The 72,089-nt window shown below is 41.3% G+C and overlaps 2 long non-coding RNA genes across 2 annotated transcripts; both read right to left on the reverse strand.

Annotated features, from left to right (window-relative positions):
• Positions 1-14,209: 14,209 nt before the first annotated feature.
• Positions 14,210-39,671, reverse strand: LOC123862444 (uncharacterized). The gene is made up of 4 exons (XR_006795221.2): positions 37,761-39,671; positions 21,647-21,798; positions 15,807-15,911; positions 14,210-14,396 (listed from the first exon to the last, which is right to left on the reverse strand). It is a non-coding gene; the product is annotated as an uncharacterized LOC123862444 (long non-coding RNA).
• Positions 39,672-44,498: 4,827 nt separating this feature from the next.
• Positions 44,499-59,309, reverse strand: LOC123862445 (uncharacterized). Its single transcript, XR_006795223.2, has 4 exons — positions 59,187-59,309; positions 51,938-52,154; positions 48,845-48,913; positions 44,499-44,557 (listed from the first exon to the last, which is right to left on the reverse strand). It is a non-coding gene; the product is annotated as an uncharacterized LOC123862445 (long non-coding RNA).
• Between the last annotated feature and the right edge of the window lie 12,780 nt (positions 59,310-72,089).

Genomic DNA, 72,089 nt, shown 5'->3' on the forward strand with positions numbered 1-72,089 from the left:
TTTTAACCTGCCCATGCTAAGACATTCGGTGTGCTAATGAGTTCAGCATTATTAGGCGACATCAGGAAACACTGATTCCTGACTCCAAGTTATTTGTTCTGCAGTTTGAGTCTGTCTGCGCAGCAAAGGTGTCAGTCAATTTCCTAATTTCTTCCCCAAAAAGCAAGAGAAGGATGCAGTCACCAGGTAAGCAGGCCAGACTAAAGACATCCCACAGCTAAGAACCAGAGTGCAGAGGAAAAACAGCTTGGTGTTCAGAATCACATTAAGTATCTGTTAGAGCACAATGCAGACTAAATATTCCAGTTTACAGAACCAGGAAAGGGCAAGAAACCACATGACAGCCCTAGGGAGACCTAACGACAAAGACAGTAGTTCTCAGGAGGCTGGGGTCAACTCCTGGATGGACTATCAAGGGCAGCCATTCTTTACTTCATCCTAGTTTGTGTTACTCTTTTCTTTTCATCCCATCTGCATAGAAACCCTGGGATGTGGGTGCTTCTGCTTTCTACAAAACATGTAAACAGTAAGAAGCAGGAAAAGGAAGAAAAAAAAAAAACCCCAAAACTTCAGTAAGCTTTGGAAGCCCGGTATTTGCTAAACGTACAACAGAGCCTCCTCCTTGGCAGTTTCTTTTTCGTTGAGGAAATGGAGGCAGTGAAGGAGTGAGTGATCCAGGGTCACCAAAGAATCAGTGCCTAGAATTAGAACAGGTCTGGTTCCGGAGCCATTGACGACATGCAAACTTAAGCTCTCATTTCAACGACAACTGCATCGGGACTTTCACTAGGGCAAGATAATTTTGGGATAGACATAAGGAAAAGTTTCCTAATATGAATATGGAAGGTGGGCCACTATGCCACGGAAGGAGAGTGTGTAAACTCTGCCCTTCGGAACAAGAGGAGCCAACTAATGAGAGTTCATCCCATACGACCCCAGCTGGCCTGGCATCCTTTCAGACATGGAAATGTTTTTCTCCCTACCCACCTCTCTGCATTTTTCAGGTTTCCTTCAATAATATACGCCTTCTTTTAGTAGTCTGTCAGTCTCCTGTGTCTCAAACTACCTCAGCAATAGTATTTTTAAATGCTGTGCCCCACACTGAACGCAACACTCTGAGTGGTCTGCCCTATAGCAAATGGAACAGTCCAGTTAACTCCCTTTTACTCTGTACAAAAGCATTAATGCAACCAGTGTTCCCTGTGGCTTTTTCTTCTTTCTTTCTTTCTTTTTTTTTTTTTTTGTAAATTTTGCCTCACTCTGATGTCAGTCCGGATCCCTGAAACACTCGTGCCCTTAGGCCACAACTTCCCCCATCCCATATTCGATCTTTGGACCCAAGTACAAGACTTCACATTTTTCCTTATTACATTCTTTTTTGTTTGGCTTGGCCCATTGAGATATACTTAGATTCCTGGCCTGCCATCCAGCAAATAGCTTTTCCAGCCAGCTCCAGGCCATTTGCAAATGTGATTAGCATAACTGTTACATCATCATCCAAGTTATTGATAAAAACGGTGGGAGCATGAGGAGAGCCTGGTGACGCCGGAGTCTAAACCTCTCTCTGGAACGACATTCATAGATTAGCCCCCACGTCGGTCAGGGTCCACGCAGGAAAACAGAAACAGCCCTGAGTATTTAAGATAGAGAGAATTTAATACAGGGGAGTTGTTCGACAGACAATGGAAGAAGACCTGAGAAGTACATCGGGGAACACTGAGGCAAACAAGTATAGCAATAGCAGGACGACAGGGCATGGGGGTGGGGGGTGAGTAGAAGCTACCCAGAAGTGAAAGGTGGGCCCAGGGAGGAGATGCAGCCATTGACAGAGCTGCCGGCCAAGTCACGGAGGTGGGGGAGAGGTACCCATCGTCTCCTTTCCTGTCATTGGCCTGACCCAACTGGAAGCCAGCTGACACAGGAGCTTGGGAAAGAGAGTCTCCGTGTTACAGAGCATAGGAGCAGAAGGGCAAGAAATGGATTTGGTATAGATCCCCATTTTTTTTTTAACCTACAAAACTTGTGGGGCTGTTTAACTAGTTACTAATGGAATGAATGTTCTCGAATCCAAGACAATTTCTCCATCTTGGTCACAAGAAAATAAAGAACTTGTCAGGTGTCCTGATGAAATCCAGATCCATAATCTTGACCCTATTTGATGTCTCCAAATAGACTAAGAGCCCCATAAAATAAAAAAAGGAGACTACTATACCCTCTTATTCTTAGTGATCCTTTGCTTTCTTACCTGGCTCCTCACAAGTCATTGGGCTATATGCACGGTTGGCAAATGCCTATAGGCCAAATGCTGCCCATTATCTGTTATTGTAAATAAAGTTTTATTGAACACATATTCATTTACGTATTGTCTGTGCCTGCTTTCATGCAACAAGGGCAGAGTAGAGCTATTCTGACAAAACCAGAAGGCCTAAAAGCCTAAATTATTTACTTTTTGATCCTTTCCATTAAAAGCCAACTCCTGGTCTATTATTTACAGAATCCAACTGCTTCTACCTTCTAAATGTCAGACATTTAGAGATGTCACCCATCTCTAGGCTTTTTGCTCCTCTTCCATTTTCTATTTTATCTCTTAGATAGGCAATAGTGGTTGAGCGATCTTTGGTATTCCCCATGGGGTCCTGAAAATGGCCCCACAGTAGCCAATAAGACCTTATACAAATGAACCCCTCTCTAACCTCATCTACCACCCCTTCCCCAATGTCCACTCCTGTTAAATTCCATCTTGCTTGGGTTGGTCCACTGAGACATCTTTGGATTCTGATTCCTTCTTGCCGCCCCTGGGGACAGTTGGCAAACCCGCTGCATGGTTTTTGCACAGGTCTTTCCCTCTGTCAGGACAGCTGTCACCCCAGATGTCTACAGAGATGCCTCCCACACTCCTTTGCTGAAGATTCACTTCTCAGTGAACCTTCCTTGACTTTCTTATTCAAAATTGCCTCTCCCTCCCCCACTGTGGCCCTTCCCTGCTTTACACTTCTCCATAGCACTTACCACCTGCTGACATAATTATTTGCTTATTGTCTGTTCTCCTCACTCCCACTAGAATGTAAACTCCAGGAGGGCAGGATTTCTGTCTGCTTTGTTCACTAACGTGCCCCCAGCATCTAGAACAGGGCCAGGCAAATACTAGGTGCACAGTAAATATTTTTTGAATGAACAAATGAAGGTCAAGACACTAGCAAACTCATTTGGAGCAACTGGCTACTCTCTTACCATCTCTTCAGCCATCCGAGGTTCTCTTGTGTCATCTTCTGCAAGCAGGGAGAGTAGGTACAGAATTTTGCCTGCAGCCAGACCAGCAAAGACAGAACTTCAATATGGTTAACCATTAAGGATCTATTAGAGTTTGCATACAAGTTAATCACAAAGGAGTCTATCATCAACATTTTAAAACCCAAGATTAAAGAAACTTGAAAGAGCCCTGTCTAGGTAGCAACTGGTTTTTAATTGCTGTTCCAAGGACTTATCCTTTCCCCATCCCCACCCACGACCCTCCTTTAATAAAGGTGCTATGATTCAACCCTATATGGGTGTAACAACCATATTCAAAGAGCTCTGAGAAGTTTCTTACAACTAACTGAGCCGCAGGAAGCCCTTCCAGCACCTAAGTCAGAAACAGAATTTGCTCACACCGATTTCTTAAACTTTTCTCAGTCCATAAAGAAGTCTTCAGGGATATGGACCCGTAAAGCCCCAAACTCTTTACAGACAGTCTTACATGGGTCTGATGAAAGACAAACAGACAGTCTTATATGGGTCTGATGGAAGATGGCTGGTCTAAATAAAGTTGATTGGATAAATTTTATTTCACTGTCAACCAATAATTATTGGCATTCAGACTATTTTTATTGATCAAGTTGACTTTCTAAGATTTTGAAATATGCATAAGTACACAATACTGTATATATATTTTTTCAGTGCAAAATTTCCACGGGATATTTCGAATCTAAGCCTTCGGCACAATTGAAAGTTATGCACAGCCTGAAAGTTAGCATTTTGTCTTTTTTTTTTTTTTTAATAAAACTTTCCTTTAAAATACTACTGCCTTTTTCAAACATGTCTGTCTTCATTGTGGATCTTTTTCATTTTTGGATCATAAAGTTATCTTTCTTTTTATTTTACTTACAGAAACACTTTACAAGTGTTCAGTCATTAGAACATTGTTTAAGATCTGTAAGATAATATCACTGTTTTAAAATTAAAAAGCTACTTTGCCTTAGAATCTTTGTTCTAAGTCTCTGGGTGAAGCTCACACAAGCAAACTATGAAGTGATCTAAGCTCTTTCCAACCATTCTTGAGGTTCTACCTGCAGTGCTTATAATTTACTTTTAAAAATGTTTATATTTAATAAAAATATGATTAAAAAAGATTTAATTGCATCTCCAGTGCTAACCTAAAACTGTTTCCAATGACCTCCATTTCATTATTTCACAACAGCCTTTTGTTCTGGGGTTTTCCAACTGTTTGCTAAGCATTTTTCAATGGAAGTCTCAATTAGAAGGAAAAAGGGGAGGGGGAGACAATCATTTAATTCAAAAATTAATTTGGAGATCAGGAAACTGACTTAGGCTCATGCCAGCAACTTAAGGCTTTCAGCCTTGGCCACATGATCCGAAGGAACTGAGCAACAACTGTCTAGCTGCTTTAATCCGCCTTAATTTGAGAGCAAAGAAACTCACATGTGTTTCTAAGAACATTTTCGGAGTACAAGAGGTCCATTTCTGGGGGACACCGTCTAATGCCCTTGTCTTGCTGATCTCATGTATTCTAAATTAATTTTTTAAACCGCACATGGCAGGGTGGAGTGGGGCGGGGGTAGGGGGGAATAAGGAACAGCGAGGCTGTCCCGTGTGGTTAGAACAACTCTGTAAGGACACTTCAAGAACCTCATCCATACCAGAACATGAGTCCCAGACACGAGGAAGATGAGAGTCACAATGCCCACCCTGACTTCCCTCTGAGACGCTGGGGAAAGAGCTGTCACCGGGCAGGCTGCTTCTACCCCTTTGTTTGGAACCCTCTAAGTTCATTGGTCTTTAGAAGAACTTAATTAAAATCTGTGGACTGTTTTCCAGGAAGTATATTAAGCCCTCATGGTAAACTCGGTCTGTTAGGGGCCTTTGATTCTCTCAGGACTTTTTTACTTAGGAGGGGAAAACTTACAGACTGAAAAGACTGGTGGGTCTCCCATGCATTTCAAGTCTGGTGGGTTGATATAGGCAACTGAGTTCTCAAAACTTTTCATCTGGGCTTTATGAATCAAAATGGAAACTCAGGAATTTGGGCAGGGCTGGGTGTCCGGGAGCAACACTGCAGAGGTGTTTCTCCTGTGCTCTCTGTCTCAGCTCTTTAATCTTCTTCCCCCTTGGTTCCCATCTCTAGTCCTTCAAAGAGCTGCCTTCCTTCCTGCAAAAATCCTTCCTTGCCTTTCACCTATGCAGAGCCGAACCTACTCATCAAAGGAGTCCGATCAAACCCTTCCAAACAAGGAGCACAGAATAGCTAGCCTTTCCTGACTGTCTGCCAGGCACTGGTCTAAGCATTTTATGTGTATGATCACTTCATTCTCACGGCAACCTCATAGGCGGGCATTATTCTTCTTTCCATTCTATAGATGAGGCTAGGGGACTGCCAACATTCACTCGGGGATTCCAACCCAGGGAGTCTCATCACCAAGCTTGTTCTCTTATTCACACACCTCTGCAATCATTATGCCTTAGGGTGTCTTATAAGATGACTGGTAACCATACCTTGCTTCTCCCAGATGGGCTGCCTTTGACCAGGGGACATAGTCTTCAGCAAAGGAGTGAGGCTGTTATTGTGTGTGTTTCTAATCAATGGAGCCTTCCTGGGGGCCCCTGAAACCCAATCCCAAAAGCAGTGGCCTATTCTGGCCTTGCCATTGGCCTTTGTGTACACTAATGAGCCAATTTGGAAGTGGAATTAAGGAATATTCATAACCTATAACATGGAGTTATGTGTGAGTAAAAATATTCAGGGAGTCACAACCCTTTGGGTTATATGAATTTTCAGTCTCCTAATCCATCTTCCCATTCAAAACAGGAACCCCCTTTCCGAATCCTTGAAAGATAGTCTGTAAGCCTCTTACTTCCAGTGCCAGCAAGCTCATTGTACGCCTCAGCTGACTGATCTTCATTAATTGTTAAAATGTTCTTTTTTTTTAAAGATTTTATTTATTTATTTGACAGAGAGAGACACAGCGAGAGAGGGAACACAAGCAGGGGGAGTGGGAGAGGGAGAAGCAGGCTTCCCCTGGAGCAGGGAGCCTGATGCGGGGCTCGATCCCAGGACCCTGGGATCATGACCCAAGCTGAAGGCAGTCGCTCAACCAACTGAGCCACCCAGGCGCCCCTGTTAAAATGTTCTTATTCATATGGAGCGCAAGCCTGCACCCCTGTAAGTGCGATTTGCATTGAGGGTAAGAGGAGTGCAGGGCTGCAGCTCTCCCCTGTCTCCTCAGACCTTTCCAAGTGAAATTATATTCTCAAGGACACTGTCCTGGGCCAGAGGGGATACGTAGGGGCCCAGGATGGGGAAGCCCATGAGGCCAGCTCCACCAGCAGCGACTCTGAGGACAAAGAAGCTGAGGTTTTCCATTTTCCTTAGCAATGACGTAGTTGGGGGGCTTAACTTTGAAGAGTTGTCTTCAACCTCCCCAAACCCCCTGCCATCTGATCTGCCCCTCCTTCTGCAGTCCATACTCTAAATTCCCCTGACTTTGACCATATCCTTCCCTGACCAGCCCCCACCGCCCCCACATTATGGCTTCTCACAACGACTCAAAAAAAACAAAAACAAAAACAAAAAAAACAACCACAAAGAATAGCGTGCCTTAAGTGTCTGAGCTGTGTGCTTCATTTTGTCATGGCAGCTGGATCTCACAGACCCACACTATTTGAGGTTTTCAATACGTGATCCTTTTCAGAACTTGGGGTTGTATTTTTAAAAAATAGTAATAAAAGAAAATATTGATTTTTATCAATAAAGTATTGACAAAACGTAAGCAGCAAATCAATAAGAAATTGTCTTTAAGATTTGAATAGAGAAAAGGAATCTTCTGTGAATGAGATATCTGCCCCCCCCCCCCCCCCCAGATATCTGAGATATCTGAATGAGATATCAGTCTTGTTTGCCTCAGGTTTGATGGATTCGTTTCTGGAAACTTTATTAGGAATCTTTATTAAAAAAGAAAGGTCTGTGTTCTTTCTGGAAGTGTCAGTATGAGAGAGTGAGGGGACAACAAGAGAGACTCACCTCTTGGCCTCCCAACTCTGACCCAGAGTTTATCTAGTCCAGTAGGCAGTTCCAGGTAGTCAGCCTTAATATACGCACTCAGGGGATGAAGGAGCACCACCAAAGTAGTTCAAGCAGGGTAGCAGAAGAGACAGGAAGGTTTGAAATCTCTCCAGTGTTGGTGACGGTGAAGTTCTGGAATGTTGGCAGGAATAGGTATCCCAAGGCATCAGCAGTGAAAAGTTCACCGTTTTGTGAATGTATTTTGGGCATGCTGAAATCAGCAGGTTCCATACACACTTTATTGTTATGATTATTAAAATTGTTGAATCTTCTTGATGGTTCACCCATTTCTTACTGATTGGATAGCAGAAGTAATTAGACCCTGAATTGTACGGGACACATATATATGGGTTATAAGGATCATTGTGTGTTGGAAATAGCGATGAGTAGGAGTCAGAAGCCAGTTTTCTAGTCTCAACTCAAAAACAGTTAGCTGTGACCTTGAGCAAGTCACTTAAACCTGTGAACTTCTAGGAGAGAAGGACTATAGGACCTCTTACATTTCTTCCAATTTTATGCTTCTGTGCTACATAACAGCTCACACCAAAGGATGTATCTATAGCTATCTATTTATATCCATCCATCCATCCATCCACTCACATATCCATATCCATCCCTGCAAAGTGGTCCAATGTCGTCTCAGTTTCACTGTGATTCCCGGTTCAGCCATCAGAGGTCTGTCTTTAAGACTAAAGCAAGCAATGTTGGAAGGAAGGCAGAAATGTATGAACGGCCAAATGAATGGTAACTGAATGGTAGATCTCAAAACAACTGAAGAGGCAGGAAGAGGGAATTAAATTGTGGTTTTAAGAACAATTTAAATAGAACAGTACTTGTAGGTGCTCACTTAACATTACCGAATGAATGTAACGCTCATAAACGAAGACTCTCAGGTACTGGACAGAACATATTCCAGTGTAGGATTAAGTGGCGAGGGGGGCACTACCATAGTTCAAATCCTATGCGATGACTCCGGAAGTACAGAGTCAGACAACCCCAAGGCCCTTTTTTGCATTCATACGAGGGGGCCTACGGTTGCTCCGCCCTGACGTATTTAAGTCAGAAAAGCCAAGGTGCGGCCAGCCAATTCCAGAACCAGTTCTAGGTCTGCTTTATGGAGAACTCCCACACAGGGTCATGTGGCCCGAATGAAGGGTGGTCTGGCTGCAGAGGGGAGCTCCAGAAGAGTGAGCAATCTTGCTCCTTTCCTGGCACACATTTCCCAGTGAGGAAGAGCAAGCACTCTATATAGATGTCATCCACAGGACTCAACCTGGGCACAATGACAGAGAAGTCAGAGTTTGCCTTTTGCAGTCCAGCGTCCTCTTTCTGCCATTTCCCCCTGCATGAGACTTGTTGCTGGCAGCTCTTTGATTCAGAGGTCTGGCAGCAGGAGCTCTGGGGAGGAATTCTTTAGAGCTGTCTTTGAAGATGATCATTGGGACAACTGTACATTCAACCACTCATGCTTAACCATACGTCATGCTGTTGGATGCACAGTTATGGCACCAAACACCCACAATGGTGAAAACATATTGAAAACCAATGATTTGGCTTCTAAGTCGCAATGCCTCAGATCCTGTAAAACGGGAGGGCTTCCATGATCCTTTTGGCGTGGAATGTGGGTAATTCCATTTGAATAGAGACACCAAATCTGCTCCAAAATTTGGTTCAATTATCACCCGGGTTACAAGTTGCCTGCCTCTATGCTTCTCCATCTGAATGGCATTTTTCTGCTTTATAACCAAGCTTCTTAAGCCAGTTATTGGCCATTTTGCAAGGCAACTGCGGGACAGCAAAGAGTTAAGATGCTGTTCTCCAAATGCATTCCAGCAACCCAAGAACATCATGTCCTCTGGCTTGCTGAGAAGCAAAAGAATAATTCCCCCAAATATTTGAATCTCCCAAATAAAAGAGCAAGATTGAGGAGGAGGACCAGACTGGAAAACAAAAGAGAGGAGGAACCTCCAGGGAGAGGTGGCAGATGGTCCACCAGGTGGACCGTGACAGTCCACAGAACTGGCCAAACTGACTGGTGGACCAGGCAATTTTTAGCAATGATTGCAGTGTGAGCCAGAGTGCACCAGCCATAGGGCACGTTGCCAGTCATCGCTCCTAGTGACATTCCAACCAGATAAGCAATACGTTCATTGCTGGGAGGGGGTTGAGGAACACCAGGGAGGAAGTTAAGGAGAACAGGCAGGCAGGCAAGATAGAAGAAGGATGGAATAGAACATGCTCACCACCCACATCTAGCAGGTTCCAACATGTCTGAACAGGTAACTAGTAAGGTGGCTTAACCTTTGGTCTTTGCACACCCGGGAACATTGCTCTGTAAGAAAAATTTGATTTACTCAAAGAAGTAATTAAATCTGGTGGCACAGAGCTAATCAGAACAGCATTCATCAGCACTCAGAGTTGGAAAATTCTTTCTCTCCCCTTTGTAAATGCCCAAACCCTGGGCACTTTATTATTCAAGTTTTTAATTAAAAAAGGAACATGAACAGTCCAATAACCTGGAGCCATCCATCATGCTCACAACCTAATAAAAGAATGCAGGCCTGCGAAGACACTCGCCCCTCTACAGGATACGTAAGGCAAGCTCTGCGGCGAGAAAGCAAGGAGTTGCTTGGGTTTCTACCTCTCTGCTGACTTAACTGTCATATTGCATAGTTACTGCTAAACTGCACGAAAGGTATTTCTAATCTCATGACGGTGACTGGAAGAGGTTGAAGGACACAAATTAAGTCTCAGAGCAGTACAGCTGAGTAAGAATGGAAGGTCAGTCAGTTGACTCTTCCCACAATTCCCCGAACAAGGCAATTATTCATGAAGGAAATTTCAAATTATTTTCATTAGACTTGTGTTTTACCAATCTAACCAAAGTGATTAATTAGGGATTAAAATATTTACTCTGCACATGCTGCCTTGGCTCAGCACTAGCATATTTAAGCATTGTGCTAAAAGGGTCAGCTGTTTCCAGTATTGTTTGGAATTCATTTCCTATTTTCTATGTAAAAGGGCACTGACATGCTTGTCTATACCATACTTTGGGTCTCTCCAGGCACCGAACCGGAGAAGAAGAAAGAGGCTTCACAGGTCCCACCCTTTACCCCCAAATTTCTTCCTCGTTAGAACCACTCTGTGGCGATGGCCATAGTTTTGCTGTATCCTTGTCTTTGTAACAAGGTGTCCAGAACACCTGGGAGCCAACGACAACACCCTAATCATTGTCACCCTCATCAATGACACATGATGGAGCAGTGACAATTGCATAGCGGGATACATCATGGCACACAGGTGTGAAGGAGACTACCAGAATGGGGGGCTATTCCAAGACTTTAGAGGGCTTTTCAGTGCCATAGGATAGCACAGAACCGGTGATGGTAACTGTCTCCTGTGTGTTGAGAGTGACAGCAGAGACAGTTACTCAAACAGGATGCCTGAGCCCCACTTGTACCAGGGGTACCCAGCGGGGCCGGAGCATTGACGAGCTTAAACTGCCACCTTGCCGAGACTCCAAATGGGACACCAGTGTTGGGAAATAGGTCTTGTTTATTCAGAAATTCCTAACGTTTTAAGACGTCGCTAAGATATTGCACGGAAAGGAGGTGGTGGGAGAGCTATTCACTCATATGGCTACTGGGCACCCTCCCTGAAGGGATGAGACGCATGGGGGGGTCCATGATTGCACCTCTGAAGGTTCGTAAAGAGTAGTTAAGAAGATGCAGATGATGTTGAGGCATTTCCCCTTTTGCTTCCTGCCAGCACTATTAATCCCATTCCTTCAAGTGTTCTCACCAAGCTTTTAGAGCAACAGAAAAAAGATTATATACGCAATTATATATATGTGATATGGGAATAAACCAATTAATCGTTCCAGCAGTGGAGATAGTGAATTCAAGGTGATACATACGGAGACATAAATAAAACCATGATCTTTGTAGGGTGCAGCTGAAGAAGAGAATAGTAGGTCCAAGACTTTGTCTGCAGGGAGAGGCAGGGCTGAACAGGGTGGGATGAGGGGAGTGGTGCCTTGAGAAGAGAAGGAAGCCATGTCTAAGGAAAATCAGCAGGGCCTTGGATTGGTCAGAAGGAGGTATTTATTGACAAGGAGAGCAGTAGTTTCAGTCGAGTATCGAGGCCATGAGCCAGGTTGGCTGGAGCCCAAGGAGACAGCTGGTGTGGAGACGTGGCTCTGACAGCAGGTACAGCAGTGTAGCCCTGGAGTTCATCTAGCAATCATAAGAATAACGAAAATTTGGAGAGAGCTTTCCATGTGCCAGGTCCTACGTAGGCAGTATCTTCCGTTCTTTAATCCTCCCAATGAATCTATGCTCATTTCATACGCAGCTGCTACGAGGCTGAACCAGGATTCAAACCCAGGTCTGTCAGGAAGCAATACTTATGCTCTTAATGAGCACAGAATGCAGTCTTAATAGAAGAGCGATGGGATGGCCACAAAAGGAGCCAAGAGGAGCACAGCTGGGCACGTTAGTGATGGTTATGATGCCCAAAGGGAGAAGACGTGGAAGACTGAGACTCATCTCTCACCCCAGAGTCAGAATGTGCTCTAGAAGACTCCAGGGAACACACGGGAGGTTGGAAATCAGCAGGTCTGGATTCCAGTTTTGACTCAGGTCCCTAAAAATCTCTTGAATTTAGGAAAGTTACTCAATCTTTGCACCTAAGATTCAAAGGCACCCGTTACAAAAAATAACACTGCTTATTTTATCTACTTTACGAGGCTATTGTGAGGATGAAATATAGTAAATGAGTTCATTAAAATGGTTTACAATTATTTGGCAAATGCTGTGGGCCAACACCGTGCTAATCGCCTCACACGCACTCTTTCATCTGGCTCTCAAGATAACCCTTTGTGTAGGTACTATTATTCCTATGAGATAAAAGAGAAAAAAAGAAATATTTCATAAAGTTCAAAGAACCACAAGCATGTAAGGTTTTATGATTATGATTTTGTAGGAAGTAGTATTATCCAGCTTAAAGAGGAGATGGTAAAAAAAAAAAAAATCTCTTCTGAACCTCCTAGAAAGAAAAAAAGGATAGAGGCTGAGGTAAGGCATGCATAGATATGTAATTAGGAATCACGTAATGTAACTGAAGGCTCGGCTACAGGGGACCTTTTATAGAGAAGCAATGTTGGTTACCTGAAATTCTGAATCTCTGCATTTGGGATCATCTTGGCTCTATTTCGGAGAAAGAATGTATCAGATAGAAAGCAAATTGATCTTGGCCAACAGCTCTGAAACATTATCTGCCCCTAGAAGTTGGACACGTTTCAGGGTATTTTCAGTCTCAAGGGAAGGTATACTTTCCTTTACCTTCTATCTAACTTTTATAGCCAGCCACTGCAACCTCCCCAAGATGAAAAAGATGCATAACAGGATTTGCATTCCTTCTCAGAATATGAGTGCTGCAAGCAAACAGTTCAGAACTTTCTTGTGAGCAATATTATTAGAAGTCTCACTCGTTTCCTCACAGGGCACAATGCCCCGAGGAGAAAGAAGTCACCTGCCACTTTCTAATGTTATTTAATCTTTTTAGTCAGAGCTGTAAACTGTCAATCAAGGGGAATGTTTAGTCACCTTGAATGCTGTTTAATCAGTAGAATGCTTTGTATATCTATAAATACCTGATGACACAGGAATTAAGTCTTCACAATAATTACCCCACTACATCATTTGACATCATTACTCACAGGCAAGGCCAAAACCATTTTTAATCTCTCCTGGTTTCTCACTAAAAATGTTTCATTCCTGCTACAGAAATGGAATTGCTCTTTCAGGTTGAGGAAAACGGGTAACTGAAATCTGCACACGGGGCTGTTGATAATGTCTGAATGGCCCTGTCTATCATTAAACGCTGCTGATGACAGGATAATTATGATCATGTGAGCTGATTGCTAAGCAAGTGCAGCGAGGAATGAAAGCAGCCCTCCTTCAGCATTTGATAAGTGATTCATGTTATGTGCACTGAGGTTCATGCTCATGCATTCCGTTTATTAAGGTCATTCAAAGATGACTTTTTTTTTTTTTTAATGTTAAGGAAGAAAGGGGCACCTGGCGAGCTCAGTCGGTAGAGCATGCAACTCTTGATCTCAGGGTTGTGAGTTCGAGCCCCACGTTGAGCAGACAGATCACTTATATATATATATTTTAAAGATTTTATTTATTTATTTGACAGAGAGAGAGAGAGCACAAGCTGGAGGAGAGGCAGAGGGAGAAGCAGGCTCCCCGCTGAGCAGGGAGCCCTATGCGGAGCTCAATCCCAGGACCCTGGGATCATGACCTGAGCTGAAGGCAGATGCTTAACCGACTAAGCCACCTGGGCGCCCCCAGACAGATCACTTAAAAAAATGTGAAGAAAAAAGATGGGAGGTTGTGCATCAATATGGTAACTACATACATCTTTGTGACTATAGCTGTTTCTCCCTTTCCAACTTTCTTTGTCACTCCTTTTCCCTTTATTCTTTTCTACATTTTCCAAATTATGTATACCAAATATTTTTACAAAGAGAAATCTAAATACATTTTAAAACGTGTTAAAATTATAGCCACTTGGTCATATTACATAAAATAAAAACACACTTGGCTAAGCATATTGTTATGTTAAATCTAACAGCGCTAGCTTGGAGTGCCTGCTTGCCGTGAGTTCTCGGAATGCTAGTCATAAGACCCCAATCTCCTACGAATGGCTCCGTCAGCATGATTATTGGGACAGATTCCATTTTGAGGGCTGTGAAAATGCTGGTTGCTAATGGTGCAGCGTATTTTCCGTTAGAGCGTAAAGTCATCCCTGCCTTTCTCTTTCCTGCTTTCTTTGTCCTTCCTTTCTTTCACTTACAGTCTGTTTTTTAAGAAGCACTTTAAAACTTGGATATTCTTGTCTGGTTTAAAAGGAGTGCAGAAAATTCATTCACTCACCCATTCATTCATTCCATCAGTATTTCTCAAACACTCTTATGTGTGCCAGGCCTATTCCAGGAGCTGAAATACAGCATGGAGGAAAACAAAAATCCCCGCCTGCATTGAGTTAAATCCTAGGGAGGGAAGCCCAAAGAAATAAGACAATTTAATTGACTGAATTGTAAGCATCATGGTGATAACTCTTATGGAGGAAGACTGAACCAGAAAGGAGGAAAGTGAGCTTGAGCAGACAGGGTGCAATTTAAATGGGTGGTCATGGAAACCTCATGAACTAAAAAGCTGTCTGAGTCAAGAAGGCAAATGGGTGGAAGCCCTGGGACCATCTGGGGGTAGAAACAGGAAGAAAAGAGGCTTTGAGGTGGGACTGCGCAAAGGGGCAGTGAGGAGGCCAGCATGGCGGGAATGTGGAGATGGAGAGCTGTAGGAACTGAAGTCCAAGAAGGATCGGGCACCTGATGAGAGGACTTGCAAGCCATTATAAGACTCTTGTGTTTGTGGAGAGTGGGATGCAAAACCCAAAGGTTTTGAGTAGAGGAATGACATGATGTGACTTTCATTCTAACGGAATCCTTTTGTTGACTAGGTTCATGACAGACTGGAAAGGGCAAGGGCAGAAGCAGGAAGAACAGCATTTCAGGCACAGCTAGTAGACCAGCATGATCTCTGTGGAGATGGTGAAAAGGGGAAAAACACTGGATATTTTTTAAAGATTTTATTTATTTATTTATTTATTTATTTATTTATTTATTTATTTTTTATTTAGAGAGCAGGTGGAGGGGCAGAGGGAGAGGGAGAGAGAATCCCAAGCAGACTCCCCATTTAGCACAGAGCCCATCCAGGCTCTGTCACAAGAAGGAACCAGTAAAGGAGACTGAGAAAGACTGGCTAATGAACTGTCAGAAAAGTTGGTAGAACATGATGTCCAGGAAGGCAAGTGAAGAAAACATTTCAATGAGGAGAGAATGATCAGCTATATCCAGGGCTACTGAAAGATCAAATAAGATGAGGGCTAAGAACTGACCCATGGATTATCATTATTAACACTGGTGACTTTGACAAGGGCAATGACTTGTTGGAATGAGTTCAAGAGAAAAGTAAAGGAAGGAAACTAGACAGAGTAGGCATGGATAGCTCTCCCCAGAATTTGTTGAATGTAGATCAACACAAAGACTTCTCAGCTACCTTCCTTGCCATGGTTGTGGCCGGGAAAGAATTCACCCCATGTGGTTCAAATGAAGAAACTTTAAGAAAGTGTTACTTGTGGAGGTGTGGGCTACTTTGAGAGAATGAGCAACAGATACTGAGGTACCCAGGAACTAACTACAGTGGGAAGCTGTTACTACCTCTAAACTGAAGGGACAAGGAGAAGAGATCAGGTTAGTGGACCACAATGAGAGACGAAAGATCAAAGAAGAGCCACCCAGTGGAAGCTGTGGTCATGGAGGGAACCAGATGTTGCCTGAAATAGAGCATGGAAGGAAGGAGGGATCCAGGAAGAACTACCCCCAAACCTTTACACTCACCCTCTGATCTCCAGATATTGGCCAAATCTAATCATAAGTCCACCAGCAAGGGAGCTCAGGAGATGTGGTCCACAAGGGTCATCCTCCCACGGCACAAAGCAAGGCCTAGAAGAGTGGAGAATGAATCAGCAGGTGCGGGGGGCGGGGGGGCGGGTGGGTAGGACAGAAAATAACAAGCCCAGAGGGGTTGCCTGAACTTGTACTACAGAAGTGGAAGGATGTTAGTTGCATCATAAAGGCCATGCCTTTTGCTTGATTGAGCACTCACGGGATAGTTACCGTATCTTTCCTGTTGACTAGCATATGGCATGAAGAAAATACGATGACTCCAAATAATACTAAACAGGCTTTATACAGGACACCATACTTGTGTAGATTAGCACACTATGTTTACTTAAAATGGGAAACAAATATTTGACTAAGTCTCCAAAACCTGATTCAGTGATAGCAACCAATCCATAGGAAGAACTATAGGAGTTCCACAATGTTCTAAGATAGTAAGTTGTGTGCACAGCTAAAATAGAGAGGGTTTACTTAATAACCAAGGCGATTTGCATTTAACTGAGAGGGAAGTAAATGTGTACTGGTAATCCACATGCAAAGTATGGTCTGTGATTATAAAGCCAAGTAACAGCGTTATACGGTTAAGTCACGTGTGAGCGTATGCGCATGGACCATTCACAGAAGGGAATTAAAGAGGGATTCCAAAGTATACTAAAATCAGCATAACCACTATGCCCTCCACTCCTGCCCCCAGCTCCTCCTCTTCTGATTTTGTATATAATACAAGCCCATCCAGGAATCATCTCTCTTTTGTCGAAGGGAGAACAGCTTTACACAATATTATGTTTTCAATAAGATCCCATGAAGAGCACACTTGAGGTTTCTTTTATAACTTTCCTAATCATCTTCCACCCAATACAATTAGCATTATCTAAATTAGTTATCAGTTTACCAAATTGTCTCCTCCTTTAAAAAAAAGTCATATTGCAAAATTATAGGTATAGCCATGGACGGAACCAGTATTCTATGCTTGCAGACATTTGGAGAGAGATAATGTTCTTAATCCTAATTAGAATTCTTTCCCTTTCCTATATGAACTTCTCAGAATCAGGGGTGACCTTATTTTCATTTGGATAGAGGCCTGGTAAATCAACTGATTTTCATTTGTCTTACAACACATCACCTCCTATTCAAATGTGTTTATTTAAGCTCTGGGCCTTTTACTATCTTTCTGCATTACTGCTTCTCCCAAAAATATCCATTTGGAATAGAATGCATTCATTTCCCTTATTCTACAATATGATCTTTAGTACATTTTAACCACTGTTTGAGCCCTAAGTCCTGCCTTTTGAGGCTAAGCTTCCAAGCTCAGTATTGTCATGTTTCTATCACTGTGTCTCACAAAGATCATGAAACTCCTGGTTGTCTGTCAAAGTCTGTTCTCCCTTCCTTCCCCAGCACTAGAGTTTAAACTAGGCAATTGGATGCCCAGCTAGACACTACATTTTCAGCCTCCCTTGCAACCGAATGTGGCTACATGACTAAGTTCAGGCAATGGGATGTGTACAACTTCTGGGACCTCCAACTTTAAAGATGAGGCACATGTCCCTGTGCACCTATCTTCCCTATTATCGTAAGCTGGGGCATGTATGTGACCATGTCCATGCTTTGATTAATCAAAGCCAGCTTTGATTATATGGACAAGGACAATGCTCTAAGGGATGGCAGATCAACAAGACAGGTTCCTGAAAGACCAGGTGGTGTATAACTTACCCACCACCTTGGAATATTCTACCTAGAACTATCTTCCTTAAGACATTGTGTTTAAGTTCTTTTGTTACAGCAACTTTACCTCCACCCTAATTAAAACTCTTGTCTAATCAGCTGAACTTCTTAAATATATCAGAAAGGATGAGGTTAGATCAAAGTGTAACTGCTTTCAAGCTGGAATATCACGTTTCCTTAATTGTTCTGTTTGAGTAAGCAAAACTTGGACTTATCCAGAATATTTTCCTTGACAAAGTCCAAATCACAACTCTTACTCTCAACTTTTCAACATCTGGTCTTTTTTCAAAGATTGTTCACTCAAACTAGAATTTGAATAAAATAATTATTTCCAAGTAACATTGTAGCTATTGGCTAAGTTAAAATAGGATCAATTATCCAGGAACGTTCATTTGTTGTTTTTCATGCACTTTTTTGTTGAGGACTTCTAAATTCAGGTTCAAATGGCATTAGAATCATCAACAACAGCAAATAATAATAAAAATAACAAAATAAAAAAATAAACTCAAACAATCAAACAAAAAAAACAGAGAAATTTGGATCTTGGTCTTTTTGATTTTCCAGTGGGTGGATATGGGTATCCATCTGTTTGGTTGCTGAAGTGAACAGTAGTATTTGTTGGTATAATTCTGAGTTGTCACTCAAAATAAGAAGACATCTTTCCCAAAGAAAGGTGATTCCTGAAAACACTGTGAGCTATAGAAATATATTTCTTTGTAATTCTTCAGGAAAGTGTTCTGCATCTTGCTAATACTAGAAAGAGCTTATGATGGCCCATTTGCTGCAATAATGAGGCATTTTTTAAAAGAAACAGAGCAAATCAGCATGACAGTTTTCTCGGGCCCTGAGGTTGTAGCAATAGATCTATTTTTTTCTTAAAAGCCTTATTTATTTATTTTAGAGAGAGAGAGAGAGAGAGCAGGGGGAGGGGCAGAGGGAGAGGGGGAGAATCTCAAGAAGACTCCCCACTGAGTGCAGAGCCTGATGCGTGGCTCAATTCCATGACCCTGAGATCATGACCTTAGCCAAAATCAAGAGTCGGGCACCTAACTGACTGTGCCACCCAGATGCCCCACAATAGATCCATTTTTATCTTTCTAAATATTCATGGGGTTTGGTACAAATATCCCTTAAATTGTCTCTTCCTCTCTGACTTTGGGGCCAGCACAGTGTATGGGTGCAACCCCACTCACAAATGTCCTAGAACTACTGGAATGCTCGAAGGGCTGATGTGTACTGCTGACCCTGTGTCCCCATTATGAGATCCAGCGGCAGGGTCTTGTGATCGGACTTTTTTTAAAAAATAGAATTTGCATGATTATGGCAACTAAACCTAGAAGCTAAACCCCAGTCATGTGGCTTCTGCCTTGAAGCTTCATATTTCTGTTTTCTCTGTGCTCCTAGGTTCGACTGAGAGAGGCTGGAGCTTCCGCAAGGATCCAGCCACCCACGCAGATTTAGCTGGGACACAGCCCCCTTGTATCTGGGGCACTGCTCCTTCCTAAGCAGCTTCTCTGGAATCGGACCCCCACCTCCTGCCATCTATCCCACTCTCACATGTTGGTGTTTCTAAGGATTTGAACTTTTAATCTTTTACTGATTTATACACTCACCCTGGGGGGTTGTATTCATGCTTATAACCTGCCCACACAACTGTCAGTTGACTATTTCCAGCTGTACCTCCCACAGAAATTTCAAAGTCAAAATAACCAAAACTTAGCTTCAAGAACTCTCTTCATAAGTGCTCCTCCTCTCTATTTCCTATTTAGTCAATAGTAGCATTATCTACCCAAATCAGAAACCTAGGGGGAAGCCTTCACTCCTCCTTCTCCATCAGCCCCTCCTTCTAAATCTCTTCCTTCACAAATTCTTGCTGATTCCACCTTTTAAGTGTCAACTCTGTCCCTTCCTCCTTATCACCACACATCAAGTCATTTGTCTGTTTCTGAATCAGACTCTGGATCCTGGTTCGTTAGCATCTCACCTTTAGTTCACTCTCATCGTGCCACCAGGGCAATCTTTCTAATATGAACATTTCTCACTCTGATGGTCCTTTGCTTAAGAAAACCTAGGAATTCCCCATAGAGTAAAGCCCAAAGCTCTCAGCAAGGCACACGAGCCCTCCTGGTGCTCATCTTCAATCATGGCCCTGGAAGCAGTTCTTGCTGCCAGCCTTCCTCCAGATAAAGTGAGCTGCAGGTCTTCGTGTCTCAAGCATGGATGACATTGCCCACGTAATGGGCATTGCCAGGAATGTTTCTCTCCACTCTGTTGGCCCATGACCTAGCTCATGCTCTCCTTCTCTTGACTACCCTGCCTGCGTCTCTCTAGACAAGGTTGGTCACACCCTGCCTCACACCATGTTGGTGCTGTGCACGTCTGTCTTTATAGTGGTTATCTCACTGTAGAGCAATTACTTCTTTACATCGTTTTCTGTTTTCCCAAACTAACTGCAAATTCCTTGAGGAGTGGAATTATTTTGCAATCATCTTGGTATCTCAGATCTACTTTAGAACTTGGCACATAGCAGGTTTGATGCATGTTCCCTGAATGAATGAACAAATGAACATGCTGCTGAAGATGTGATTACTCAAAGTGGCTCTATTAATCCAGATTCCCCAGAGAGAGAGAACCAATGGAATATATACATATAATTTTATGTGTATGTATGTGTGTAGTATAAAATATATAGTATAATATATATACACACATACACATATATATCCATGTATAACTCATAAATATCTGTACATATATATATAATAAGGTATATATAAAAGGAGATTTATTACAGGAATTGGTTCCCGTGATTATGGAGGCAAAGAAGGCCCAGAGTCTGGCATCTGCAAGCTTTCTGTGTCCTAAGAAGCTCCTGCCTACCCTGAGATCACAAAAATATTATCTTATACTTTCTTCAAAAATCTTTAGAGTTCTAGCTTTTACTTTTATGTGTGTGATCCATCTTGAATTGATTTTTATGTAGAACGTGATATGGGATCAAGTTTCCACCCCCATCCCCCAAATGGATATCCAGTTGTTCCAGCATTTGTTGAAAAGATTTCCTTTCCCTATTGGACTACTTAGGTACCTTTATCAAATGATTGTAAACATGGGGCTCTCTATTCTGTACTATTGCCTATTTATCTGTCCATATGCCAACACCATATTATCTTGATTACTGTAGCTTTAAAATAAGTCACAAAATCAGATAGCAAAGTCCTCCAAATTTGTACTTCCTTATCAAAATCCTATTAGATATTCTTGGTTCTTTGCATTTCCAAACAAATTTTAGAATCAAAATTTATTCATATACTCTTAAAAACTTAAGTTTAAAAGGTTTAATACAGCTATGCATTCAAGTAGAGTTCTTTGCATTCATGTCTCTGTGTATGTTGAGACACTAACATCTTGGGAATCACATACCTCAACATGGGAATCAATTTTTATTCCCATTTGTGCACGAACTACCTCCAAATCTTGTGGCATATTGCTTCTACCAGTGAGTCATTTGTCCTTAGCCAGCAGCTCTGCATTTTTAGGACTGGATTGATTAACCAGATCCTATCACATTGCAAACACAGCTAGCCACAACAAAAAATAGCTCATTACTTTGACTAAAACCAAGTGAATTCAAATATCAAATTTTTAACTGATACATAAAAAAGATTGTGGCTTGGAATGCCTGGGTGGCTCAGTTGTTTGGGGGTCCAGCCCTTGATTTCGGCTCAGGTCATGGTCTCAGGGTCCTGAGATAGAGCCCTGCCTCAGGCTCCATGCTCGACAGGAAATCTGTTTGAGATTCTCTCTCCCTCTCCCTCGGCCTCTCTCATCGCCGCCCCCTCCCCCAAATAAATAAATCTTTAAAAAAAAAAAAGATTGTGGCTTATTTGTTTGTCTCAAATAAGTCCTGCTGACCAAGTTCAAACAGAATTGGTAATTTCTAAAATGTTCAGAAATGCCAATTAAACCATTCTCTAAACTAAACTTGAAGACATTTCATTCACATTGCTAAACTAAGTTTTAAATAAAGATTTCTAAAAAGAACAACTTACCATGACTTAAATATTCTTTCTGCAGGGTATCATAGAGTGATACTTTCCAAAGCCAAGTTCCTTTATCCATCATATGGTAATTAATAACAACAGGGTAGTAGGGCTTCTCTTTTTAAATTCTAGTCAATTCCATCCTTTCCCAGAGATTCTTTCTGTCTTGAGAAAATGGTTTCAAAAAAAAAAAAAAATTAACCAGTGGAAGGGGAAAGGGAAAAAGAATTCTTTCTTATAAAATTAAATCTTCTTTAGCAGACACCAGCATGTACTTAACATATTCACGGAAGTATCCCCTCCAGTGATGTTGCAAAAGCCACGCAAATAATAATTGTCGCTAAGTGCACTACATTGACAGTCAATATTGTATTTTCCAGGCTTGTACTCATTATTCTTTATAGTATTCATGCATTTTGTGAAAGATCAAAAGATTTACACATCATATGGAGTGCTTTAGGGAATAACTTGCTGAGTACTTTAAATGCACAATGTTCCACAGCCTTTTAAATACGGATTTCACTTCTCTCTTCTTTGTGATAAAGAAATAACAAGATAGGGCTAGATGTTTTTTTCTTAATATAATAAAATGGCTATTTTTAAATATAAGATAAAAGTTTGATATTTTAATCTGTAATTCTAAATACAACTTTGTGATCCAAAACAATAAACTGTGGTTTTCCTTCTTTACAGGTGTTGAAAAAACAACCGTACAGACCAACTCTTGACGGCTTCGCAAACAGTCCATTACACAGACACGCCACAACTTTTTTGCAGTTACGAAATAATAGAACGGATTCATCTGCCTGAAGACATTGAGAGTATAGACTCCATGGCTCCAAAGCTTTATTCCACAAAGCTTTAATAGAAAATAAGGTGGGAAGAGCCACCACCAACCATTTTTCAGGGGGCATGGATATAAAAACAGAAGGGAGAAAGTTCTTAAGAGAAAGGGAATCTGAACTAGAATTTTTTTTTTTTTAAGATTTTATTTATTTATTTGAGAGAGAGAATGAGAGCGAGAGAGCACATGAGAGGGGGGAGGGTCAGAGGGAGAAGCAGACTCCCTGCTGAGCAGGGAGCCCGATGCGGGACTCGATCCAGGGACTCCAGGATCATGACCTGAGCCGAAGGCAGTCGCTTAACCAACTGAGCCGCCCAGGCGCCCTGAACTAGAATTTAAATAAAAACTTGAAACATTAAAAAAAAAAAGGAATCTGGCTTATTGGCTCCATATTTTCCTGATCTGAGATTTATCAAATGGAGTTTGAAAAGTTCACCTTTCCAAGTCTCTCCATAAGCTCATGGGCATTTCTCCCACTCATAAGGTTATTATCAACAATAACGTGAATGGGTAGTTATCGATGTGAACACCACCAGCTGAAAGACACTGTTGTGCAAACAGCTGCTTTTAAGAGAAAACAAAAATTTCCATCAATCACCTAGGCCAGTGTGAACCACACCAAGAAAGACAAGTGCCCCAATACCCTCAAAAATATTAGTGATTAGACATTTTAGGAACACCTCTTTCCAGGTTTTGTGTTCGTGTTTGATAAATCACACCAGTTTGTTGTACAAACACTACTTGTCCAGATCAATAATTTCAATGTCTAGTGTTTTGGGGGGGTTTTTTCGTTTGTTTGTTCGGTTTTCTTTTACAATGTCACTTTTCCCTGGTGCTCTCTCTAGCATGTATATTCAATAGGGGAGTAGGAAGGGGGCAGCTGAAACAGAACGGGGTAGGGAAGACCCTATAATATCTTAGGATAGGAGTCCTGACACCATACTACTTTAGGATACTGTGCAGATGACACGTTTTTATGCTTTCCAAACCAGCCACATACCTGAAAGCTTTTGCTGCATAGGAAAACCCACAAGGAGGATAATGTTGAAGGGGCCGATGCAAAGCACATGTGTCAGCCCGCGATTGGCAGAAGAATGTCAGTGGTTTTTAACCACTTTGCACGAGGGTGCAGACAAACACCCTTTATTTTCTCCATTTCCGTCACCATGTTTTCCCCCCAGCAGACTGAATTCTGGTAGAAGGGCATGAATAGGAGAGAAGGGCTCATCCTCATCAAGCTTTTCTTCCTGAGAAGCCCTTGTCTTCCTACTGTGGGTGGGGGAGGGAAAGGGTTGGGGCAAACTGGAGAGTGTATTGATTCGGAGCATTTCACTTTACTCCAGAACAAACTGAGTGAAAACTGTTCTTTAATGAAGCATAACAGTGTAGAGAATTCTGCTTAAATATTTGCTCAGATAATATTTTCTTACTCTGAAGCTATGAATCTGGCAACAGAGACAGATTAATAATAGCAATGAGCCCTGTGGCTGTTTGAAGAGAGACTCCGTGTATCCAGAGGTAGCAATCAAATAAGCTGTGATAGCTTCCACCACAGAACCATATACAGATTGCCAAGGGGCTGTCCTCCACAAGCCTGAGTGGTTAAAGCTGTGACACTGGGCTTCTCCGTCCTAGAGTGTCACTGTGGCCAATGCTACATGAAATGTGCCTTCTGATTCAGCGTTTGCTTTGGAAACCATAGTTCAGAACACTTGAAGCTTTTAAACGCGTATTTACATTTACCATCACGATAAGTAACATCTGCATAAGAATCCTGAACCACAGAAGCCCAAACAATAAAACGATTGTAGGGAGAAAGAAAAAAATATATATACAACTAAAAACTATAGGGTTTGGGGGGTTTTCTCTATCTCTCCCTTTTTTTTAATGAGAAGAAAGAAGAGAGGATGAAAGCAACAAAATAAAGTGAGATTTGGTTTTCCCTGTCGGATGGTCAGACCGTTTGCACCCAGGGTTGGTGACATGCAAAGTAATAGGCACTAGTAGAGCTGCCCGTGACCTTGGAAATTGATACATTTTGTATAAAGGGCAATCTGGCAATACATATCAATAATTTTTACAATGGGGGCACCTGGGTGGCTCAGTCGTTACGCGTCTGCCTTCAGCTCAGGTCATGCTCCCAGGGTCCTGGGATCGAGCCCCGCATTGGGCTCCCTGCTCGGCGGGAAGCCTGCTTCTCTCTCTCCCACTCCCCCTGCTTGTGTTCCCTCTCTCGCTGTGTCTCTCTCTGTCAAATAAATAAATAAAATCTTTAAAAAAAAAAATAGTAATCTTTACAATGGACTTAGAAATTCCTCTCCTACAAATTTACATTGAGGAAATAAGTAGAGAGGAAATGAAAAATTTTAATTTTGGCTTTGTTTGTAACAACGGAAAATTTAAAACAACCTGGATATTCAAAACAGGGAATGGGTTATAAAAATACGTGGAAGAGGGTGCCTGGGTGGCTCAGTTGTTAAGCATCTGCCTTCGGCTCAGGTCATGGTCCCAGGGTCCTGGGATCGAGCCCCGCACCGGGCTCCCTACTCCATAGAAAGCCTGCTTCTCCCTTTCCCACTCCCCCTGCTTGTGTTCCCTCTCTCGCTGTGTCTCTCTGTCAAATAAATAAAATAAAATAAATAAATTTAAAAAAATAAATAAAATAAATAAAATCTTTAAAAAATACGTGGAAGATATATACAATCTCTACTAAGAATTTAAAAACAGTGATACAGATTTGATATGAAAATATGTTCACAAGATATCATGTGAAAAGCATATTACAGAGCAATATTTTTGTTATGTTCTTGATTTTGTAAGTGCGTTATATGTCCCAATACAGAAAAAGAATGGAGATTATCTCAGATAAAGTAAATAAACTTGTTTTCTTTCTTACTGCTCTATTATCGAATGCATTTATTATGGGCACAAGTTCATTTATAATCTGAATTAAAGCTACAAAATGACTTCCATTTTGAACAAAGATAAAAGCAATACATTTTATTTTAAAATAAAAACTTGGGTGCCGAGCACTAAATTCTAGTTTTAGTACATAAATCCACACCTAAACGGTTCATATATATTTACACAAAAATCAAATCCAGAAACTTAGACCAAAGGTGGCAATATTAGTCAAGGTTTAGTTATACAGAGAACAGAATCTACTCTGGTTCACTGAGGCAGCAGTGAATTTATTACATCATACAGCGTCATTTATGGAATGGATGTGATCGCCAAAGAAACAGATTCTAGGCTGAGTTTCTAGAACAGCCCAAAGCAGCAGACCTGTTAATTCTTCTTAACTCAGTTCTATATTCGTGTCTTTGGCAAACATATCTGATTGGTGAAACCAAAGTACATCGGAGGACTTAGCTGGAAGGGGGTGTAGGAAATGTAGTTTTCAGCTTTCTAGCTTCTGCAGTTCAGAAAGCACACAAAAGGGGGACTGAATGTGGAGTGGGTCAATCCAAAGCTATTCTTTAGCAATTGAGCAAAAGAATGTCAGTCAATGTGCTGAGAGATTCCTATTACTATTTTGCCGAGTGATTGTTGTAATCCCTCTCTACGACGTTTCCATTCATATATCAAGATTGATGGAGGGAAAGAAGTATGGTGGACCGAACGTGTCTAAAGATCAAACTGGTCAGAATGACAAGTTGATAAATTCATTAATTAGCCTTCTCTTTATACTTCCCCTTCTTTAAATAAATCTTTATGTTTTAATGAAATATCTTTTTTCTAATTTGAACTTCTTAATATAATTATGTATGTTTCATAAAGTTTGCACACACTTTTCAAATATAAACACAATTTCATTTGTCAATAGCCTTTAATAAAGCAGAGATCTTAGTTAAATAATTATCCTTCTAAATTGACTAGTAATAAATGCTTAGTTCATAGATTTTTTGTTCTCTGAGTTCTTACTTGCAGGGGTATTTTCAGATAATGGTACACATAATCTCCATGTATTTTTCTGTCTTTCAACATATGGGTTTGGGTATCTGTTCTTAATCTTTCACTGGCAATGATAATGATTTATTATTGCCCTCTCCACTTTCTCTGCTAGAAAAATATTATTCAGCCTTCAAGAGTCAACCCAAATATCTCCTCCTCTGAGAAGGCTTTCCAAATTCCTTGTCAGAATTTTATTATTTTCACCCTCTTTCTCTACACTGTCACTACTAGAAGACTTAACACTGTGTGCTGTAATGAGTATAATACCTGTCTCCAAGCCGGCCTCTGCCCCTCCCTCTCTCTGAGAGACAGTTGAGAACAGGTTTTGATCATCAAACCCAGGAGACTGGGGTTGTATGTGTGTGTGGGGGGGCGGGGTGGGGGTGAGTGCATTGAGAATGGAGGAAGATCATCTAAAGGAAAATTCATGTGCTCTTAGTGGAAGGAGGAGGAGGGAAACCAATGAAAGTCCACCACACATACAGAAAACATCCTAACTGGATCTCAAAGGCATTATACTGAGCAGAAAAAAGTCAGTCTCAAAATTCACATACTGTATGAGTCTGTTCCCTTTTTTTTTTAAGATTTTATTTATTAATTTATTTTGAGAGAGAGACAGCACACGTGCAAGGGTGGGGGGAGGGACAGAGGGAGAAGGAGAGAGAGAGAATCCCAAGCAGACTTGCACAGAGCATGGCACGGGGGCTCCATCCCACGACCCTGGGATGACAGCCTGACCCCAAATCAAGAGTCGGGTGCTTAACCAACTACACCACCCAGACGCCCCAGCTTTTTAAAAAAAGATTTATTTATTTATTTTTAAAAAGGGGGGCAGAGCGAGACAGAAACTCCAAGTAGACTTCGCACTGAGCCCGGAGCCCTATGGGGGGCTTGATCTCACAACCCTGAGATCACGACCAGAGCAAAACCAGGAGTCTGACGCTTAACTGACTTTGCCACTCAGGCGCTCCCTGTATGATTCCATTTATATAACACTCTCAACATGTCAAAGCTACAGAAATGGAGAACAGATCAGGGGCTGTCAGGGGTTAGGGGCAGTGGTGAGGAAGGGAGTGGGCATGACTATAAAGCAGTGGCAAGAAGGAGGTCTGTGTAGAGATGGCATAGTTCTCTGTGTCAGCTGTGGTGGCAGTTACGCAAATCCACATGTGCAGCTCAGAATTGTGAAGAAAAGAAAATGTGATCCAAGAAAATCATATCCAACAAGGCAAATGTTGTTCTTGTAGGAAAGCTACAGCTAGATATTCTTTTTTTTTTTTTTAAAGATTTTATTTATTTATTTGAGAGAGAGAGCAAATGAGAGGGGGGAGGGTCAGAAGGAGAAGCAGACTCCCTGCCGAGCAGGGAGCCCGATGCGGGACTAGATGCGGGACTCGATGCGGGACTCGATCCAGGGACTCCAGGATCATGACCTGAGCCGAAGGCAGTTGCTTAACCAACTGAGCCACCCAGGCGCCCTACAGCTAGATATTCTTAAACTGAAAACAAACAACAGAAAAACCCTCAGAATTAGAGCATCCATACACCTTTCTTGAAAAAACTACTGAGAATAAAATTCATCTTATTCCGAGATTAATCAAGATTCGTAACTTAGAATGAAGAGGCTGTTGAAAAGGGCCGGCCGTGAGCATCATATTCACTTAAATGTATTAAATGAACTAGTATGATACGTTTTTAAAGATCGTAATCTCAGTATTATAAATATGGGTTTTGTACAAATAATAACAAAAATTACAAAGTGAAAAGAAAGCACTGAGTTCTAATATTCTCTTATTTCACAGAACGGCTCAACCATATTGAAACAGATATAACTCTAATTCAAAGTTTGTCATAATTTTTTTCTTAAACTTAAAGGTATCATTCAGAAAACACAAATCCTTATCATGAAAAATATTGAGTTAAAATTCAAAAATGCCTGAAGTTTCTTTTTTCTTTTTTCTTCCGTTAAATTAAAGGAAAATTGCACCTATTTTGGTTTTGCTTTATTAAAAATAAATTCTAGACTATGGTCCCTGTTTTATAAAAGCATTTCTCTCTCTGGGTCTCTGTCTGTCTTCCCATGTCATGTATGTGTATACACAGAAAGACATCTGAAAATATATTCATCTAATGTAACGTTAATGTTATTTTGGGGTGATTGAATTTGAGGTGATTTTAAATATTCAGCATTATTCTTCAATGTCTGCTTCTTTTCTATATATGTGTTTCATTTTTTTGTAAAAATAGTGACTTTTTTTCCTTACTTAAAAATACGGATAGAAAACATGTCACTAAGTCAACAGTTGTTATTTCCATGAGGCAGATTTATTTATAAATTATTTCTTCTCTGTACTTTAATTTTCAGAAATAAAATAAATGAATAAAATAATTTTAACTTTGAGGAAGAGGAGGAGCAGCAACCTGAGCAGCAAAGAAAGACTTTCTCAATACTTGAAGTTTAGTGTTGAAATTAGGGCTAAAGAATAACAGCTTAGGAGGACAGGAGGATTGAGAAACACTGGGCTCCATTTTTAGGTTCTTTCTCTGTACTGCTCTAAATCACTTAACACTTTTTGTTTCTTGGTAGTCAGATCTGCCTGCTGACAGACTGACTGTGGGACCGCCATCACAGTGATTTGGGTTTTCAACAAAAGATGTGGTGCTAGAGAGGTTCTCAATCCCACTGATTTGAAGATACATCTGTGAGAGCTTCAGTTCATGTGGTTTCGTTTGATGCCCTGGGAGAGGACTGGACACATCCTCCAGCCAAATGGAAACATCTCTGGAATTGGGAGAGGGGCTAGAGGGTGTGGAGCAAGCTGAGAGTATCATGGAGATCTTAGTAGAGAAATCTGAGAAGAGTGTAGCATTCAGAGTAAGAAAATGTACTTCAGACACCACCTAAAGGGGTAAGCATCAAAGCCCATTGGTGTAAAATGATCTGACTTCTAAGAAAGTTCTATGGCTTGGGACCCAAGCATCACATTTACAACGAACTTCTCATTAAAGGCCAGTGGTACTCAAACACAGTCCACTGTAAGATTTACTTTTTTGCAAATGCGTCCAACTTTGCAAGTACATCCTACCTCGACATTGGCTTACATTCACTTGCAGATCTACATTGGGTCTCCCACCTACATGAAGGTAAAGAGAATAGGAGACTTGACCAAATATGGCCACTATTCCTGTGAAGCACACTTTCCATGACCTGTGTCCAGAGAAGTGGCCTGGAGTCGGAGAGCAGAGCTGTCCTTTCTGGAAGTTAAATTACAACTTAGAGGAGCATCTGCTAATCAGAATATCTGACATTTCTCAAGGACTTAATGTGGACCTGCAACTGTACTAAGTATTGGGCACTCATTATCTTATTTAATCTTCATGATCTTTATTAACCTTACTTTATAGATGAAGAAATTGAGGATTGAAGAATTTAAGAAACTTGCCCAATGTTATGTGATCACTTAGCTGGGTAGCATGGGATCCAAACTCAGGTCTGACTGTCCTGAACATTGTACATCCTTGTTGATGTCTGCTGCTAAGGGGGAGGATAAGGAAGACTGGTGGTGACTGCAAGATGTGATCTACTTCAACAATGGAAGGCAGAATTCCTCCTCTTGGTTTTAAACCCCAGAACAACTTCCTTTATATATTATGGCCACATGTAAGAGTACCAAAAATATAAATTAAAAATAACAACCACAGATAATGCCTATTCTTTTTTTTTTTTTAAGATTTTATTTATTTTAGAGAGAGAGGGAGAAAGCACCAGCGGTGAGGAGGGAGAGCGGCAGAGGGAGAGGGAGAAGCAGACTCCCTGCCAAGCAGGGACCCCAATGTGGGGCTCCATCCCAGGACCCTGAGATCATGACCTAAGCTGAAGGCAGACGCTTAACTGACTGCACCACCCAGGCACCCCCAGATAATGCCTATTGTAAAACCACACCTACCCACTTAAAAACCCTCTGGATTTACCAGAATACAAAGAAAAGAATAATTTAATGTACTTTACAAAAATGCATAAAGGTTTACCAATTTCTCTTATGATGCAAGACCACTGAACATGTCTGAAGTCATGGGTGTTTGGAACATATTTAGAAATATTGTTTCTTCATAATGGATGTAATTTTAATTAGATAATAATGTTTTCTGTTTAAGGACCACAGATAGTGGATAATGCAAAACCACTTACATTTTGCTCGATGTGCAATTTATGTTATTTTTACACATAATTTTGCTTCTTATTTAGTTTCCTATTGAATATTGCTTATTCAGACTACAAATCAGTTTGTTTTCCTTGAGTGTAAACCAACCACATGTTAAGAAGAAGTAAGAGTGTAGGAAGTGGCAATAAACATGCATTTCCTGAATAGATCATCTGGTACTGAAGCCTGAAATCGGTATTCTTTGAGGACACTGAAGAGGTCTACCCTTGTGAAATTTATGGTCTGGTTTTAGAGATAAAATATGCACATGTAAGACACCTTAAATTTTTGAAGCAAAACATTAACAAGAGCAAAAGAGAGAAGATGTGAAACATAATTAGATAAAAAGTAATAAGTGTGAGAAGATCAGAATGATTAGAACAACGATGTAACTAGTTAGTGAAGATTTTTGAACTGAAGTTTTTATGAAGCTTTCCTAGGCTGAAAAGCTTATAAAAGATAATCCCCAACACCTAGTCTATGTTAAATAAAAGTTGCTGCTTGATCTTTTTTTATTCATATTAAATATGCCAAAAGACATACAGGGTCTTCTAGCCGTAGAGTGACGAAGTGAACTCTGCTTTTCCTTTAACAAATGGGAAAGACTTTCAATATCTTTCTTGGTTTCTTTTTAAGAAATAAGTATTTCAATGCTTTTCCTAGATATCAGAGGCTAACAATGCCATATGTAAATTGCCTTTCATTCCATACACATTTGAATTTATTTGAGCAGAGGAGTGTGGCCATAAAAACCTTAATTTAATATACATTTTAGGATAAATAGCTATTAGATCTATTAACTTATGCCAGGGTGAGGAATTGGATGACTCATGGCTGGTAAAGAAAATGTCACTATACAATCACACATAGATAAAAATTGAAACATACAACACAAATATTATTTTCGCTACAGAAGAAACTGAACACATCATGGTGCTTTTCAATACAGAGTGACTTTCACTTCATCTTTGTACACGGAAGTTCAGAAATTAACTTCTTTGCCAAGCAACCCGCTTTTTTGCTGTGAGCACGTCTCTCAACCCAGCCATTGCAAGTTCTCTTATCATATTTCCTATTATAAATGTCTCCAAATCCTAAACTGTAATCCTGGCATGGCTCATAATAACCAGATAGCTGTAAGAGAAATCCTAGGGGAACCATTTCTGTCCTCTGAACTTCCACTCAGCTCTTTTTGGTAACTGTGCAAGAGAGAGGTGAACATGGATCTGACTCATTGTTGTAGGTCAGCCTTAGCATGGCTGACCATGTGGGATCGTGAGAATACTTATTAGATTTCACTGACCACTAATGGAAATTGTCATAAGAGCACTGGAGAAGGGGCAGTTCAGTAAGTTGGACTCCGTATCTTTAACCCGTGCGTGCGCGTGCACACACACACATACTCCTTCTCTCTCTCTCTCTTACTCAGTCATTCTAGTTCCACGCCCCACTCCCCCCCCCTTTTTTTTTTAGCATTTCTGGATATCTGTCTATTATTTCCTTTGAACAAAATGTTTTGCCACTTTAAAAACACATGTTTGTAAACTATTGTTCTGAAAGATGAGGTATACGGCCTTAAAAGTTGTCTTTCAACTTAAAACTGCTACTTTTAAAGTTGAATTCTCAGTAAAAAATACTGTATATCAATGAAGAGAAATACAGAGAAAGAATTAGTGTATCAAATAAAATGCATTCAAAACAAGGGAAAATAAAGGGTAGTATTTAGTAGGTCAAAACTCTTGATCTCTTGTTTTTGAGAAACAAGAAACATGATCAAGGGACCACACTTAATATCTTACTCAAAGAGTCTCAATCAAAATTCTTTGCATGAATTTAAGATTATGTAAGCATAAAATTGTCATCTCATAAAACATATTTGTGCTTTCCAGGATTCTGCTCTTACGCACACATAAAACCACAAGAATGGGCTTGGTCCAGTTATCTATTTTTTTTTTTAAGAGTTATCTATTTTACCTCCGATGGACTCTGAGAAACAAAATTGTTTTAGAGGTTTTAGAGGGTTTTAGAGGGGAGGGGGTGGGGGATGGGTGAGGCCAGTTATGGGTATTAAGGAGAGCACGTATTGCATGGAGCACTAGGTGTTATATTCAAACAATGAATCATGGAACACTACATCAAAAACTAATGATGTACTGTATGGTGACTAACATAACATAAAAAAAAAAAAAGAGTTATCTACTTTAAACGTGTGCCTCGTGTTTCATCCTAGGCTCACTCAGGTTGGATGCTGCCACAACACCAGTCCTCTTAGGGGAAGCTGCCTTAGTCTATGGCAGACACGCAAATCAACTTGGAGATACTGACATCTTTTATTCTAACTATTGTACAGAAACCAGACTCAGCAAAGAACTTTGAAAGAAACCCACTTTTTTTTTTACCCCAAATGAGTGTGATATCTAACAAAAATAACTAATTGAGCATTACAGTTTCCAAGTGCTCTTTCATTACCTATGAGCTCATTGGTCTTCCAAATAGCCCCGCACGATGAGTACTATCACACTCGTTTTCTTTTCTTTTCTTTTTTAAAGATTTTGTTTATTTATTTGATGGAGGGAGACACAGCGAGAGAGGGAACACAAGCAGGGGGAGCGGGAGAGGGAGAAGCAGGCTTCCCACAGAGCAGGGAGCCCGATGTGGGGCTCGATCCCAGGACCCTGGGATCATGACCCGAGCCGAAGGCCAGTCGGAGCCCAACGATTGAGCCACCGAGGTGCCCCTCACACTCATTTTCTATTGTATTGAGACTGGAAGAGGCTGGAGGTGAATTTGACAAAAACTCAGATTTTCTGACTCCAAATTCCCTACAGAGAACAAACCCACCTCTGATTTAAAGCTCGACTACACTTATCGTGGTGAACGGTGAGTAATGTACGAAATGGTCGAGCCACTATGTTGTACATTTCAAACTAATATGACATTGTATATCAACTATACTGCAATAATCAATAAATTAATAAAGCTCAATGTGCTTTTATTCAAGGGCAATATCAAAATTTCGATATTGGGGTTTCTGGGTGGTTCAGTCAGTTAAGCAATGACTCGATTTTGGCTCAGGTCATGATTTCTAGGTCATGAGATCAAGCTCTTGATGGGCTCCACGCTGGGTGTGGAACCTACTTAAGATTCTCTCCCTCTCCCTCTGCACCTCGCCTGCGCTTTCTCTCTAAAACAAAAAAATTGTTGGGCGCCTGGGTGGCTCAGTCGGTTAAGCGACTGCCTTCGGCTCAGGTCATGGTCCCGGGGTCCTGGGATCGAGTCCCGCATCGGGCTCCCCCTGCTCTGCGGGGAGCCTGCTTCTCCCTCTGCCTCTGCCTGCCACTCACCCTGCTTGTGCTCTCTCTGTCAAATAAATAAATAAAATCTTAAAAAATAAAAATAAAAATAAAACAAAAAAATTGTTTATATCTTATGAACTCTATAGGCAAAAATTTCCTCTCTTTCAATGTATTTCTTTGACATACTGTTTACAGAAGAGAGAACAGAGACAGCATTCTGATGTGAACATAGATGAACTTTTCAAGTATGTTCTTGGATCCATGAAACATTTTCACCAGTTCCTCTCATTCGTTATTATAAATGGAGTCATGTGGTCATGTGAATATATATATACAAGAACGAATGTAAACTGAAAGCATCAAAATGCTTTCAAAATGTGATATAAGGGGTTGGGTGCTCAAGTAATATTGCACAATTATGGCAGGTAAGTCCTTAAGAGCAATCTTATTTCATGGGGAGCAACAATTATTCTGAGCTGATTTATGTGACTGAGGAAGAAAAAGAACTTCATCATTTATAGTGACAACAGATCTTTTGACTACATTGAATCATATTTTCTAACTAGTCACTAGGCAGTTAGATTTAATCAAGTTACAAATCTGTAGTAATGGTCAAAGTAGTTGTGCGTGACATCACACTCAGCTTAAAACAAAAAGAATTTAGAAATTAAATATCTAGTACTCAAGCTGAGAGCTTAGTGAGAAGTGTTTATTACTTTATTTTTTATACTTTTGAAAATGTGGTGCATGTACATAATAACAAAAAATTAAAATAGTACAAAACAATACATAGTAAAATTTGTGTATCAGATCACTTGGCCCTCATTCCCAGAGGTAGCCACTGTTAGGTGCTTCTTATTTATCCTTCTGGACGTAGTCTATGTGCAGATAAGCATATATACGTATATGTGTATTTCCTTTCTATGTTTACACAAATGGTAGCACATCACACAGATTATTCTAGATCTTGTTTTTTGCCCTTGATGTATCTTGAAAGTTAGCCTATAGAGCTAATTCATGCTTCTTAACACTTCCATAGTGCTCTTTTTTATAGATGTACTATCAATGAGATATGCCCTACAGATTGGTTCCCCCAGTCTTTTGCTAGTATTTGAAAAATGCCATATTGAATGTCATTGTACATGTGCCTTTATATATGTAGGCAGGTATAACCGGGAAATAAATTCCTAAAATAAAATTTTTGACTCAAAACATGTTGCCTCACTGAGAATTTGTGACATAGTTTATTATTTCAACCAAAAGCTACTCAAAAAAGATTTATCATCATTAAGAGGGAACGGAATCAAGAGTGTTAATGATCCTCCTTCCCAAACATCACACTGAAATGGAGTGAAAACCTTTATCAGGAAATGCAGTGTGCGTACACGTACATGCGCGCGAGTGTGTGTGTGCGTGTGCGTGTGTATGTGTGTGATGTGAAGGTCAGAAAAAAGAACAGGGTAATTTCCATCATTTGAGGTCTAGTTACCCATTAAGACCTCTGGGAGAAAGGCTATCAAAAAACAATAATCCACAAAGCTTCTCTCTTCCTTAAGGCTTTACGGCTCTCACCACCTCTACTGCATGCTGGCATGAAGTGGATGAAAACGATACATGCCATAATAGAGAGAGAGATAGATAGATAGGATAGGTCTCTTTTCTTAATCATGAACAGTGGTCTGTGCAGAGAAAAAACTCCCTCATCCAGATCTGAGACTTCTTATTCCTCAAGGGTATCCTCCCAGTCTTGAGAAAAGATAAGAAGAAATTAGACATATCTAACACTTCTCCATCTTAGGAAGCAATTTCGTAGGCAGCTTTCCTGTAACATCCCACTGCAGTTGGGAAACTCTCCCCGCTTAGCCGAGAATCCCCCGAATTTCAAGGTGCCGAATAAAGGAAGGGTCTGCGTGAGCATAATGTTTGCATGAGATAAAATGTAAAACCCCATCTTTTCTTTCTTTTCACACGCACACCGAAAATTAAAATTACCGAGCATATTTTTCTAGCCAACTGCCAAAAACCTGAAATGGAGTTTTTTTTGGTCTTGCTCTCGATTGCTGATGCTGGCTTCCTTCGAGGCAATTCAGGACAGCATCTGGCTTACCTCATGTTCCACTGAAATACAGGTTCTGAAAAGCAGCCTGAAGATGACATTCTGGGAAGAGGAACTCTGTTCTGGGCAGCGGGGGAGGGACAGGGGAGGCCGGAGCCGGGGGAGGTGTTAATGCAAATGTATTCCCTGGGCTTATTTGCTGGCAGACCCAGCCGACACCCAGCCATTTGAATGGGGGCCAGCAAGCTGGCACGTCTTCTGCTGGCGGAGTGTGAGCCCAGCACAGCATCCTGCTGCTGTTGGCCTGTATACAGCGGTCTTTCTTCATCTGACTCGCCACCACTGTGGCAGACTCAACAGGTGTTGCCAGGGACACAGTGTGCTGGGCAGCTGTCAACTTTCCATAATCATCTCTGTAGCATATCCCTTTCTATTCTCCCACCCTGTCTCCTCTCCCCCTCCAGCCCCTGCACACCCCCAGCACCATTTGGGCCTTTGCAAAGGGCAGAGTCAGGCAAAGATTCTGGTCAAGGTCATCGGGAGGGGGGACCCCTACCTGGGCCTCAGCTCAAGTGCGATAGGATTTTTACAAGACACAGGCTTTGGGGGTCCGCTCAATTATCCTTTCTATTCTATCCCAGCCTAAACTAGTCAGGCCTCAGTTTCCTCATCTGAAAAATGGAGAGACTATTTGTTGTCTATGTCAATGAGATAACATAGACAAAATACGTAACACTAAGCGCCCAGTTCTCAGTGATTCCTCTCCTCCCCCAGCTCCTTTTGAGTTTCATTCTTAAAAACCCTAGGCTTTCACAACCGCCCTTGAATTCCAAAGATGTGAAGCCTTGCTCTGTTCTGGGGCTTCCCTCCCACTCTTGTCAAAGTCGGAGCCAGAAAACACACTGGCCTGTGAAGGTCTGGGGGAGATGCCAAATGGATGTTTTTAAAAGGCAGGAATATACAGTTATTTATATTACAGCCTTGCTTGTAATTCCAGATGTTGGAAATCCCTAAATGTCTATCAGTAAAAAAGAGATAAATAACCGGACAAAGAAATGATGGCATTCTATGCAGCAGGTAAAATTAGATAATTAGATTAGTTAATTAATAAATTACCTGGATCATTTATATAAGCACATATAGCTCCTACTGTAGGCCAGATGCTTTATAAATATTAACTCACTTCAACCTCATGAAAACCCATTATTATTATTGTTATTTGCTGATGAAGAAACGGCATGGAGAAGCAGAGCCCCCTTTATGTGGACCAACATGGACAGATCTTACAAACAAGGCTGGGTGCAAAAGGCAAGTTGGCAGAACTGATGTAAAGTTCAAACATGCTCAAGGAAATATGTTATTCACGGAACACATGTGTAGAAAATTATAAAAACAAGGACAGGAAGAATACGCACCAACTTCATGTCATCGTTGCCTCAGAGCAGGGGGAGAGGGGGACGCATAAGGGAACCCTACTTGTATCTCTAGGATCCCATTTATTTTATTTTTAAAAGGACAGCATGTTAAAATTAGATAGTTCTGGGTAATGCATACAATGTTCTTAAGTAAATTTCCCTCTGTACTTTGTATGGTGAAACAACGTATACACAGAAAAAGGCATAAAATACATTTGTAAGGTTTCACAAACAATTATTAAGCAAAGGCCATGTGATTGCCATCCAGGTCAAGAAAAAGAATGTAAGAGCCCTTGAGGAGCACCATGGATCCTTTCCCAACCGTGACCACATCCTGCACCCCTCCCAGCGCTCACCTCCATCCTGAGCTGTGCGATGCTTATGGCCTGACTTCTCTCCTACGATTTCACCACCTATGTCTGCATCCTCAACAATAGAGTCCAGTGATCCTGTTTCTGAACGGTAACAAGTGGAATCGTGCAGTCGGTGCTCTTTTGTGGCTTTCTTTCTCACGATGTTGTATTCATGAGATGCACCTGTGTTGTTCCTTGCTCATTGTCATTGCTGAATAGACGTCCACATTTAGTTATCCTTTTCGTTCTTGATTGACATGTGGGTTGTCATCTCTGTAATCTTTCAAGCTCAAAAGAAAAGATAGATACTTTGTCCAGTATATTGCGATACCCAGGAAATGAATATCTCCAGATATTTCCTCAGCTTCTCTTTCAGAATGGATGAGAGTAGCCTTCAATGTTTAACCAAGAAAGACATTTTCCTTCTGACTTACTATTGATTTATTTTCTTTAGTTTCTTATTCACAAAGTCAACAGGTTGCTTTTCTTTGCTATTTGATTTGCCTTTACATCGTGAAGTACTGTAGTCCGGAGGGGACTGGCGGGGCCATAATCTAACCCAAGGCCTTTGTTTTACGCATGAGGAAACATGCATCGTGCCCTGCAGCTCATTTGAAAATACATTTTAGTAGCTCTGAGACCTATAGATGGTGACTTGGTCCCTGGAATAGAAGTTTTAAATGTTTTATTGTCTCTGGCAGCTGGTTAATCGTATGTTTAAGAATAAAGCGTTTCTAGTGTTTCTCTGCAGGGCAAATCTACTCTATATGAGACCCATACTGAGTGCCACAAAGATGTTGCCAAACGTCTAAATGAATTTTTCCCCTCCTCATTATTAATTGCTATACAGCATTGCTTTTAAAAAACCACCCCAGGCCCCAGTCATGGGGAGGGACGAGCCCACGAAACAGCATTATTCTCCCAGCACATTCCAGTAATAGGGCCAAGTAGCAAAGGCATTTCTTTATTGTAAGGACCTCAGCAGTGCCGTAAAAGGCATCTTCCTGCTCTCCAATACTGCCATTAATATGTAAAAGCTTAAGCTTGCTAAAGGGATTATTGCACATCCTATCTGATGGTAAACTGGCATTGCAATGATTACATGTATCTTTTCGTCATTTTCTCGTAAAACATCTTAACTCTTGAACAGTATAACTGGCCTCTTACTAATGTTAATGATTAAATCAGCATAAATGTAACACACTGCTTTAAATGGAAGGCATGTTTGCAGTCTCCAGGGTTTTGAATGTATGCTTTACAGCATGGTCATTATATTCATCGTATACGTGTGTGCATGTGTGACAGTCAGTAGAGACACCCTTACTTCCAACCTTCATGGACCCATATACTCTAGCTACTGGAGATCAAGTAGCATATACCAGCCGGTGGCTGGATACATCTACTACTCCCCAGAATACAGTGCTCCAACAGTACAAGAGATCGCGCCCAAGCCTTCGATAGGCTGTCCAACCATTTAAGCAGGCAGGCTACCACTGGGTGATAAAGTACTTGTAACCCTTTGGTCATGAGTCTATGAGTCACTGTTCTTTTTCTATTTTTATTTTTTTGTCAAAAAATGGGTTCCGTGGCCTGAGGCAATTCGTGGGAGCTACAGTGTTGATGGATCAGATGGTAATGCTAGGAGAAGCACTCAAACAGGCAAGTATGTGTTGTATCCGAAGTATGTGTTGACTCCAGTAAGATGAACTGCTGCCCCCTCCCAGGTGTCAGGGGTTAGATGTGGTTGAACGACCACCATGTGGCTTCTCTGAGGAATGGTGGCAGGCTGAAGGTTCAGCATCCACCTCTGCAGCTAGTGGGTTGGACTTAGCAGTAGCAGAAGCTAGCTCAGATTTAATGAGCGTGACTCACATGGTGTTGGGCCATGTACAGCCTCAATCCTTTCTACTATGATCACTACATCCATGGGTCATTCAGCAACCATCAGGATGGCTAAGGAGAAAGGCTGATTAATATCCACAGGATGGGTCAAACTCTTCACCTGTTTGTGAAGAGCCTCTTCTGTGGAGGTCCGTCACAAGAGACTCAAGGGTACACATGCTTTGTGGCATTCCTGCAGGCTTTCTACTTACGTCTTCCCCAGCCTTCCTTGTCGCCAGTCTCCCACTTCTCTTCCTTCTAGACCCCCTCACCAATCAGTCAAACTATTTGCCACGACCCAGGAGCCCATGTACATACCATGTATATTCATCAAACCTCTTCTACCTCCACACGGAATGGACACAATGTACTTAGGAGGCCATACCTAGTACTCATCATCCCCTACCTCCACTACCTCCACATACCTAGTACTCATCATCCCCTACCATCCCCTACCTCCACTACCTCCACCGGTGTAGGTGGCTTGTCTGGTGGGAAAATCCAGACTCTCATCCCTAAGGGACGTGAGTCCCTGGTTATCATGGCCTTCTCAGGCCATAGTCCTGCACTTGTCCACTGATTGTTAAAACTGGACATGGAAGCACCAGAGACACACCAGTGGGTATACTGAACATCAACCATATTCTTCCCTGACCCCATTGTGCAGCAGCAGCCCTGCCTGCTCCTGGTAATTAACCATCCCATAGTGCCCTGCAAGTCAGACCTCCCTTGGCACCACTCCGAGCTTGTTGCTAGTTGTGGTAATTGTACGTACCTTGCTTCTGATGTATAAAGACTGCTAACTATAATCCCTCTTTGTTCTCAGAGAGCCTAGTTCTATAACAGCATCTCTGCCACCACCCCTGACCTAAGCTGGGGAAGAGGACAGCCACCAATAAGCTGCTCAGTGATGCTGGTGCCCCTTGCCTTCCCGCAGAATGGAGAATATATTTGGCTGGTAGCAGTTTTTAGGTTTAAGTAGTATTTCCATCTTCGCATGCCCAGTTCTTTGTGCCTTTTGATCCTTTCCTCTACCACCTGACATTGCCATGCCAGTTCTGGTACTTCTCCACTTAGTGTGGCCATCACTTTTTCCAAGCTTCTAGGAGCATTCCCAGCACTATATCAGCACAGTCTCTGGGATCCTTTGTGATCTATTAAATCTTATTTCACAAGAGATTATTTCCATTTCAAACTCTCCCTTACTTAATTGTATGTTCTACTCTCCTGAGTCAGCAACTCCAGCAATCAGTCCCAAGCATACTACCTTGGCCATAACTCCTTCTGTGTTTCGTCTCTCCTCCTTACTCGGCCTCGCATATCCCCAGTCAGTCAATGCTGAGATTATTGGTCTGGTTATTAGGAGGGGAGGTGGAGTGCAGGGAGGGAGGTAAGAGGGAGATAGCATGGTCTTTCAAGGCACTTGCATGAGTCAAGTCTTCTGCAGGTTCTCCAGTCAAGGGGTTCCACTGTATTCTGACAAGGAGGAAGACCCCCTTCTGTAGGCTTGCTAGCTTCAGGGAATTTGGGAGTTCCATTTTCAAACATAGATTCCTAGACAGCTCAATCCCAAATCACAGGGTCCACTCTGACCTTGGTGTGAAGTTCCACTACCTTTATGATTAAGTCCTGACCCTGGTCCTCCATCTGTCTACACTTTGGCTGTAAGACATTAGGGTCTACTTAAATGTAAACAAGCTGGCCCTTTAGCTTCTGTGTTTTGCCTCAAATTGGTTATTAATCACTGGAGCCTGACCTTTTCCTCTCTTCACCTTATCAGTGGCTCTCAACAATAGCCACACAATTCCGTTGTCCTCATAGAACCATTTCTCCCATGCCTCTTACACAATAGAGACACTGCACAAGACAGTGCGTCCCCTTCCACTGGTCTCCCATCCCAATTTACTGCCAGTGGAAGTTCCAACAATTGCACTGTGACCGCATGCTAGGGGCTAGCCATACTACCTACTACCGGTGACAGAGTTATTACTTGTTGGCTGGTGAGCATCCAGCTCCAGAATCTGCATATTTTAGAGTCTGGTTCCTAGGACACTTGTGGCACCAACGATCTTAGATTGGGTTCCCTGGAAACCCCAGGGAATGGGCATAACCTTGGGTGAGGCATTTCCCCAAATTAGACACATCTCTGAGCTGTTAGCCAACGAAATGGCCCGCGGCAGGACGCACAGGTCCTGGACAAGGGCCCTGGGTAGAGCACCACGGCATCCACTATGGACGGTTTAAAGTTTCCACCTGATCTCTGCTGTTTCCCAACCCCACCAACCCCATGTGATAGTAAGGGAGCCCAGTTCCAAGGCAGTATACCTCTCACTGAACTCAGCGTGGCTATATAGTACAGCCACTGCCAAGCTTATCAAGGATGTGAGTGCCTCCCTCACCAATGAATCTCTTATTGCTAAAATGAAGACAGTGTCAGTTAGGCTCTCTCAGGGAATGTAGTCAGGTGACCGGATGTGAATTTATACATCGTAAGTATATCTTAAAATTTGCACATCCTTGAGCCTTCTGACCCCTTCCTCTGTACCAAGGAACTTCTGCATCTCCACTTTGTTTCAGAAACCATTTTCAAATCCAGATGTTAAGGAATGATCCCAGCAAACTCTTAGACTAGCTTTACAAGTACTCGACATAGTATTAAATCCCAAGTCACAGGATAGAATACCCGTATCAATGAATTTAGTCTTCTATTACGCCCCCTCGTCTAAAACCCTCTAGATCTTTTCTACAAGTGTTCTCCCCTTTCCTGAGAGTACCTAAGAGCCAGATCTTACTATTCCTTTGCAGATCTTGTAGAAGCTGAGCTAATAGAAAATTTATCAAGCCAAGGAATCAGTCGTGGAAAACTGAGGCAAGAGCATGGTCACTGGAATTGGGAACAAAGTGGAGAGTTCGTGACAAGAGAAGGTAGAAGTGGGAACTGAAGTTAGCCAGATTTTACCATTCAGGGGAGGAAATATCTAAAATATGTCACCACCTTGAGATGACCTTCTTTCAGTGCTCGCAAAAGCTCACTTCAGTGAATGTTCTCATTAGCCTCGTCCACCGTCTCCCCCCCCATGTCTTCTCAGCTATATCACTGAGCAGAAGTCCATTTAGTGTAAATCAAATATGAGATTAGAGCTGGTATAGCAGCAAGAATGATTTCAGATGCTGGGCTAGAGTTCCTTCATCTCCCCCAACTCAGAAGTGAATTGGTTTCCAAGTCAACAAATGGACTGAACCTAGAGGTGGGTGGCTTAGGGACAGAGAGGCATTATATAGAATGCTTAAAGACCTGGCATGGGAAATAAGATAGAGCCTCCATTTACTTCTCAGCGACTCTACTTAGCACTTGGGTACTTTTGAAGTTATGGAGCTTGCTAAGTTTCAGTTACCCACTCATTTGTAAACTGGGGATGATAATAGCCATCTCAGTGTGTTTCAGTGAGGACTAAGTAAAATGTTACATGTGGAGTACTTAGAAGCATGCCCAATGCATAACCAGTACTCGATAAGTGGCAGCAGTGGTAGCTATTTTTCTTACTATTAGGGATGAAGACAAAGGAGTTGGGGAGCAGAGAACCAAGCTGTTAATTATAAATACTGCCAAGAAAATGGTAATCTCTGGTCAGTGCAACAGGGGAACCCACAGGCCAATGCCTGGGGAGGTTGGGGAGAGTTATAAATGCCCTGGGGACCTGGGCGACCTCAACAGTCCCCTAGCAGATGACAGAGCATGGCAGCAGAGCGGTGAGCACAACATAACCACAAAGCAGATGTCAGGAGTCCCAGAAAGAGCAACTTACATGCCATGAACACTGCTTTCTATAAATTTAAAAATATATGCAAAATTGGCAGGGAAGGGACAGGTGAGTTAGGTAGTTTCATACATGGTGGGATTGTAAATTGATATAATCCATTGGAAAGCAGTCGAGTAATCTATTAACAGTCATAAAATGCTCATGACCCAATAATCCACTTCTGAGAATGTAACCTAAGAAAATATTTCCAAATATGGAAAGATCTCTATATGTCAAAATTAATTGTGTCATATATCATATCGTTTATAGTAGCAAAACATCAGAAGAAAACTAAATGTTCAACATAAAGAAATAGTTATGTAAATATTCATACCAATTACATGAAATATTATGCATCCACTTAATATATGTATCAAGTATTTGTAATAACATTAAAATAAAATTTTCATGTTAAATAAAAAATAGAATATAAAATGGGTGTGTATATTATGAGGATGAGTATATAAAAAAGAAACAAAAGCTTTAGTAAGAAAAACTACTGAAAGGAAAGTCCACATGTCCTATGAACCTTCTCTCTAAGGCCGCTAGATACATGGCTAACAAAAGGATGCAGGTGAAGGACTTGATGTCCTAAAATTGGAATGGGAAACAGGTCTCTCCTTTTGCCCCAACACCAAAGGCAGGGTAGTGGCTGCATACAGAACTGTCTTAGAAAGGATTCTAAAGCCCTGGGTCTGGCTCAACTAGAAAGAGGATCAAGATTGATTGATAATGTCTGCCATGGGCAAATTTGAGGACAGTGGTAGAAATTGTTCAGAATATTTGACATCCTTGGGTATGATTCCTCTTTCAGATAATAACTACAGCATAAGAAATTTGGGTTACCAAGTGAGGTTGTTGCGGAGGAGATTCCTCCACTGAGAAGAAAGTAGAAGCATTACCATTCAGGAGAGAAGGCTCATTCCAACCCTGAGAATCATGAATTGAAATATTTTAGGCCCTCAATGGGGTTAGCGAGGGAGAAGTTTTGGTGGAACTCGGAGAATTAAGGAGGTTTCAGAGCCGCTCAAAAATCACAACAGCTTACGTGATAGACTTGGCCCACAGGCTATCCAAACGGAACACCATGATTCTGGATTCTTCACTTGGCCCATCATCCTAAAAAGTAGATAAAAGCAATTTCACATGACAGTTCTGAAGAAGCAATTTGCTTGTAAAGATCATGCCTGGAGTCTATCAAATTGCATGTGTATTTGTATATCAGGTTTCACTGCCTCCTGACCAGGCAGTAATCAGTCTGTACACTTGACCCAACCTGAGAGTCTCTGAATGTAAAATGGGGAGCCCTCCAGCATCCCTCAAATTACTCACGTCATTGATATTCTCACCACTCTAGTCAGTATCAAGTTACTCAATTGAGTATAAATTTTTCCCTCTAAGTTCAGTCAAAGGTTAACTTCTTCAAAGGAAACTGTCAAAGCCTGACATCATGTTTGGTTTGCACTAAACATACAAACGTGCTCCCCTCACTAAGTCTTCGGGTCGTGCTGGAAATCAACACACATTTGAGTTCTGAGCAAAAGCAGGCCTGTGGTAGCGTGCTTGGGAAGCGAGGCTCACCCCAGCAGGTAAAACACAACAAACAATGTGGCTTAAAATAATTAGTTCCCATGCTGAGCGATCCATACAGAGTTTTCCTACACCAGGTGCTTGAAGCTTTCTTTTAGATTTAAAAAAAAAAAAATGGACTGAAAGGCATTTAGTCTTGAGATACAGGTTGAAAGAGAAGGCTGGAGGGGCGCCTGGGTGGCTCAGTTGGTTAAGCGACTGCCTTTGGCTCAGGTCATGATCCTGGAGTCCCAGAATCGAGTCCTGCATCCGGCTCCCTGCTCGGCAGGGAGTCTGCTTCTCCCTCTGACCCTCCCCCCTCTCATGTGCTCTCTCTCTCATTCTCTCTCTGTCAAATAAATAAATAAAATCTTAAAAAAAAAAAAAAAGAAGGCTGGAATTTTCTGGCATATTATAAAGCCGAGCTGAGAAAAGCAAAAGCTGGCCTCTAGCTCTCAGACACACCAAAAGGCCGTAGGAAGCCAAAAATTTTCTGTGAATAATTAAGTTTCACTCCATCTGGGTGTCTTTTAGTGGTCTAACCATTTCAGCTGAAAATTCTCTTTTATTTCCCAGTGCTCTCCAGTTAAGAAAGCTTGTTGTGATCTTTGTTACTACAACCAGTGTTTGTTTTGGTACTAAGGACAAATAAAGTTTTGGCAAAAACTTCCCCAGGCCAGGAGCTCTTGGGGAATGTTAGCTTTTGCCCATTGAGCTTATTTGCCAGAAACATTTGGATGAACAGGACAGCCAAAGCAGCCAGCAGTATTTTTGCCTCATGACTGATTTTAACCAAAAGCTGTCAGGACCAAACACACTCAGAATTAGAACATGAAGTGCAAATACACCTGGAGAATTGTAACGACCGAAATATACCTCAGGTTTCTAGAAGATACTTATTGTCAGGGCAATGATGTAAGTTAAATTTCAGGTTCCCCGTGAAAACAAAGTCTCAAGGCCCTTTTTGCTTTTACTGTTTACAAAGTAGGCATCTCTGATGGCAAGGAGTGCTGTTCCTTGATGCGTCCCAACCTAGGTCTATTTTATGACTATGTTGAGAATTGCTAGCTTCCAAACATGCTTATTATCCAGAAAAAGAATTAAACTAGGTCATGCTTAATTTAATAGAGTTTAGGAGTCCTGATGCCCATTCAGTTAATTAATATTGGAAAAAGAGTCCAAATATCAGCCATTTCTAAAAGCTCTTCAGCATGATGAACAGAGAAAGATAAGCATTTCATTAGTCCAGTGACCACTTGCATCTAATTTTTTGACAGGTAAGCAATTCCAAATGCCATTACAAGGGCATTCTTGGAATATGGTTCCCAGCTGTCATAAATAGAAATGGCTCTCATGGCTTGTTTTTATTCTAATAACTTAATTCAAATAGATTCCTACTGAATTGACTGCATTTTCATATATGAAAATATTTAGCAACAATTATGCATCAGATAAATTTCTTGTACTGCCTTACTGCTCAGAGGTTAAAGTATTTAGAATTTCACGTACCAAAACTTGCTCTTGTGGAACTCCTTCTATGATAACAGAAAATCTCAACGAACTTGGAGTAATGGAGCACATTTAAGCTCATACTCCATTCTAATCCATCTGATGCTTGGTTCTAGTTGATTGCCTCCCACAACAAGAGTTTCTAGTTTTAGAATGCTTCCACTCTGAGCAGCATGATACGCCCTTCTAAAAATAACCTATTCCATGTTGGAGAGTTGTAGCTTTAAAAAAATTTTTTTATGTACATTGAGAGTGCCTGGGTGGCTCAGTTGGTTAAGTGTCTGCCTTTGGCCCAGGTCATGATCCCAGGGTCCTGGGATCGAGTCCAACATCAGGCTCCCTGCTCAGCGGGGATCCATGCTTCTCCCTCTCCCTCTGCCCCTCCGTCATGGTCTCTCTCTCTCTCATGCTCTCTCTCTCCAATAAATAAGTCAAATCTTTAAAATTTTTTCTTTTACAGACATTAAATCCAAACCTTCTTCCTTATAATTTCCATCAATTCCTCTATGCACTGTCTTCTGGAATCACACTGAAATTCCCCTTTCCCAGGATGATCATCCACAGTATCTTTCCTCATAGTTTCTCTTTTCAAGACCCCCTACTCCCATACCTCTCTTTCGGTTCAAACCCCAGCTTCCCTACCCCCTTAGCTGGCTGACCTTGGTAGGAGAGCTGGTGTCATTTTAAGTAACAGATTGCTTATCAATTTTTTCAAGTGGGAACCGTAATACCAACAACTTGCAGGATAGTCATTAAGGACTAAATAAAGTATCAAATGCAGTATATGCCCAATAAATGTTGATTTTCCCTTCCCATCTTCAAGTGAGTCGCCCATAACCAAATGAGATGAGATACAGTGTTTGGGGTGCTGTCTTTCTATTCCCGTCACAGATTGATGCCTTCACTGAGGGCTGGTGTTTTCTGAGCTGTGTCACGCTGATGACAATGTTGTGTGTTAGGGACCGACTGGTGTCCCTCCAAAGTTCATGTTAAAGTCCTCACCCCTAGTGTGACTATGTTTGTAGAGGTCACTAAGGATAAATGAGGTCATGGGGGCCCTGATGGGATAGGATTGGTATCTTTATGAGGAGAGGAAAAGAGACTAGCTCTTTCTCTCTGTGCCTCAGAGAAAAGTGATGTGAGGCTGCAGCGGAAAGGTGGACATCTGCGAGCCGCCAAGAGAAGCCCCACCGGCAACTGAGTTGGCTGTTATCTTGATGGTGGACTTCTAGCCTCGAAAGCTGTGAGAAAAATAAATGTCTGTCATTGAAGCCCCACACTCTGAGGTGTTTTGTGATGCAGCCTCAGCAGACTAATAGAGGTCATCTGTGGTCAGTCCAAATGTCTACATTGTCCCCCTTCGTATGAGGCTGTGAAGCCATGTCTACTTAACAAACCCGAAGCATCATGAGAGACAGAGAGATGGAGAGACTTGCTCTTTTTTTTTTTTTTAAAGATTTTATTTATTTATTTGAGACAGAGAGAATGAGAGACAGAGAGCATGAGAGGGAGGAGGGTCAGAGGGAGAAGCAGACTCCCCGCCGAGCAGGGAGCCCGATGCGGGACTCGATCCCGGGACTCCAGGATCATGACCTGAGCCGAAGGCAGTCGCCCAACCAACTGAGCCACCCAGGCGCCCCGAGACTTGCTCTTTGAGAAGGCAAGTGCTCAACACCACCTTTTAAAGCTTCATGAATAACTCTTTCAGTCAATGTAACAGAATCTTACCCAGTGTCTGTGTCAGCTTATCTGGTTATAGTTGGCAGAATGACACGATTATGAAAATTTGGAATCGTATTGGCTCATCTCTAGGCTTCTGAAACCTCTTTAACGCTTCCTCTTTTTTTGTTTCTCTCAAGAATAATAATAATAGCAACCACGGCTAAGCATCATGTTAAGTGTTTTGGGTGGATTAACTGACTTAATCTTTTTGTGCCTCAGTTTTCTCACCTATAAAATGTGGATGATAATAATAATCCCTGTCTTATAAGGTTGCTATACAGATTAAGTCACTTAGCCAAAGTCACATAACTAATAAGTGGGAGAGGCCAGATGCCAGCTCGTTAGAGGACCTTGAGCAAGTTACTTGACCTCTTTGTGCCTCAGTCTCCTTATCTATAAAATGAGGACAACAACAGTACCTACCACATAGGGCAAGTACGAGGATTAAATTACTTAATACGTGTGAAGTGCTTAGAGTGTGCACTCTGACCTATAAATTGCCAAATTCGGGCCTGGCTCAAGGCCTAGGCTAGAACCATCAGCTACCTGAGGGCAGGGAACTTTTTGTCTTATTCACTGCTCTTTTCCCTGCTCCCGGTGTCTTACCTGACACGCAACAGTCATTCCCTGGATGTTTGTTCAGTCAGTCAAAGGCAGGTACCAAGTAGTTAAAAGCTGTAGAAGAAAGGTTACAAATAGGAAAACAGAAACTGAGAAGGGGCTTGACATTCCTTTTATCTCCACCTAATATGCCTCCAGATTTCTCATTTCTTATGTTCTCTCTGTGGGCCGAAGGGTGTTTCTGAGAAATCCCTCCCTCGCTGGAGAAGGACAGTAAGTGGCCCAGCCGTGTACTCCATGCCTTCCCCAAAACTCCTTTCAATGTGCAACCACACTGCAGTCTTCCCTGTTGAGCTGCAAGTGCTGTGAGGACTGGGGTCTTACTCATTCTGCTTACCCATGGGTCTCCAGGACTCTGCCCATAGAAGTTGCTCAATAAATAGTTGTGAAAGAAATGAGAGAAGGTGGGAGAGGCCAGGATGAGGAAGGAACCTAGAGAGAGAAGGGAAGGAGGGAAATAATACAGGGTCTCTGGGAAGTTCTGTCCAGGAGGAAGTATGCTCTGGTGGGAAAAACAAGGCAAGGAATGATGTAAGAACAGAACAGTTGGTATGTAATTCATCTAGGCTGAGAGACTTGAATTATTGTAAACAGCTACCTGTTCTTTGATATTCACCTCAGTATCATGGGTTTAAGCTCATCATTGCCAATGTTTGATCTCCTTTTCAACCTGACAATGATCGTGTTCCCTGATTCTAGAGAGAGCCAAAAATGCACATGTAGCCTGAAGACTAATGATGCAACACGGTGTAAACTCTGCTCTCCAAGAGGAAAGCCCTAGAGGAGTGCAGAGGTGGAGAGGATGGTTATACACTCAGGAAGTCAAGAGAGTCTCCATGTAGGAGGATGGAAAAGACAGCCCGAGGATTGGCAATGACGGAGAGTGAACAAAGATGAGGACACAGGGACCTCAATGGTCAGCCTCCCAGAGGATAACACCCAAGGACAGCTTGATGATTATGAAAATGAGATAAGGACGTTAAGCATGGCTAACACTGGGCATTACTTTGAGCCAGAAATTGTGCTCAGTGCTTAATGATATATTAACTTCTATTGATATATACTATAACTATATGCAGGTATGTATGTGTATATGTACCATTTACAAGAGGAGCTGTGTCATGGAGGGTGAGCTAATTTGCCTACGATCACTCAGTGTACATGTGGCAGAACCAGGGTATGAGGATATGAGGATATGGACCAGGACCCAGTCTGGCAGACAAAGGAGTACAAATATTGTCCCAGAAGAGTGCAGACCCTGAAGCCAGTTATGTTACAGAATATAAAACTAGAAACTTTAAGGTCTCAGAGATTATACTGGGAAGGTGGGAGGACCAGGAAGAGTTGCTTCCAGAAAATAAGGATGAAGGAATGGATGAAAGGGATGAACGATTCTTGAGTGTCCGTCCATCTGACTTCTCACCCCATGTTCCTTCCACTAAATTCTGACACGGAGACAGAACTACTTGCTAGAAGCCCCCTCCTTCTTTCTAGGTTGGAGGAATTACTCAATTGTATACCCATTTGTCTAGAGAAAGAAAGTAACACAAAGAAAGTAGTGTACAGTTGAGGAGCCACCCAGAGGTGCTATCCTATCACCTTGCTCAGCAGTGACACGCTGCCTCGAATGTGTGTCATGAGAAGTTGTTGGTTCTAGAGCACTCCTAATGAACATCCCAATGTTAGTCTCCATTTCAGCTTCAGCTTCCTGGGGAACCCCACCTTTGTTGCAGGATCTGATCAGATCATCTTTAGAGAAGAGATGATCCAGTGGCTCCTCCACCCATCCACCCCCATTAAAAAGTAGTGCATTTCTAAAGCATGTTCCAGAAGAAATATTTGAGAGCTGGGGGGAAACCTAATCGTTAGCTTATCTCAGAAATATATCTCGCTTCCCTTTATTTCCATATCTCTGGTTCTCACACCTTTTCATCCTATTGCACTTTGAGTTGCTCAAGGGTAGGGCCATCTCTCATACATCTTGTACCAACAGTGTCCTGGAGAGATCATACGTGCTCAATACCAGACTTAATACCTGTCTCTTCTTTTCACTGCCATGAATTCCAAATGCGTTCATGTCTTATTCCTGCCACTGCCAAAAGTGTCTTGTAAATTACATGCTAAAGTGGTTTGGGGAGGAATTGTATGATAATCATTTATGTAAACCTTTAATCACTAGACCCAGACTTTCTATACCACTGGCTTAGAGATCTTGGGATAGCGATTAGGTGTAGTGGTGAATAGTGGCCCTAAACAGATAGGCCATCGTTAAAATTCCCAGAACCTGTGATTGTTACCTTATTTGGAAAAAGGATCTTTGCAGATAATAATAAAGTTAAGTGTCTTGAGATGAGACCATCCTGGATTACCAGGGTGAGCCCTAAATCCAATGACAAGTGTCCTCATAAGAGACAAAAGGGAAGATATAGAGAGACAGAAGAGAAGGAGGTGATGTGATCATGGGAGCAGAGATTGGAGTGATTCAGCTATAAGCCAAGGAATGCCTGGAGCCACACAAAGCTGGAAAAGGCAAGAGATGCAATCTCCTCATAATGTTTCAAGGAAGTGCTGCTCTTGATTTCAGACTCCTGGCTTCTGGAACTATGAGAGAATCAATTTCTGTTGCTGTATGCAACCAAGCTTTGTGGTAATTGGTTACAGCAGCCTAGAAAACTAATACATTGGGTCTGAAAAATGCCACAGGGTGTTGGGACTTGGAATCCTACTCTGGCAACGACCAGCCACCACTTCGCGTCTCCCCCTTTGCAGATGATGGCAGCCGCATGTTCCTAGGTCACTGAGAACACGCACTAAATCTGCCTCAGTGGCTGTAGGGCCCGTGGGCCAGCATTGGCCAACCCAGGGCCTGAAGACAGGCTGGAGCCCCCACACACTCCAGAAGAGGGAAAGAAAGCCTCATTTGGGTGACTTTCCTAACATTTGGAATTGATCATTCAACTGCTCAAAAAAACCCCCAAACCCAAACAAAAAAACTTCAAGAAAAGGCAGGACTATTTGGATAGTGGGTCATAAGCCTTGTTGGAACAGAAAGGAATTTTTTAGCAATCACAGACCAACCTTTATTTTAGAGGAGAGAAGCGAGGCGGCCATGTCTTGGTGGCCATGGCCACGTATGGAGTCCGCAGCGTGACGTGGAGTTCAGGCGCCGGAAGTCTAGCCCGGCATTCTTCCACCGCATGGTACTCATGCAGGCACTTGCAACAGCTCTCTGTTTGGTTGTCTTAACATTTCTAAATTACCGAACAGGATTGCTTATCCGTGTATTTCAAGTGATCTATGCAAAGGTAAAATATCCATCTTAATTTCGGAACGAGCTGTGTTTGGGACAGATATTTAGAATTCCAAACCAGGTTGCATCCTGGCGACATTCAGCTAGATGGAAACAGAAGCAAACAAACAAAAGAAAGGCTTTGGAACTGACCTCCGAGCTGCAGGGGGGAAAATGTCTTTGAGGCAGTTAGCCCCAGCAAGGAAGGGCCGTGGTGAAGCCGCGTGTCTACACCCTACACATACATATTCAGACTCTTTGTCAAAAAAGCTCAGTGCTGGAGCATTTCAATTAACAAAGTGGGATGGTTTACCTGATAAAATGCTCCCTGTGTGAGTGTAATTACATATTTATACCCCACAGAGATTTTTTAATTTCTGTTTGGTTTGTTTGCCTTGAAAGTGTTTGTCACTGGAAGTGTTCTTGATGTGCAATTTTAAAGCACTATTGACCAACTGTGTGGCTTGTTTTCATTTTAGATTCATTACAATTTGAAGATGATGATTTTCCCCCTGTCTACACACAATATTGATACTTGCACAAGAAGACAATGCATCAAGGAACAGGAAAAGCATTAAAGGAATACTGTCAAGTACCTGTCTTCTTGTTCTCCCCTAGTAATTCTCTCTTTTTAACCCATCCGAGGCTACTAATTGTATCTAGATGCTTGACAATATGTTTCTTTCTTTGCAAGTTTCCTTGTTTCTGTCTTCTGTTCATAAAGTTTTTCCTTCATCCCTCTCCACCATCCCCATCCATAGAGCAAATAAAGCTGAAAGAATGGAGTTCCTTTCTGTGGTTCTCTGCCCCTCCCTTTCCTTATGAATACACAGACACGTAGATATGGATTGCCAATTAACTGGGGTTGCTTTCATTCCATCACTAATCAGCAGAGCCCCTGCTATGTCCTGGGTACCCCTGATAGGCTTTGGGTATACAAAGATAAGTCTTAGTCCCAGATCTCATGGATCTATGTGCTCACAGAGAAGCCAGGTGTGGAAAGAAGCAATTACAGCCTCGTATAGCAAGTGCTGTAACCAAGGTATGCACGAAATACAGTGGTGGCTTCGTGGACCTAGAAATTAATTCTGCCCAAGGCAGGCTTCATGGAGGAGGAGGTGGCTCTTAAGAGATCACCCCACAGACATGAGAGCTTACCAATTGCTCAGACCAGTGATAAAGCCCTGAAGAAGACCAACATAGTCCTTGAATTCATTCTCCTGGGAGGGAGCAGACATTAAGGAAGAGAACAAACAAAGAAGATAATTGCAGATTGTGATAAGTGCTGTGTAGGGAATAATGATGGAGACATAGGGAAGGAAGCTCCTTTACATGGGCTGGTAAGGGAAGGCCTCTTTGAGGCAGTGTTTGAATTAAGACCTGAAGGAGGAAGGATGGCAAGGAGCTATTCACATGCAAAGCCAAGGGAAGAGCAAGTACCAGGCCCAGGAAGAGGCTGGAACAAGCAAGAAGCATTGAGGAGGTAGGTCTTGTGGGTACAGCAAGGTGGACAAATTGAGGGGCTTAGTTGGAACCAGGTCCCAGAGGGCCATCAAGCCCATGGTAAATGTTAGGATTTTATTCCCAGAAATAGAGATCAAAACCATGATGAGATATCACCTCACACTTATGGAATGGCTATCACCAAAAAGACAAGGGTAACAAGTGTTGGCGAGGATGTGGAGGAAAGGGAACCCTTGTGCGGGGTCGGTGGGAATGCAAATTGGTGCAGCCACTGTGGAAAAGATAGTACTTGGTACCACTGAATGCCCAGCACTGAAGCAGTATGGACCACTGAGTCCAAGACGCATGCCCCCAGTAGCTTTACTGCTTGTCAGCTGAACCTGGCATCCAACCCCAACCCCGAGCTGCAGGATTTTATTCCAGACATGTTCTGAGCGGCTGCTGGAACTCCCACGTTGGTCTGCTCGGTAGTTTCTTTCAGCTGCCTCCTTCCTATTTTCTTTGCCCTTTGTTTATTTCGAATGATTTTTATAATGATTCATAGCACTTCACTTGCCCTTTGGCTGCGATGCTGAACATGTGACTCAGATATTATGGCCAATTACACTATCTTTTGGACCTGACCATACTGACCGTATGTGACACAAAGCAGCACCAACTGGAATCTTTTTTTTTTTTTTTTTTTTAAGATTTATTTATTTGAGAGAGAGAAAGAGAGCGAGTGGGGAGAGGGGCAGAGGGAGAGGGAAAGAGAGGATCTCTAGTGACTCCCTGCTGAGTGTGGAGCTCAACTCAGGATACGATCCCCATGATCCTGAGATCATGACCCAAACTGAAATTAAAAGTTAGACGCCCAACCGACTGAGCCACCCAGGCACCCCAGGACCAACTGGAAGCTTGCCTTAGGAACTGATGGGTGAGCCCTGAAAGAAATAAAGGCTCTCTTCCTTGTAGATCATGAAATGCAAAACTATGGAATTAAGGTTGCTAGTAGACTTCTTTTCCTCCACATGGTCAGAATTTCTGGGCAGCAGGAAAGAATGAGACCAAAAAACAAAAAGAAGAAGAAACGCACAAGTTAAGAGACAAGAGAGACCAGAACAGGACTCATCGTTGAGGTCCTAGATCCAGCAATGCCTACCTTCCAGGTAATATGAGCAGATTTTTTTTGTGTAATCTAATAGAAGTTGGAATTATTTTTATTGCTACCAAAGAGTTGTTAATCAGCTGCTCTCCCTGGCTTCATCCTGCTCTGAGAATCTAGAACAGAAGCAGTTTGCTCATAGGCAGAGAGCATCAGTGGGAAATTTGGAGGTCAGGTTTCAACTGTAGCTGAGAGCCAGGGAGACAAACTCCACACAAAATTATGTCAATTCAGTTTTTGTATTAGGTCTCTGAATTTCTGGCATTCTATATTCACAGGATAACCTCTTTCATCACATCCAGGAGAGCCACATGCAACAGTGCATCCAGGAGACTCCATTTGCTGGCTACTCAGAATATTTGGGCTCTGAGTCACTTCTTAGGATGTCACCATTAAATGCAAGAGTATCAACTGTTTTGAAATAGTTGTGCCAGCTCATAGTAGAGGCTCACTCTCTGGGAGCCACTATATTGAGATTCTGCCACTGACTCTCATTGCGATCTTGAATAAATTACCCTCCGCTGTATGCCCCTTATTCCCATAATTTTCCTAAACTGTTTTTTTTTTTTAACTTTTAATTTCCCTTCAAATACAGTGAACATGCCATCTGATGTTCCAATAAGCTCACACTGGATACTATGGAGTCAAGTTGAAGATTTCCTCACTATTCATTGTTTACAGACATAAAAATAATCAACAGAATAAAAACATATGCCAAAGAGGGGCGCCTGGGTGGCTCAGTTGGTTAAGCGACTGCCTTCGGCTCAGGTCATGGTCCTGGAGTCCCCGGATCGAGTCCCACATCGGGCTCCCTGCTCGGCAGGGAGTCTGCTTCTCCCTCTGACCCTCCCCACTCTCATGCTCTCTCTCTCTCATTCTCTCTCTCTCAAATAAATAAATAAAATCTTAAAAAAAAAAAATATGCCGAAGAGGAGAGAACTTTGCTTTGGGGTGTATTGTGAACCAGACAAGGGGTTCCTTTCATCACATCTTTATACAATGGCCTCAAGATTTAGTTTGAATTTAGATGCTGAGGACTCCTATAGGGCAAGGCCCACTCATATATGAACACTGAAACACAATCTGCTATTTTCCTATTGGTATGCAGGCGATGATGTCATTTTAAATAGGGGCGTGTGAAGTTCAAATGCTTGAGATGTTTGCTGTATAAATCAATAATAATAATAATTGCATATTTATCCACCAGGCTACCTGGAATATAGTCGTGTTATTTTACTCAGCATTCAAGGAAATGCAGGGTTTTCATTTTCTCTCTCTTTTTGGAAGGAAGCATACTGCTGAGACTATTAAGGAAAATGCAAATCTCCTGGCTGTTTGGGAAGGCTCCAAAAGAGCGACAGTGAGCAGTTGTTACCAGCAGTGTTTGGGTGAAAATGTAAAATCTTTGTCTTTAAAAATGTTTGTTTAACTGAGGAGAGTTTACACAGCTTGTAGAGAATTATAGTGGAAGAAATTACATTTCGCTTCCGCCATCATCAGTTTTCTCCACCTGCCAATTGTCCCCCATTGTAGTCTGCTCGGGCATTAGTGATGCTTAAAATGATCAAAGAAATGATCAGAGAGAAATAAAAATACACACAGAACAGTTCTTAGTAAGGTGGGAAAGAATGGATTTAGTTCAAAGTGGGAATTTGCATCCCTCCACACACATTCAGATTAATTTCTTCTAAAATGAATTTGTCGATCAGATGTATATTCTGCTTTCTCCCTGCCCATGGCTAATGAACAAGGCAGAGAACATTTAGAAAGTTCCTAAAACCACTGGCCCTTTGGCAAGTACAGAACTCTGGACCCTGTAAATGCTCAGTAAATATTTGTTCACTAAATTTTTAAAAGGGAATACTTAACCTAAATTAGTGATCAATTAGTGATTAATAATCAATTAATGGATTTATTTAAGTTCTTTTTGGAAAAAAACTCTACTTGAAGCAGAGGTAAGGTTATGAATGTCTAGGTTTTTTTGTAACATTTTCCCCCCAGACTTTCAGCCAACCCTAGATAGGGACACCACAAGTAGATGCCAATTAATAATGGGTGAGCCAGAATGTAACAGAATGGCCCCTCTGTTCCGAGTTCCTAGAGTCTAGTCATGATACTCTCATTAACACTCTCTTCCTCTCATATTAATATAGAAGCCATAAATCCCAGGAAAGTGTATCTACTCCTTATCGTACTGAGATGATAATATGTCCAAAGGAAAGATACAAAAATACCATAGCGGTCTGTCAAATTACAGTTTATAAGGCCTCTGTTGGTTCCTAAACCGGACCATGGGATTCATGTGGGGAAGTATTTTTAAAAAGCTCATGATTCATGTCTTCTGCCCATTTCTTGATTGGATTATTTGTTCTTTGGGTGTTGAGTATGATAAGTTCTTTATAGATTTTGGATACTAGCCCTTTATCTGATATGTCATTTGCAAATATCTTCTCCCATTCTGTTGGTTGTCTTTTGGTTTTGTTGACTGTTTCTTTTGCTGTGCACAAGCTTTTTATCTTGATGAAATCCCAATAGTTCATTTTTGCCCTTGCTTCCCTTGCCTTTGGCGATGTTTCTAGGAAGAAGTTGCTGCAGCTGAGGTCGAAGAGGTTGCTGCCTGTGTTCTCCTTTAGGATTTTGATGGATTCCTGTCTCACATTTAGGTCTTTCAACCATTTGGAGTCTATGCACTACTGTGTATTTACTCCAAAGATACAAATGTAGGGATCCAAAGGGGTACGTGCACCCCGATGTTTATAGCAGCAATGTCCACAATAGCCAAACTGTGGAAAGAGCCAAGACGTCCATCGACAGATGAATGGATAAAGAAGATGTGGTATATATAATGGAATATTATGCAGCCATCAAAAGGAATGAGATCTTGCCATTTGCAACGATGTGAATGGAACTGGAGGGTGTTATGCTGAGCGAAATAAGTCAGTCAGAGAAAGACATGTATCATATGACCTCACTGATATGAGGAATTTTTAATCTCAGGAAACAAACTGAGGGTTGCTGGAGTGGGGGTGGGTGGGAGGGATGGGGTGGCTGGATGATAGACACTGGGGAGGATATGTGCTATGGTGAGCGGTGTGAATTGTGCAAGACTGTTGAATCTCAGATCTGTACCTCTGAAACAAATAATGCAATATATGTTAAGAAAAAAAAAAGAAGAAGATAGCAGGAGGGAAAGAATGAAGGGGGGCAAATCGGAGGGGGAGACAAACCAGGAGAGATGATGGACTGTGAAAAACAATCTGAGGGTTCTAGAGGGGAGGGGGTGGAAGGATGGGTTAGCCTGGTGATGGGTATTAAAGAGGGCACGTTCTGCATGGAGCACTGGGTGTTATGCACAAACAATGCATTATGGAACACTACATCAAAAACTAATGATGTAATGTATGGTGATTAACATAACAATAAAAATTTTTTTTAAAAAAACCTCATGATTCTTGGGCCAACCCTAAAAAAAAAAAAAATCTGAGTATGGGTGACAGCTGGGGATCTAATTTTTTTTAAAACTTCTTTTCTTGAGATCGGCCACATCTGGGATCTATTTCTTCACATTTCGACAGTGGGGTCCCTAAGAAGCATCCCAGCACAGGCAACATTTAGATGGGAGATACGGGTGTCTTTGAAGTATACATTTGGTTTCCTGTAAAGTAGATGCTTAGCCGACTGAGAACCTGATGACAAGATTCTAGATTTCTTTCACTTGACGTTGATGGCTCTGCAATGGCCGGGAAAACAACTGAGTTGTTTTGAAATAAGCACCTTTCTACTCTATCAAGGTCAAACCTTTTACTTGATGTACTTAACTAACCATGTAAAATATTACATCAGCAAGCCTAGGAGGCACTTAGAGATATATTCACATTTGCATAATGTCCTCTGTAAGTTAGTCTTTGGTCCTTAAGGGTGTTTAGAATAACTGCATGCAAGAATATACTTAATCCAATCTCATTTTAGCTTTTGCTCTTTTAAGATTTCAAAATTAATAAATCCTCCTGATACTCCAAATTACCATGAGCTTTTATAAGCATAACTTTGTAACTTTAACCCATTTATGAACATACCCCACAGGCAAATGTACTAATGAATAAGAAATAACATTAGAAGTTTAAAAGATGGTCTCTTTATGAAGTAATGTAAGAAAATCCTGTTAGCTGGATCAAGTACAAAAGTGCGATTTCTTAAAAAATAGAAAATCCGTCACAAAATTACATGTAATTACAATAACCAAAGGATAGAAAGTAAGGATAGTTGAAGTACCATGCATTATTTAACTTAGTACATGTTATCGCTTGCTTGCATATGGATGAAAGCAGGAAGAAAGGAACTGACACACTCTCCGCCTGTGGCTACAGAAATCGTGGTATTTGCACCTGACTTCCCAGAATGTGAATTCTTGACCAAAGGTATCAACACACCTGACAGGTAGGCTGTGCTTCCAGCTTCTTCCGTCATTACTTGCCAGCCCCTCTCTGCCTTTATGCCCTTCTCGCTGCCTGCCTCCTTGTAAGGTTACACTACAGAGTAAAGGCCGGCCCAGGTGTCTCCTTCAGAACCAAAAGAAATGCAAAAATCAGCTTGATCAACAAAGGAGACTTCTCCATTGGCAGGGCAACAAAATTAGGAGCCACACATAGTCATGATAGGCTTGCTTACAAGTGAACCGTCAGCTTTCAAACCATCTTGTAGTGATTTTGTTCACTACAAAAATACCATAACTATCATATTGCCGAAAGGCCTATGACACATACCTCTAGTTTACTGATGAGGACATCCAGACACAGAGGGGACAAATCACTTCCCGATGTCACACAGTCAGTCCCTGCCCAAGATTTGAACTTAGATTTGCCGAGATTCCAGTCTCCTATGGTTTACTGCAATGACATCCAAAAAGAGGATGAAGTATTACCATAAAGAATTCGAAAGGAATATTGTGAAGAGCAAGAAATGATATTATTAGATATGCTAATGACAGAGCGGATATCCAGCCTGTGGACTGTCAAGGGTCTTGTGACCAAAAAAAAAAAAAAAAAAAAAAGTCTTGTGACAGAATAGAATATCTAGAGTATTATCTGTGGCTGAGATCGCCAGGAGCAGTCCAGCACCAGGGAAGATGGAGAAAGAGGGATCCAGGGGATGGGTCCAAACTGGAAAAGTGGAGGCTGACTTTTGCAGGCCATTCCTGGAACACTCTCTAACGTTGCTGACAACCTTCCTGGAAAGCACTTTGGCAATCAAAAGGTTGTATCCTTTATGTTTAAGTAAAACTGAAACATGGATAAAAATGTATGTTGAAAAGTTAACTGCAGACTTGTTTATATGGTGAAAAATTAGGAATAGCTTAAATATCCAGCAACTGGAAAGTAGTTAAGTAAATGATGGTAATTTCATGGGATAAAACATTTAATGTCATGGGCAGATGCTTTCTCTATAAAATTGAGTAGAAAAAAAACTGATTCAATAAGATGATCTCCAATGAACTACATTAAAATGTTAATAGTGATTTTATCTCTGAATGGTAGGGTTATGATGGGGTTTAGTTTCTTGCCATTTTTGGTAATTTCCAAATTCTCTAGAATAAGCATGTCTTACTTTTATAATCAGAAACACAATGAACTTTTAAAAATTGACACACTGCGTTCTTTTACTCTGTTGATGGAAAGATAGATTAGCATGATTTAGAGTGCAGGAGCATTTGTAAGGATGTTCACTGTAGCATTATTTGTAAAAGTGAAAATTTAAGAAAACATAAATGTCTCCCAGGAGGAAATGGGCAAATAAATTAAGAATAATAATTATTATTATAATCTCTGTTTTTATTGGTAGGTACAATTTACTGGTTCTTACCATGCAGTTCTAAGCACTTGAAGTGTTGTTGTTTTTTTTTTTTAGATTTTATTTATTTATTTGAGAGAGAGACAGAGAGAGTATGAGCGTGGGGAGGGGCTAAGGGAGAGGGACAAGTAGACTCCCCGTTGAGCGCAGAGTCCAAGGTGGGGCTCCGTCCTAGGACCCCAAGATCACAACCTGAGCCAAAGTCAGATGCTTAACTGACTGAGCCACCCAGGTGCCCCCTTAGCCTTTGTAATCCCCAGCATAACTCTCTGAAATACATACTCTCATTCTACCTGTTTACAGTTGGGATATCACATTCATGTAATATTCATCATATCCAGCTTTGAAGTAATAATGCAGTCTGATGTGCTGACATGGAAAGATGTCCATGATTATTGTTATGCAAGTAAAGAAAATCAAATATTTAGGATGATTAGCTCTCTGTTTTTAAAAAAAGTGTACACAGGCGGTGCCTGGCTGGCTCAGTCAGAGGAGCCTGTGACTCTTGATCTCAGGGTTGTGAGTTTGAGCCCTACATTGGGTGTAGAGATTACTTAAATAAATTTTTAAAAACTTTAAAAAAAATTAAAAAGTGTACACAAAAATGTTTGTAGGCATTTGTACATAGAAAAAGATCTGAAACTGCAAACTAAATTATTGATAGGACTTTCTCCCGGGGAATGAGATTTGAAAGAGATGAAGAGAGATAGTTTCACATTGTACTTCATATACTTCTAAATTTTTATTCTAAAAATAAACATTTACGGGGCGCCTGGGTGGCTCAGTTGGTTGAGCGACTGCCTTCGGCTCAGGTCATGATCCTGGAGTCCCGGGATCGAGTCTCACATCGGGCTCCCTACTCAGCAGGGAGTCTGCTTCTCCCTCTCCCGCTCCCTCCTCTTGTGCTCTCTCTCTCAAAATAAAAATAAATAAAATCTTAAAAATAAATAAATAAACATTTACTCTTATAAATAAAATATGATTACAGTTTTAAAAGAACTAAGAAGAATAAAATAACCCTACTTTTACTAATATTTAGGAAAACATAATAAAAGCCAGCTGGAAAAAAAATCCACAAACCACCCAACAGAAGTTGACATGGATAAGCCAAAAGATGCTTGGTGTTGTCTTAGCCAAGATGACATGGATAAAAAAGTGGGATGCTTGTAAGCAAAGTTACTCAGAGAAGAACGATAACTACAAGTTTGGAAGGTACAAAGAGAACAGCTTGGTTAAACAAAGGGTATTTATTAGTAAACAAAGAAAATTAATTTGATGTCGTGAGATAGTCTGTTAACACTTGGGACTTGATCCAGTAAGCAATAGGTAACTACTGTAAGTTCTAAGGCAAAGAAATGACATGGTAGGTCCCAGAATATTAGGGAAATTCATCTTATAGATGAGTCAGACGGCTTGGAAGGAGAAGAGCCCCATAAGTGGTTGGAACTTTTCAAATATCAAGGCATTAGATAATTAGAACCGGGCTAAAAAATGGAGAGGATCTTCAATTTGAAGATCTATATATAACATGTATGTTATAAGGACTGTTCACTATTACTAATAATTTCATTTTGACAAGAACAGTTACCTCCTTCTGCCCATGGGTCTTGTCCCTGTGCTTTAGTCAAATCACCTTTTTTGCACCAAAAAAAAAAAGAACAGTTAATAAAACTAAATTCATTTTAAAAATTAAATATGAAGTTTAGCTTTATCTAAAAACTTTTGCTTTAAAGCACTGAAATTCACTATTTGTATTTTGCCTTTAACTTTAAAAATAAATTTAAATATTTTAGAAGAAAATAACTCTTGAAAACATATTGAGAAGTAATTTTAATTTTTCAAATTAATTTTAATTTTTCAATGTTTACTTCTGTTTTAATTCATATTTTTGCTAAAAATATACTCAAATTTCATACACGTAAATACAATTACATTTTATTTTCTAACTCTTTAGGTCACCCCTGTTAGTAGAATACAAATTGAATGAAAATCTTGATTACAGCAACATATTTGGTGATTTTGCTAAAATGAAGTAAAGAAAATAAATTTTACTAAATATGTACAAAACAACTTATGAAATATGTATATTTTTAATTTGTCACTCATCTAAACATTGCCAGCCCATTAACAATACACCCAGCCATATGCAATTATAATTAAATTCAGTTGTCTTTGACATTTTGCCAACTCTCAGTCACATATACACCAAAGCTTTATTCATATTATTGTGTCATTATGAAGATATTATTTGTCCAGACAAAAGGGATCATATCTTATTCAATAATTTGTAGGCTCAAATTTTCATAACTTCTAAGTGTTTTAGACAGAGGGTATGTGGACCACTATTATTTTACTCTTGCCCTGGGTCCCTCAAATGACAGGAGCAATCTTGGATTCCAGACACATTAAAAAGGAAGATCTAAAATCAGATAAGGGGAACAAAGGAAATGGAGAAGTTAAGGATAACAAAGATTGTGAATCTGGTGGTCACATCAATGAAAAGAGGGAAGTTGGAGAGGGTAACTTGAATCCACCTGTCCTGTGAAAAAGCATGGTGAGCATGAGTAGTTGCAATCAGTCATAAACCTAAAGTCATAAACCGAGTAACTACAAATTCAGAATCAGTACTATCAGTCAGGAATAATGGGAGGATGACCTTGGCATCATCTCTGGGAGGACATGACTTGTATAGCAGTCTCTGATGGGCCATGATGCCATGACTGGAGTGAACAGACGCTCTGTTGAGTGGAATCAGATTCAGGTATGTCTACTATGGACAATTCCAGAGTGGTTCTCTAACTGAGATTTCAGCAACATTGGCACGGTTCCGAATTCCTGAATCACACCAGGGGTTTGCTTAGGAGCAAGTTTTATTAAACAAAATCTCTAGATCTTTTCTGTTAGTGTTCTCTGAAAATCACTTCCTTTGCTTTTACGCAGCCTATACATCTGGGGATTGTCTTACATTATGTGGACTCAGTTGACCTCATCTTCATGTTCCTTACATTTTGTATGAAGGCTACATTTTTCTCTGAGGCTGCCTGACACTTTAGAAAAAGAGAAGTAACTGCTGTCTACCTGGCCTCAGGTCTATGACTTGACAGGTCACTTTTTCTTTCTCATCACATTCCCCACCCAGGTGGTCACAGCCAATGCCAGTAGGGGCTGCACGCTGACTGTTTGCACTGCCTCAGTCCTGCTGGTCTGACTGACCTCAGTCTCCTCTGGCTTTGTCCTACATGAGGCAGGTTTTGACCATATCCATATGGTCCTTGCAGATTTGAGTGGAGAAAGAAGAGAATCTCAGCGAAAAACCAGGAGGAAGACAACCGTCACCCAAAGAGATAACTTAGCTTTGTTCCTTCCTTTCAGACCCTTCTCTCCCCATCTTACCCTCAACCACCACCACACAAATCTTTAGAAATCTCCCAGGGACAAAGTAATGCTTTCTGCTACTCTGACTCACACAGGGCAGTCTTCCAATATTTTTTAACATTTTAATAGACTGTCCTTTTTATTATATGAGGTTAAGATATAATATGCCCAGCCTTAATTCACACTCAATTTATGTTGTTTTGAAAATCCAGTTCAAGTCACTGAATCATTTCTGGGATAAGTTTTATTAAAGTGAGCATTTCCAGTCTCCACCCCCACTCTCCCACCCATCCACACACACACCTATCGCACCCTCACCAGCTAAAAGATTGTTGTCCACTTCTTCCCACTCTTGCACCCTCTAAAGCATATTTTGGACTTTGCCAAACCAGTTTGGGCTCTTAGTGACACACAATTTGGTGAATGAATAGATGGAAAAAGGACCCAAAGGAAGAAGAGAGTGGGGAAAGAATCTTGCTAGCAGGGCTGCTTCCATTGCTTTCCTTTGTTGTAAAAAAAAAAAAAAATCTAGGGGATGGGAAAAGCTGAATTTTTTTTTTTTTTAAAGAAGCATGAATGGTTTCATTGGTCCACACAGTAAGAACAGAGAAAACACTGCAGTATGAGGTGTCTAGAAATTATTTCTAGGGTAAACATGGTAAGTGAGAGTCTCTAGAACTGCCACAGGGTATGGAAGGAGTGAGAAGGGGCAGGGAATTTTTGTCAGAGTGGAATATGAAATATACCTCCTAAACTGTTCTTTAAGTAATTGAAGTAAGAATTAGAATTCCTTTAATTTCTTGTGGTTGCTGGGCTTCTCAAGAATATAACTCCTCACAGAGATTGGGCTACTTCAGCTTTAGTTAATATTTAAGTCCCATAATTATATAAGCCTCTCGTTGGAAAGGTATTATCAACTCCTTTTCACATTCCACAGGGTTATGGCTCTCTAAATGGAAGGAAGAGCAGGGGCAAAGGCACAGAAATATGTTTAGGCAACAATGAACATTCCAGTTGTTGTAGAGGTGACTCCTCAACACCTCAGATGAACTTAACATTTCCCATTGATATGCTTTCCTTCTTTTTCCCTCTTAGGAATCTTTCAAAACCAGCTTCAGATGTTTATTTTCTTACTTTTCCAGGAGGAAAGACAGAATTTCAAAATAATGGCCTTTTTCTACCTGAAAAATTTACTACAGGAGGACTTGCTATATTCCTTGGACTGGTAGTAGGTCTACAAATGTTATTTGTGGTAGATCATTAGAGCTAAACATTACATATTTTAGCAGTTTTCTGGTGTGTGTTTGTGTATGTTTCACAATAGAAAGACTAAAAATTATTAAAAGCATCTCTTTTGTACAAATACAGACTGTGAAAGCAGGGCCTCACGATCCTTCTGACCTCTATTTAAAAAAAACAACAAAACGCATTTCTTTCTGCTGTGCTGGTCACTAATAATTGAAACTCAAAATGCTGGAAAAAATGAGAGTACCTTTACTCCCTTTGATAATCTGAGAGTTGGGAAACCTCTCCTAAAATTGGAATATCTACATTTTCACATTCACTTTCTTACCAGTTGAGAATATCAGAAAAAGATTGACTCATATTAAAACTATTCATCACATGTTTAAAATTTAGGAGGGGCACCTGGGTGGCTCAGTTGGTTAGGCGACTGCCTTCGGCTCAGGTCATGATCCTGGAGTCCCGGGATCGAGTCCCACGTCGGGCTCCCTGCTCAGTGGGGAATCTGCTTCTCCCTCTGACCCTCCTCCCTCTCATGCTCTGTCTCTCATTCTCTCTCACAAATAAATAAAATCTTAAAAAAATAAAATAAAATAAAATTTAGGAAAATCTTGGAAACATTTTAGCAAATATTACCCAGCCCCATTTTTGTCACTTTACTATTGAAATGCATATATATTTAAACTTAATAAGGTGATCCAGATATTTGCTTATAACTCCGCCATGTTTACTATCAAGAAGTGTGGATTTCCATCTGTCAGAGTTTGAAATCAAATTCCAAAACAGGGAGCCTAACTCTGAATAAGAACCCATGGAAATTGTTAAGACCCATTTTCATGAGGATATAATCCAACTCTAGAAGCAGCCACAGTTTATGCCAGATTTGGGGATAAAATCCCTTTTGGTCTGTGAGGAGGGTTGAAATTTTAATCAACTATTTTCTAGCTCATAGAATCCCATATGGTGTTGGGTCATTTTGAACATGGGAATACTTCGACATTGTGTACCACTTTTGTTTCTTCCCTAAAGGAAAGCCACAACACCCTCTATCTGAAGAGCTGGGTGGAAGCTACTCCCAAGAGCCCGTTGATATCTGCTGGCAAAGCCACCCGAGCAAGTCATGCGTGAATAGTTTCCTTGCTAATGTTTTGGCATGTCATGATTATGCACTGCTAAGTCTTTGTCAGGAATAGACCTGTTGCCAATGTTTGTTGTTCATGCCTGTTGTTATTAATTTTCTCTCTTCCCCTCCCCTATAGCAATCATGCTCTGTTGTAAATGGTAAGAAGAACAAGCAAGAAAGCTGAATGTTGCTGTCCTTCCCATTGGCTTGCAAGAGCAAAAGGAGATGAGATGTAAGAGAAGGAGAAAGGAGTGTGTCTGTGTCAAAAAAGGAGGTTCATTGGTATGAATTCCTGAGTCTAAAGAGTTGTACTCTACTTTGGCCATTGAAATCACTGGGGATGATTTGAAAAGACTCATGTCTGGACTCCGCCCCCATAACTTAATGTGTCTGGAGATAGACCTAAGTATTAGGGTCATTTACTTATAAGTTCATGAAATGATGCTGATGTGAAGTCAAGGTTGAGAACCTCTGCTCTAGACTCAATGGGCCATCATTGTGAGGATCAGCTCTTTACTCATTTCTTATCTTCCACTCAGACTTGTTGAATTGTACCCTCTCGGTTATCATGGGACCATGTTACATTGGAGTCATCCAGGACCTGCAAGATCAGCTAGTCTTGCCCTCGCTTTTGAGGCAGCAATAAAGTGACAGAAAGAGCACTGGACCTAGGTCCCAGGGCTAGACTGTTCTGTTCATAGTTAAATGAACTATGACAAATCATAAACAAGCCATGGCATCTCTCTGGGTCTCCTTTTTCTAAGATACTGTACTTTGGGAAATTCAGTGACCATTATGAATATACCTAACTCAGTATCAGGCATATACGGTAATGCATAGTTTCTCAGTAAATACTTCTTTCTTTGTTTCAGTTTTTATGTATAATAAGGGCACTGGATCCCAAAAGGATAAAGTAATTGCTCAGAGCTCTTTCTATTATATCTGAGGCCATTAGCAGTTTTCTTGTTTGGGTGTAGGTTTTTTACAGTTGGGTCAATTGTAACTCTATCCGCTGGTCACCTCTCATTCCCTTCCCCTAGCAACATACACGTATATTCATAAATGTGGTTCAAGAGGATCTACAATCCAGGAGCAAACAGATATGTTAATGCTGCCTCAGGATTTCTGGGGCTTGGACTGTTTACCAAATCTCAGCTCTGAAAATGTTCCACTTTGGAGACCCAGACAATCTATCTACATCTCCTCTGCTGTCTCCTCCATCGACAAAATGGAAAAATTCCACCAGAGATTAATTCTTGTCTGCATGGCACTTTTTAAAAGATTAAAATGCACTACATAAAAAAAGTAAAGCATTAACCATAGGGAGGAAAAGGAAAATCACCAAGGGAAGAGGTAATAACAAGTGAATCAACCAGAAGGGAAGCCTTCGCTAAAAATGAGCTACACGATTGATATAAACTTAAATTTCCTGTCTTGATCCCTGGAGTATCTGTAGTTTGCCTGATTGAGACTTAACTAAAATCAAATTTCCAGGCAAAGCTGCTGTGTTTATATAATGTTTATATAATGCAGGCCCATTTTTTAAATTAGTAAAATTCAAGGTAACTTAATTCTTAGGTGAGCATGGGGGCACTTTTTATCTCTCTCTCTCTCTCCCTGTCTCTGTCTCCCTGTCTCTTTCTTTCTCTGTCATGTGTTGATCCTCCTATTCAAACATGTCACAATTGACGGTGTTTTAAGTTGTGCAATAGTGCAGCTAAATATCTACCTGTGAAAGAAGCTTTTTCCCTACTGACAAAAGTGCTTAGGGGCCATCAAATATTTTGAAAACAGAGAATATCATCAAGTACAATATACACTTTTGTCCCTTACTACCACTCAAAGAGATTCCAAAGTTCCCCCAAATGTATCTTATTTGGTCAAATATGTGCTAAATCAGGTAAATGTTTTTTAGGAAACTGAAAAATCAGCTAGGAGATATTCTTTACTTGATATTGTAAAGCTTATCTTTCCTGAAATGTCTTCACTATCACCTGGGACAACTACATTTCACATTTTCATCAAGGTGTAAGCCTAACTTCTTTCAAGAAATCCTTGTTGCTACAACCTACACTGGAATAACTCCTCTCCAAGTTCATAAAATAAAAGAGTAACAACTTTTTTAAACATTAAAAGGCAAATTTGAGTATGATAAAAGTAATGATTGGCTGCCATTGCCTGCCTAGCATTGTCCTCAAAGGTGCTGAAGGGTGGGAAGACAGGCTGCTTGAAAGGGAAAGAGGAACTTATGCAGGTACCCCTATCAGGAAGCAGGGAAACCAAGGTTGGTCTCCACATCCTCAATTTCCCTGGATCGAGCTAATGAGATGGGTGCCAACTATTTGGGAGATTCCTCGAATCACTACCTCTTTTCTGGAAGTCCCGTCAACCTCAAGGCCCAGAATCATTCCACATCTATCCAAGCTGGAGTAGACAACGGCCACCAGGTGGCACCAAACTGGGGCCAGGACCAGGGCGAATTTAGATGGCACAGACCCCTAGAAGTCCCAGATGGCTAGTTGGGCAACCTTACTCTGGTCATTTCATTAATTTTGCAATATGGTGCCAGGTTTTAAGCAAGTGAATTTTTTGGACCATACATCTCATCTTTTGGACCATACATGGCTAGAGTTTTGCTCTACTTACTCTTCTACTCAATTATGTAGTGTCACTATTGAGTTTTTATGTTCCACTCCCAGCCAAATTCCAAGTTCACTAAGAAGAGAAATCATATTTTCCATAGTTCTTATGTACCTCACAGTTTCTGGTGTGGTATGGATGAAGGGTAAAGATTCAACAACTACCAGTTTTATTGCACCACTGAAGCTTTAGTACAGTATGAATTGTCTCAATATAGATTTCTTTAACTGCCTGGATAGAACTGTCTACCATAGATGCTCCAACCCCAAATACATCCCCACATGCTCAGGAGGCTCTGGCACTTGACTCTACAATCGGCCAGCCTTTCAGAACACAAGCAGTTCATTCCTCTATCAGAGAGGTAAACAAAGGAGCAAAGCATCTTTCTTCAAAATATCTTTGTGATTCCATTGCTCAGTTATTAACACAACGTACTACTTTTTCTGATTTTCTAGTTTTGTACACAGCTACTTATAAAACCTCTATTTTTCCTATCTATGCTAAGTGATTGAGGAAATTAGAAAACACACACACACACAGTGTGTCCTTCTCAGGAGGAGTCACCAGCACAAAAGTCTGGAATGTGCTTGGCTTTGCACCCATCACAGCAAGGCATTAGAAATATTGGATTTAGTGTTGGGCATCCACAGATATAAAATTAGGCCGACAGAAGTCTGGATCTGGGCCTCGCTCCATACTGCTAACTTGTAGAGCACTGGTAGCCAAAAGGGTTTGGAACGGTTGTCTCACTACAGATGCTGCCATTCATTTCTGTGGGAACAGGACCACTTACATCTAATTACAGTTTCTGCTTAAATTAACAGGACAGATATGACAGCAAAAACTTCTTCAGACTAACTGGTGGGGAGGCCTTTAGCTGACACAGTTTATGAAGTAGTTGGCTTACAGCAAAGTAATGTCAATTTTTAAAAGTAATTTAGAATTCATATGATTCCATCCAGCAATTTGTGGCGGCCAGAGAAAAGTATGTGGGGTGGGGGGTGGGGGCAGCAGAGGAGGCAGGCCGGAGCATATGCTATTTTAGAAAGAAGAATAGATTATCTTACAGCATCAACAATTTTAGACAGATGAGGTTATTTTACACAGTACCGTTGCATAGCTAATAAGTGGTGGTGCTGATGTCTGAACACTGACAGTTGAGCTTCAGAACCCTTGTTTTTAACCTTGACTACCTCCAAGGATAGCTAAAGCCCTAAGTCATGCTGAAAATGCTACTAACAAAAAAATTACGGGAGATTTTGTGCTGGATTGGTGACAGTTTTACTAGCCTTCATTCTGGTCAGTCTACTTTATGCTGTGAGATCCAAGGCGAATTGTTCCTTCAGGACCCTACAAATCCCTAGAATGAGTCACTAAGTAAGCCCCCAAGTTCATTCACTGTAAAAACTGGCCCCCAGCTAGCAAAGGGCCAGGCTGCCCTTGAGAGATGTCCCAGCAGATGCCCAGGGTTCACAGAATTTGCCTCCAAACTGTCCTCTTGACTATTCTACACCACCTTTTAGTGTGCTAAACCTCTCCTATGCATCTACCTAACCTGCCAATTCCAGTCTTTGTCTTGATGACCTGGGGTGTGATTACCAATCCCTTTACCATCCCTTTGATCAAACAACTTGGCAAACAATCACTTTGGCAGGGGGCAGCGTTAGAGACACAGATAGCCATGCTCGGCCCCCATGGACAGCTCTCATCTGGAATAGACCAACCCTGGAATCACTAACCATTTGGTGGATCTGGGATGATTGTTTCACTTGGAGTCCAGAGAAGGACCAAGGAGGGATCTAGTCTAATTCTTTGTGAAAGCAGCTACTAAAAATAAAGTTTGAAAAAGTTGTTGTAGGGTTTCACAGCATACTAGATATAAGTTTGAATATATTAGATACATAGATATAATATATATGAATATATATATGCAAACATGCCCATATATATTTTCCTGAGAAATATACCTCACTTAAAAGTTGTATTTTAAAATAAAGCACTTAAATTAAGTTCTCTTAATTCCTGATGAGAGGACAAGAAGTTCTGGAGCCTTAATCATAAGAGTCAGAACCATAAATCTGCTTGCCTACAATTGGCTGATTTTTAAATATTTATCTGATATAATTTCCTACAGTTCGGAATAACAAATTTATTCCAAGAAGTTCCTAGATCAGAGGTCATCAAACCACAGCCCCTGGGCCAAAATCTAGCCCACTGTCTGTGTTTGTAAATAAACTTTTATTGGGACATAGCCATACTCATTTGTTTACAGACTGTCTACACTACTTTCTCACGAAAATGGCTGAACTGAATACCTGCAACAGAGATTGTATGACTCACTAAAGGAAAAATTCTGTTTCCTTTTCTACTCATAACACTCTGACACTAAATGTGTGGGTATTTTTCCCCATACCAACCAATTCTCCAATACTCCAGGTACTACCTGGGTGTCCCACAATTCAATTCTGATACTAACTACCCAGATTAGTGCAGACCCCCAAGTTAGGGGCTTAGCCCCTCAAGACTTCCCCCACTTGAGATGCCAGTCACAAGTCCCAGATTATTACCTGTGCCTCTGACCAACGGGTTATAACCCCCTCAGGTTCAATAATTTGCTATAATGGCTCACAGAACTCAGAGAAACACTTAGGCTTTACTAGTTTATTATGAAGGATACAGGTGAACAGCCAGATGAAAACGTATATAGAGCAAGGTCTGGAGTAAGGTCCCAAGGTCCTTTAGTAAAGGACCCCAAGTAAAGGAGCATCTGTCCTCATGGAATTGGGGTACACTGCCCTCTCAGTATGTGCATGTGTTCACCAACCCAGAAGCTCTCCAACTCCTGTAGTTTAGAGCTTTTTATGGAGGTTGCATCATGTAGGCATGATGGATTATTAACTCAGTCTCCAGCCCCAGAGGATGGGGTGGTGGAGTCGCTGAAAGTTTCAAGCTTCTAAACATGGGCTGGTCTTTCTGGTGGTCAGCACCCATCCTGAAGCTATCTGGGGGGTCCCAGCCACTAGTCCTCTCATTAGCATACAGAAAGACCCTCTTACCACTCCAGGAATTCCAAAGGTCCTAGAAGCTCTTGTGTCAGGAACCTGAG

This window comes from Mirounga angustirostris, unplaced genomic scaffold, assembly GCF_029215605.1.
Source record: "Mirounga angustirostris isolate CCGP_5_RB_7025 unplaced genomic scaffold, mMirAng1.0.hap1 SCAF_9, whole genome shotgun sequence".
Lineage (NCBI taxonomy): Eukaryota > Metazoa > Chordata > Mammalia > Carnivora > Phocidae > Mirounga > Mirounga angustirostris.